Below are 66,635 nucleotides of genomic sequence, written 5' to 3'. Positions count from 1 at the left end.
CCCAACTTTGTTACTGTCTGGCCTGGCTCATCTTGGCCCATCTCCTCCCTTGTTCTCTCTCCCTCCCTCCAGGCTCACATCTCCTCCTGCCTTCAGGAAGTCTCCACCTGGATGTCTGCCCACTCCCTAAAACTCAACATGTCCAAGACTGAGTTCCTTATCTTCCCTCCCAAACCTTGTCTTCTCCCTGACTTCCCTGTCACTATGGATGGCACGACCATCCTTCCCGCCTCACAGGCCCACGACCTTGGTGTCATCCTTGACTCTACTCTCTTATTCACCCCACACATCCAATCCATCACCAAAACCTGCCAGTCTCACCTTCACAACATCCCCAAGATCCACCCTTTCCTCTCCATCCAAACCGCTACCTTGCTGGTACAGTATCTCATCATATCCCGACTGGATTACTGCATCAGCCTCCTTTCTGATCTCTCATCCTCCTGTCTCTTCCTGCTTCAGTCCATACTTCAGTCTGCTACCTGGATTATCTTTCTACAGGAATGCTCTAGGCATGCCATCCCCCTCTCAAAAGTCTTCAGTGGTTGCCTATCAACTTTCGCATGAAGCAAAAACTCCTCACTCTTGGCTTCAAAGCTCTCCATCACCTTGCCTCCCCAACTTCACCTCCCTTCTCTCTTTTTACAGCCCAGCCCGCTGCTAACCTCCTCACTGTGCCTTGTTCTCATCTGTCCCGCCGTCGACCCCTGACCCACATCCTACCACTATCCTGGAATGCCCTTCCTCCTCACATCCACCAAACTAACTCTCTTCCCCCTCTTCAAAGCCCTACTGAGAGCTCACCTCCTCCAGGAGGCCTTCCCAGACTGAACACCCCTTTTTCTCTGCTCCTCCTCCCCCCATTGCCCCTATCCCTCCTTCTGCTCTACCCTCTTCCCCGTCCCACAGTGCTTGTGTATATTTATACATATTTATTATTCTATCTATTTTATTTAAAAAATATATAAATGTATATATCTATAATTTTATTTATCGATTTTGATACTATCGATGCCTATCTACTTGTTTCATTTTGTTGTCTGTCTCCACCTTCTAGACTGTGAGCCTGTTGTTGGGTAGGGATTGTCCCTGTTGCCGAATTGAGCTTTCCAAGTGCTTAGTACAGTGCTCTGCACACAGTAGGTGCTCAATAAATACAAGTGAATGAATTAATGAATGAATGAATGGCTCACAGGCTAAGTCAGATGGAAAACTGGCTGACTGGAAATAACCGTGTCAGGGGCTAAGGGTTGCAAGGACCCCAAGGAAGACACTGTTCATAATGGAGTTGAGAGTTCATGTTTTCCTGGGGAGCAGGGCCTCCTGGATTGGTAAAGTTCTTTGAGCAACACTCACATATTCAGATTGCATTTCACTGTTGGTAGAATCTTCATATCAGAAGTCTAGTGGATAAAGGACAGGCCTGGGAGTCAGAAGGACCTGGGTTCTAATTCAGCCTCTACCACTTGATAATGATGAAGATGGTATTTATTAAGCGCTTATTATGCACCATGCAGTGTTCTAAGTGCTGGGGTAGATACAAGGTGATCAGGTTGGAAACAGTCCCTGTCCCACATGGGGCTCACAGTCTTAATCCCCATTTTACAGATGAAGAAACTGAAGCACAAAAAAGTTAAATGACTTGCCCAAGGTCACACAGCAGAAAAGTGGCTGAGGTGGGATTAGAACCTAGGGCCTTTGAATCCAAGGCCTCTGCTCTATCCATTAGGCCACACTTCTTCTCTTGTCAGTAAATCAATTGCACTTATTGAGTGTTACCTCTGTGCAGAGCACTGTACTAAGCACTTGGGAGAATACAATACAACAACATAACAGACACATTCCTTGACCACAACAAGCTTACAGTATAGAAGGGGAGATGGATATTAATGTGAATAAATTACGGATATGTACACAAGTGCTGTGTGACTTGGGCAAGTCACTTAACTTCTCTGTGCCTCAGTTACCTCATCTGTAAAATGGGGATTAAGACTCTGAGCCCCATTTGGGACATGGACTTGTATCTACCTCAGTGCTTAGTGCGGTGTCTGACACATAGTAAGCACTTAACAAAATCATTTTTTAAAACCCCCAAAAAACAACACTATGTATATATTAAACAAAAAAAAAATCCTCTTATGTTTCATAGTGAACTCAAACTAGTTTTTAACTTCTGAGATCATTTCTCTATTTTGCAAATTCAGCAAGACAGAAAACTCCAAATATTTTTCCAAACACATTTGTCTTATGACTAACCCAGGCAATTTTCTAACCCAGGCAATTTTAGTTTCCTGATTTATTTCATCACACTTGGCTTTTATATCCAGTAAGCTTTTTAAGCCCCCTTCAAATAAAGCTCTCTTCACTCCCATGGATAATCATGATGAACAAGTTAAATGCAAGGTGCGAGTCATTTCCAAGTCTGAAGCTTAAAACTATTGACAGAAAAAAAAAGTGGGTTTTTCCAAGAACCTTCTTTTTTCCAGTAGTGGATGAAAACAAGTCTTATCAGTATGAAAACAAAAGCAAAAGTAAATGAAAGTGTTAAGAAATGGAAACATATAAACTTAAATATCTTCCTTTGTTCTGGGAAAAGGAAACTGAACTTTCAAACTCTGGCAAGGTTCAAGGTTCAGAGAATCAAAAAAAACCAAAAAACAGGACTGGAAAAGCAACTGGAGAGAAAATGAATGTGGTTACAAATAAAACATAAGAGGAAGCCCTAGGTATTAAGTACAATCTAAGGTGCCATCCTTAGATCTTAGATCCTTAGATCGCCCTGGGCATGTCACTCCCCTCCTCAAAAACCTCCAGTGGTTGTCTATCAACCACTGCTCACTCTTGGCTTCAAAGTTCTCCGTCCCCTTGCCCGCTCTTACCTCACCTCCCTTCTCTCCTTCTACTGCCCAACCCGTACACTCCACTCCTCTCCCCTCACCTCCTCACCATCCCCCGTTCACGCCTATCCCGCTGTCAACTCTTGGCCCATGTCCTACCGCTGACCTAGAACACCCTCCCTCCTCACATCCACCAAACTAACTCTCTTCCCCTCTTCAAAGCCCTACTGAGAGCTCACTTCCTCCAGGAGGTCTTCCCAGACTGAGCCCTCCCTTTCCCTCTGCCCCTTCTCCCCTCCCCAGTGCCTCTACTCCCTCCCTCTGCTCTACCCCTTTTCCCTCCCCACAGCACTTGTGTATATTTGTATTATTACTATATTATAAAGCAATATTATATATTCATATATAGTAATATTGTTCTTGACATATTAATATTAGTATATATTATTTATTACTCTATCTTATTAATGATGTGTATATATATCTATGATTGTATTCATCTATTTTGATGATGCCTACTTGTTTTGTTTTGCAGTCTGTCTCCCCCTTTTAGATCTTGAGCCCATTGTTGAGCAGGGATTGTCTCTACCTGTTGCCAGATTGTACATTCCAAGCATTGAGTCCAGTGCTGTGCACACAGTAAGCGCTCAATAAATATGATTGAATGAATGAATGAATGAATCCTTACTAATATTTTCATTGTTCACACCAGAAAATGCTGGAATAAATACCATCACACCTTTTTGGCTCTGGTATATTCATTGAACAGTATTTATTGAGCACTTACTATGTGCAGAGCACTGTACAAAGTGCTTGGAATGTACAATTCGGCAACATATAGAGACAATCCCTGCCCAATGATGGGCTCACAGTATATCCACTGGCCTGGAAAACACTCATTCCAGACAGGATTTAATTTGTCCTAGAAGAGACTCAGGGCTCTGAACACCAGCACCTCTTAAGCATGATTATCCCCAGACAAAATGGCACCTGAGTGAGGATAACAACTCCTCACCTCTCCCGGTGAGGTGCGGCCTCCTCCTGCTTGAGAAACTTCTTTGGGGTCTTCCAAGAACCATTTGGATTTGATTAGACTGATTTGAGAAGGAGCATGACCTGGTGGAAAGAGCACAGGCCTGGGAGTCAGAAGGTCATAGGTTCTAATTCCCACTCCACCTCTTGTCTGCTATGTCACCTTACGCAAGTCACTTTGCTTCTCTTGTTCCTCCGTTCCCTCATCGGGAAAATGGGGATGCAATATCCATTCTCCCTCCTACTTAGATTGTGAGCCCCGTTTGGTCCCTGATTATCTTCAATCTATCCCATGCTTAGTACTTAGTACAGAATACAGTGCTTGGTATATTGAACGTGTTTAACAAAAACCACAATTACTATTATTATTATTATTGTTATCAGTAATATTATTATACTGGGAGCCACAGGAAGCTGGATTGGTTCTTGTTCCCCTTTTATTTTATTGGCAAACTCTATAACATTCTAAAATCGCTTGTGGAGCCGTGTTACCTAAGGGAAAGAGCATGGGCCTGGGAGTCAAAGGACCTGAGTCCTAATCTGGGCTTTGCTAGTTGCCTGCTGTGTGACTTTGAGCAAGTTACTTCACTTCTCTGTGCCTCAGTTTCCTCCTCTTTAAAATGGGGATTCAATACCCGGTCTCTCTCTTACTTAGACCGTGAGCTCCATGTGGGACAGGGACTGTGTTCAGCCTGATTATCTTGTGTTTATCCCAGCACTTAGAACAGTGCTTGACACAGAGTAAGTACTTAACAAATGCCACAACAACCATAACAATCAAACCACTGCCCCTCTTATTCATCTTGTTCTCTGCATTTATCTACCTGCTCCATAATTCTCCAAGAATTAAAATGAAAAAGGAATTTGATAATGTTCAATGGGAAAGACTCTGAATCCCTTCTCTGACATCTTAAATAAATTAAACACACGATTGGCTTGCTTGAATTTCAAGAATCCATTACTGAATCACAAAACACGGGTAGCCACTCAAAAAGATCGGAACTTTGAAGGAAATTATCAGACTGATCTTTAATGATAAGCTCTCATATGCTGGTGACAATTAGTTTCTGAACTGAGTTTTTAATTCTAATTCCAGCAGAGCAAAGTTTCAGTACATGAAATAAATAAATAAATAAGAGGCCAGAAAAATAGTTCTGTCCCCTTGTACTGTTTTATCAACAAACGTTAAGATGACAGACATTAGGAAAATATATTTGAGACAGGAGTTGATTCTACCGCAGCTTAATTCAGTCAAAATTTGGGGGGAAATTCACTCATTAAAACAGGTGAAAAAGCATTATGGGAAAAGCCATCAGTGAATTTCATCTTCCACACAGATCCTGGTTAGAATAATTCAAAAGCCTTAAATGAATCAAACCGAATTCACTTCTCTAGGGTATAAGGTGCTGATTTAATAGGTACTCTTGCTTCTAGTGATGTAATAATTGGGAAATTTTATATCAATGAGTGTAGTTTTTGAATTCTTTTTTCCCTTCCAAAGAAAATGCTATTGTCTTCAAAGTAAATCCAGTATTAAGTACAAGTAAAAATTGATTCATCCACATGAGGGCTCAATAGCATGTGTGCGCGTGTGTATGTTTGTGTGTGTGTGTGTGTGTGTGTGTGTGTGTGTGTGTATTTCCTACTGCCTGAGCTCCAGGGTAAAGTGGCATATTAGAATTTTACCAAACTTTATTATTTCTGGAAAAAAATAAAGATTGTATGCATTTTCCATTTCCATTTATAGCTAAACTTACATTTCTAATAATAATAATGATAATAATAGTATCCGTTAAACTCTAAATATGTGCCAAGCACTGTTCTAACCACTGGGGTAGATACAAGGTAATCAGGTTGTCCCGTGTGGGGCTCACAGTCTTAATTTCCATTTTACAGATGAAGTAACTGAGGCACAGAAAAGTAAAGTGGCTTGCCCAAGGTCACACAGCAGATAAGTGGTAGAGCTGGGATTAGAACCCATGTCCTCTGACTCTCAAGCCTGTGCTCTTTTCACTAAGTCAAGCTGCTTCTAGTCAGATCAGAATCTGAATAAGAGCAAATACAAAGGATAGAAGAAACTCATTGTCAAAAATTACCCTTTCCCCATATCTGAGCTGATACTGAATTGAATAATATTTAGTGTTTTCCATTTTTTCCATTAAGGATGCAGTGCAAATTTTTTTCCATAAGGAAGAAAATTTCCACCTCGCCTTTCCCCTTAACATAGGGCTTCTATATGAACTGATGATATGCTAAATGTCATCAGGGAACAGTGGAGAGCTTTAAGGCTATCCCTTGAGTTGCAGGTCAATCAGTCAATCGGTGATATTTATTGAGCACTTATTGTGCACAGAGGAATCAATCATATTTCAATCAGTTGTACTTATTGAGAGCTTACTGTGTGCAGAGCACTTTACTAAGCACTTGGGTGAGTACAATCTAACAGAGTTGGTAGACACAAACCCTGCCCACAACCTGCTCTACCCCAGTGCTTATCATAGTGCTTGGCACATAATACGTGGTGAACAAATATCACTATTAGGATGATGATGATGATGATGAACTGTCTAGTGGATAGATCATGGGCCTGGGAGTCAGAAGGACCTGGGTTCTAATCCTGGCTCCTCCACTTGTCTGCTGTGTGACCTTGGGTGGGTCACTTCACTTCTCTGTCCCTCGGTTACCTTATTTGTAAAATAGGGATTGAGACGAGCCCCAGGTGGGACTGGGACTGTGTCCAAATTGATTTCCTTGTATCCACCCAAGTGTTTAGTACAATGCCTGGCACATAGTAATAGCTAAACAAATACCACAATTATTATTATTATTACTATTGTTATTATTATTACCTTTTCTTTCTCCTTATCCAAAAATTACCACCTCTTATACCCTTTTCACTTATAATTTGTCTTCCAGACGAGTAATATATTTTGTGTTGAACAAATATATTGATTATTATTATTATTATTCATTATGAGCCAGAGTCTACCCCAGTGAATCACCACATAACGAATCAAAACCTCTGAGAGTGGATACTAAAAAGTCTAAAACCTATTCTAAAACCTATTTGGGGTCTTTAGAAGAATGCTTTCTGTGGTCTAGAGCTTTTTCAATATAATCCTTTCATAAATATTGCCTGTAGAAAACTACAGGCAAAGTCTCAGGCCTTGGGTCACAAAGTCAAAAACCTTCAGGCTTTAAAAAAAATGGAGTTTATTTTCCTTTCTAATCTATGCTATGTTAGACCTTGAATTGTCCCTGGATAGGATCTACAGGCTTCAGCCTGCTCTTGCATTAGGCCTTTTTTTATTCCACAGCCTAAACATTGAAATCTGTGGGCCAAAATCCAGATAAAATACCCATCCACACCCATCTGAAACTGGGAGGAGTGGGGAAAATCCAGAACTAACTGTCAATCTCTTGATCCTGTCTTTCCCATCTTTAAACACAATTTAGAAATTCATGTAGTAACTCTTCTCATATATTCTACTCAAAACCAAAGAAAAGTGATACTGCAAAAAAACAAGATGACCTAGATTTATTCACCGTCGTTAATGTTCCCTGAGGTATCTCAGACTATAAATGAAAATAAACCATTTTCATGGCAGCTTGCACAATCATCTGTTAATAAGCAGCACGGACAAGGGAGTCAGAGGTGCTGGGTTCTAGTCCCTGTCTTCCAATTGCTTGCTATGTGATCTTGGGAAAGTCACCTGGTATTTGGCATTTATGGTATTTATTGAGCGCTTACTTTGTGCTGAGCACTCTACTAAGCACTTCGGAAAGTACAGTAAAACAAAGTTGGTAGACTTGTTCCCTGCTCTCAACAAGTTCACAGTCTAGAGGGAGAGACAGACATTAATATGAATAAATAAATTATGAATATGGTCAGAAGTGCTGTGGGGCTGAGGGAGGGGTGAATAAAGGGAGCAAAATCAAGCGCAAGGGTGATGAAGAAGGGAGTTGGAGTAGAGAACTTGGGAGAATATGATCCAACAGAGTCAAAAGATATGTTCCCTGCCCACAAAGAGCTTGCAGTCTGGAGTAAGAGACAGACATTAATATAAATAATTGATAATATATAGTTCATAGGTTCTTAACTTCTCTGTACCTCAGCTTTCCTGGGCTTCATCCTATTTAGCCTGTGAGCCTCATGAGGGACAGGGACTGTGTCCATAATTAACTTGAATCTACCCTAGCGCTTAGAACAGTGTTCTACATAGAGTAAGAGCTTAAAAAATAACATTTAAAATAAATGAATAAAATAGCAAGACACATTTCTGTTGCAGAAAACTTTATTTAGTAGAAAGCTCCAACCTATAAAGATTGGACTGTGCTATTACTACCTAGAACAAAGACAGAGTCTAACTCCTCCATTCTCAGCTCATCAAGCACGGGCCTGGGAGTCAAAAGGACCAGGGTTCTTATCCTGGCTCTGCCTCTTATCTGCTGTGTGACCTTGATGCAGTTACTTCACTTCTCTGTGTCTCTGTTACCTCATCTGTAAAATGGGGTTTATTATTATTAATAATAATAATAGGAATAATAATAGGAATTATTATTATTATGGCATTTGTTAAGTGCTTACTATGTGCCCGGCACTGTACTATGCACTGAGGTGGATACAAGGAACTTGGGTTGGACACAGTCCCTGTCCTGCATGGGGCTCACAGTCTCAATCTCCATTCCACAGCTGAGGTAACCGAAGGACAGAGGAAGTGAAATGACTTGCCCAAGGTCACACAGCAGACAAGTGGAGGAACCGGGGAGAGAATCCACGGCCTTCTGACTTCCAGGCGCCTGCTCTATTCACTACACCATGCTGCTTCTCTAATATTAAGACTGTGAGTCCCTGTAGGACAGGGACTGTGCCCAACCTTATTAGTTTGTATCTATCCCAGTGCTTAGAACAGTGCTTGACACATAGTAAGCACTTAACAAATACCTTCATTATTACTATTATTACTATGAGGAAGAATTAGAGAAGCAGTGTGGCCTAGTGGAAAGAGTACAGGTCAGGGAGTCAGAAGGTCCTGGGTTCTGATCCCACCTCTGCCACTTGTCCTGCTGTGTGACCTTGGGCAAGTCGCTTCACTTCTCTGTGCCTCCATTACCTCATCTGTAGAATGGGGATTAAGGCCGTGAGCCCCATGTGGAACATGAACTGTGTCTAACCCGATTAGCTTGTATCTATCCCAGCATTCAGTAAAGTGTCTGGCACATAAGAAACGCTGAACAAACACCATAAAAAAATTAGAAGAGAGAGAAAAGGGAGGGAGGGAGAGGAGAAGAGGGAGAGAAGAGGGATAGTGGGAAACGAAAGGTGGATAGCTGTGGAAGAGCTTCACGGGGCAGGGTGAGGGAACGGGGTGGGTGGGGCAGGCGTATTGGGGAGTGGAAAGCAGGGCCACGACTTGATGAGGAGAAGAAGCCGGAGTCATTCCACTTCTTCTCTAACTCCCAACCCATAGGACCTCCTGGCTTTCTATCTGGGGTTGCATCCTTTGGGAAAAACACCCAGGGAGCACGTTGAAGGTTAAGCATGGCCTTTCACCTGGCTAGGAGCTGAAAATGGCATGGACCAAGGGGAGTCTGTCAGTCAGTCCATCCTATTTATTGAGCACTGACTTTATAGTTAGCGCTTGGGAGAGTACAATATAATAATAAGCAAGCATATTCCCTGCCTACAATGAGCTTACAGTCTAGGTGAGGGCAATGCACATTGCATGATGCTTTGCCACCCTTTTTAAATCAGGTTCTGGACTGCAAAGTAAATGTGACATTTTCCTTTCCCATCACTGCTCCCAGCCCAGCGCCGGAGATAAGGACTATGCATATCAATCAATCAATCAATGGTATTTACTGAACATTTACCGTGTGTGCAGAGCACTATACTAAAGTGTTTGGGAGAGTACAATATAACATATTTGGTAGACACGTTCCCTGTCCACAAGGAACTTACAGTCTAGAGGAAATACACATGCACCCATTTAGTTGGGCAGATCCTGGGCAAGGAGTTACTGGGGACAGAGAGCTAACACTCCTTCCTCATAGTTATCATTCATTCAGTCAGTCATATTTATTGAGTGCAGAGCACTGTTCTAAGCACTTGGGAGAGTGCAATATAACAATTAACAGGCACATTCCCTGCCCACAGTGAGCTTATAGTCCAGGTTGGGGGAGATAGACATTAATATAAATAAATTACAGATATGTACATAAGTGCTGTGGGGCTGGGAGGGGGAATGAACAAAGGAAGCAAGTCAGGATGATGCAGAAGGGAGTGGGAGAAGAGGAAGGGGGGTTTAGTCAGAAAAGGCCTCTTGGAGGAAATTCACCCTCAAGTCTTTAAAGTCGGGGAGAGTAATTTTCTGTCGCATTTGAGAAGGGAGAGCGTTCCAGGCCAGAGGCAGGACGTGGGCAAGGGATTGGGGGTGAGATAGATGAGATGAAGAAACAGTTAGAAGGTTAGCATTAGAGGAGTGAAGTGTGCGGGCTGAGTTGTAGTGAGAGAATAGCAAGGTGAGGTAGGAGAGGGAAGGTGATCGAATGCTTTAAAGCTGATGGTAAGGAGTTTCTAGACTGTGAGCCTGTTGTTGGGTAGGGAATGTCTCTATCTGTTGCTGAATTGTACTTTCCAAGTACTTAGTATAGTGCTCTGCACACAGTAAGTGCTCAATAAATATGATTGAATGAATGAATGAATGAATGAATGAATGAATGAATGAATGAATGTGGAAGTGGATGGGCAACCACTGGAGGTTCTTGAGGAATGGGGAAACATGGACTGAACGTTTTGGTAGAAAAATGATCCAGGCAGCAGAGTGAAATACGGACTGAAGTGGGGAAAGACAGGAGACAGGGAGGTCAGCAAGGATACTGATGCAGTAGTCAAGATGAGATAGGATAAGTGTTTGGATTAACACAGTCCAGATTGAATGGAGAGGAAAGTGCAGACTTTAGCAGTGTTGTGAAGTTTGAGCCAACTGATAAGATTTGATGACAGAGATAAGATTTGATGACAGACTGAATATGTGGGTTGAAGGAGAGAGATGAATTGAGGATAATGTCAAGGTTAGGGGCTTGGGACACATGGGAAAGAGAGGTGTTTTCTATAGTGATGGGAAGGAATGGGAGGACAGGGTTTTGGTGGGAAGATAAGGAGTTCAGTTTTGGGCATGTTTAGTTTGAGGTGATGAGAAGCAGAGTGGCCTAATGGAAAGAGCAGGGCCTTGGAGCCAGAGGCCCTGGGTTCTAATTCTGGCTCTGCCATGTGTCTGCTGTGTGACCATGGGCAAGTCACTTAACTTCTCGGTGCCTCAGTTACCTCATCTGTAAAATGGGGATTCAATACTTGTTCTCCCTCCTTCTTACTGTGAACCCCATGTGGGACCTGATTATCTTGTATCTAACCCAGGGCTTAGTACTATGCTTGGTGAAGAGTAAATGCTTAACAAACTCTATCATTATTATTATTACTATTTCTATTTCTGATATCTATAGTGATGGGAAAGTCAAGTGGGGACAAGTTTGCAGTGGGAGCATGAGAAATTCTGTTTTGTACGTGTTAAATTTGAGGTGTCAGCGGTTCATCCAAGTAGAGATGTCCTGAAGGCAAGAAGAAATGCAAGACTGCACAGAAGGAGAAAGATCAGGATTTGAGATGTAGATTTGGGAATCATCTGCATAGAACTGGCAGTTGAAGCCATGGGAGTGAATGAGTTCTCCGTGGGAGTGGGTGTAGATGGAGAATAGAAGGGGATCCAGAACTGAATCTTGAGGGACTTCCACATTTAGGGGGTGGGAGGCAGAGGAGGAGCCCCTGCAAGAGACTGAGAACGAGTGGCCAGAGAGGTAAGAGGAGAACCAGGAGAGGACAGTGTCAGTGAAGCCGAGTGTCCAGAAGAAGTGGATGTCCGACAGTGTGGAAGGCAGCTGAAATGTCAAGACAGATTAGAATGCAGTAGAGGCTGATGGATTTGGCAAGAAGGAGATAAACTATGATCAAATATTACAATTATTTTTATTACTTTAAAGTCCTACCCATGCATGTAAGTATGGCCAAAAAGACTAATGTAGGAATGATAGCCCTTCCTTTTTTATGGTATTTCTAAGCACTTACTATGTGCCAGACACTGTTCTAAGCACTGGGGTAGACACAAGCAAATCAAGTTAGACACAGTCCATGTCCCACACAGGGCTCTGAGTCTTGACCCTCATTTTACAGATGAGGTAACTGAGGCACAGAGAAGTGAAGTGACTTGCCCAAGGTCACAGAACAGACAAGTTGGAGAGCCGGAATTAGAATCCAGGTCCTTCCAACTCCCAGGCCTGTGCTCTTTGCACATCTATCTATCAGTGTATCTATTAAGAGCTTACTGTGTTTAGAGCACAATACTAACTACTTGGAAGATAAGGATAGATTCTTTCCGAGCTAATGATTTGTCACTGACCTGGCTTGCGTGTGTTCATGAGCCTGTCTTTTAGTATTCTGATCTTCATAAAGACTTAGCTCAAGTAGGGCAGTGTTATTCTCCAGATGTTTGCCTGTCAGTCTGCCTCTCTGCTTGAGTGGTCTCCAAACCTTCTATATAGGGGTGAGACTTGGGCCTACAACTCCTCAATGTTGCCTACAAATCACACTTGGCATCAAATAGCTAGCTAATAGCTAATGAGAAACAGCATTGCTTAGTGGAAAGAGCACGGGCTTGGGAGTCCGAGGTCGTGGGTTCTAATTCCGGCTCTGCTGTGACTTTGGGCAAGTCACTTAATAATAATAATAATGTTGGTATTTGTTTAGCACTTACTATGTGCCAAGCACTGTTCTAAGCACTGGGGTAGATACGAGGTTATCAGGTTGTCCCACATGGGGCTCACAGTCTTCATCCCCATTTGACAGATGAGGTAACTGAGGCACAGAGAAGTTAAGTGACCCGGCCCAAGGTCACACAGCTGAAAAGTGGCAAAGTAGGGAGTAGAACCCACGACCTCTGACTCCCAAGCCCGGGCTCTTTCCACTAAGCTATGCTCCTTCTCTGTGTATTGACCTTGACTATTCATTTTCATATTAACTTTTAACCATCCTTCCAGAAGAAATAGATTGAATTTTAAGTAGATTGAAACCTTTCACCTCTCTCCTCTGAGTTGGAGCAATTTTGTGTATAAGCCAGTGGGGTTGAAGCTTAATTTATCTGTGCCTCAATGACTTCATCTGTAAAATGGTGATTAAGACTCTGAGCCCCTAATCCAGTGCTTAGGACAGTGCTTGGCACATAGTAAGCGCTTAACAAATACCATTATTGGTATTATTATTACTACTATTAATAGCCAGACAGGGGGAGGTATCAAGCAACAAGGTTTCAGGACACAGTCAGCTCACAGCAGTGTTTATAGCAACGTTAATCCATTGGGTAGGACAGCTGACAAGGATAGCCAAGCAACTGCTTTATGGGAAATTGACAGCGGACACATACAAACTCAGAGGGCAGAAAAAACGATTTAAAGACATAGTGAGCTTCCCCTTTTCCCTCTGCTCCCTCTCCTGCCCCTCTACCCACCCCTTCACCTCCCCTCAGCTAAGCCCCCTTTTCCCCCCCTTCCCTGTGCTCCTCCCCCCTCCCTTCCCCTCAGCACTGTGCTCGTCCGCTCATTTGTATATATATTTTTAATACCCTATTTATTTTGTTAATGAGATGTACATCACCTGATTCTATTTATTGCTATTGTTTTAATGAGATGTACATCCCCTTGATTCTATTTATTGCTATTGTTTTTATCTGTCTGTCTCCCCCGAATAGACTGTAAGCCCATCAATGGGCAGGGACTGTCTCTATCTGTTGCCGATTTGTACATTCTAAGTGTTTAGTACAGTGCTCTGCACATAGTAAGCACTCAATAAATACTATTGAATGAATGGTGAAGTACAGTCTCAAACAACATGACTTAACAGTGGTTCAAATTAAAGACTGATGCTTTTAATGGTCAGCGTGTCCAATCTACCTCTCTTTGGAAACATTAAGGGTAATTCAGTTTATCCTACTCTGTGATTAATTTCTTCAGTTCTGTTACCTTGACTATTCATTTTCATATTAACTTTTAACCTTCTAGAAGAAATAGCTTGAATTTTCAGTGGATTGCAACCTTTCACCTCTGTCCTCTCAGTTGGAGCATTTTTGTGTATAAGCGAGTAGAGTTGAAACTTGAATTACAGGTAAAGGATGGAAAGTTTTGTCTTATGAGACAGTTTCTCTAGTCCCTGGAAAATGATAAATCTCTGTGTACCCAAATGTGTACATTGAATACAGAATAATATCAAGTCCCTGAATACTTGAAAAACTTGCATTCAGCAGTCTTTTACTTATTTCTTTTTACATGCAAAGACCTGCAGAATCCTAAAATACACCCGTAGGGCACAGCTTCAAATAAAGCAGAGGTGGTAACTCATAATGTTTACCCCCTTCCCTACTGAGATTCAGTAACTGCAACTCCATTGCAGCATTGTATTGCTTTTTTTTTTTTGAGTTGGGATCAATAGAAAAGATAAACTGACCAGATGAAAGATAATATATTTTTAAAATGTGTTCCTTTTTATTCTGAAGAGTTGCAATTTTGTCTTTTTGAGAACAGCTCTGTCAATCTACAGAGTACCTGTTCAAACAAATTCCCCACATGACTACCTTTAAAGAAATCAAGTATAATGTGACTGAGATATTAGGAGCAGTCTGAGATCATGAATATTTCATGAATAGGTGCAGTATTTCGATAACTTTACCTTGTACCCTAGCAGTGTAAATATTTAACCAAGTTAAAAAGGCACTACCTCTAATTTGCCTAAAAATAATAGAAACAAAATGAAAAATGCTAAACAGGTACTTTATAGGAAGCCATGTAAACTTTCCCTTTAGGTTCATTTTTTTTTAAAGAGTGAAAAAAAAACAGATATCCACAATAGAAATCCCTCCAGGAGGCCTTCACAGACAGAGCCCCCACCTTTCCCTCTGCTCCTCCTCTCCCCTCACCCCTCCCACCCTCTGTTCTTCCCCCTTCCCCTCCACTCAGCACTGTGCTCATTTGTATATATTATTTATTACCCTATTTATTCTGTTAATGAGGTGTATATCTGCCAGATTCAATTTATCTTGATGATGTTGTCTTGTTTTGTTTTGTTCCGTTTTGCTTTGCCATCTGTCACCCCCGTTTCAACTGTGAGCCCGTTATTGGGCAGGGATTGTCTCTATTTGTGGCCGAATTGTACATTCCAAGCGCTTAGTACAGTGCTCTGCACTTAGAGCTCAATAAATACTACTGAATGAATGAATGAAATCAGAAATGGAAAGAAAACCAAGATCATTAAGTTATATGCACACCTCCTTAATATAATATACAAAAATCCCCTCCAGATTGCCATCTGTACCTGAAAAAGCAGAGAAACAGGAAATCCAGTCTATTTTCAGATAAAATTTAATGGTTCTGAGAATTGAAAGTAAAATGCTTGCAATACTAGGATATTAATCCACAATTCCAATGGACATGCAGTTTCAAATTGAAAATGTAATTTTCTACGCTGTAAAGTGAGCAAACAATATAATACTGTGCTGGATTGTGACCAACCTGCCACATCAGTGAAGAATCCTGAAGTCTGGCTTCCTAATTAGTAACTTTCTGTAGTCCTTATTGTTTTTATCACTGTCCCCTTAATTTCTTTTTTTATAATTTCTATCTTTCCTTGTGTGCCTATCATTCCTCCTTTCTTCTGCTGTATTCTTAGATCGTGATGCACCTATAGTCCAGGGATCAGGTTTGAATTTGTATCCTTGTGTCTGTCTCTAGTGCTTAGCACAGTAGAGTGGTGCTCAATAAATGTTACAGGATTAGTGCATGATCGAGTGTTCAAGGTGCTTCAACCTGATCAATACCAAGAATTTACAAATCGACTCCAGAATCTGATCAACATTTGACTCCAGTATATAATAATGTTGGTATTTGTTAAGCGCTTACTATGGGCAGAGCACTGTTCTAAGTGGTGGGGTAGATACATGGTAATCAGGTTGTTCATTCATTCATTCAATAGTATTTATTGAGCGCTTACTATGTGCAGAGCACTGTACTAAGCACTTGGAATGAACAAATCGGCAACAGATAGAGACAGTCCCTGCCATTTGACGGGCTTACAGTCCCACATGAGGCTCACAGTTAATCCCCATTTTACAGATGAGGTAATTGAGGCACAGAGAAGTGAAGTGACTTGCCCACAGTCACACAGCTGACAAGTGGCAGAGCTAGGATTCGAACCCATGACCTCTGACTCCCAAGCCCGGGCTCTTTCCACTGAGCCATGCTGTTTCTCATATAATCCAAAACAGAATGCCTCGTCTTCATTCATTCATTCAATTATATTTATTGAGCACTTACTGCATGAAGAGCACTGTACTAAGCGCTTGGAAAGTACAATTTGGCAACAAATAGAGACAATCCCTACCCAACAACGGGCTCATGGTCTGGATCACAGGTCTCCCACCCAAACCTGTCCTCCCTCAACTTCCCCATGTCTGTAGACAACGCCATTTCCCTGCCTTACGACCCATAACCTAGGCATTATTCTCAATTAATCACTGTCATTCAATCCTTATATTCAGTCTATCCATTCTTCTTTCACAATACCTCTAGAATCCACCCCTTCCTCTCCATCGCTCTAGACTGCAAACCTGTTGTGGGCAGGGAACTTGTCTTCCAACTCTGTTCTATTGTACTCTCCCAGGTGCTTAGTGTAGTGCTCTGCAGACAGTAAGTGCTCAATAAAGACAACTGATTGATTGATTGATTGAATGACTGATCCACACTACTACTATGCTGGTCCAAACACTTATCATATCTTGCCTCAAATATTCCAACAGACTCTGTGCTGCTCTCTTTACTCCATTCTCTCCCCACTCCAGTCCACAGTTTACCCTAATGCCCAGATCATTTTTCAAAAAAAAAATCAAACAAAACAAAAAAACCAAAACATTCTGTACATGGGTAGGAGATGACTTGACAGCATAAGATAAGGCAAGACATGTTTCTTCACTCCTTCAAAACCGCCAATGGTTGCCCATCCACCTCTGTATCAAAGGGAAACTCCTTATCATCGGCTTCAAAGCAATCAGCTTTCTTCCTCCTACCTCATTTCACTAATCTTCTACTATATCCCAGCACACCCACTTCCTTCTTCTAACACCAACCTACTCACTGTACCTCGATCTGACCTGTCTTGTTATTCACCCCTTGTTCACATCCTCCCTCTTTATTGGAACTTCCTCCCCTTACACATCCACCAGACCACCAGTCCCCTTATCTTCAAAGCCCTATTCAAATTTTCTGTTCTCCAAGAGGCTTCCCCTACTAACCCCTCATTTCTCCACTCCATTTGGTCTTCTCTCTGTGTTGCCTATGTACTTAAGTCTGATTCCTTAAACACTTTGATACCCACCTCAGTCCCATAGCACTTAAGTACATATTGTTACATTCTGCCATTTCCTCTATCTGTACTTTATTTTAATATCTGACTCCCCCATTAGATTGTAAGTTTCTTGAGAGCAGAGATCATGTGTACCAACTCTGTTATATTGCGCTCTCCCTAGTGCTTAGTAATAATAATAATAATAATGTCGGTATTTGTTAAGCGCTTACTATGTGCAGAGCACGGTTCTAAGCACTGGGGCAGATACAGGGTAATCAGGTTGTCCCACGTGAGGCTCACAGTCTTAATCCCCATTTTACAGATGAGGTAACTGAGGCACAGAGAAGTTAAGTGACTTGCCCACAGTCACACAGCTCAGGGACCTCATCTGGAAAATGGGGGCGAAGACTGAGAACCCCACGGAGGACCACCTCAGCAGCATGGTGTAGTGGGTTAGAGTATTCTGCCCACAGGAAGCACTCAATAAATACCATTACCTTCCCCAGCATCAGAGTTTCCAGTTCTCTACCAGTCATGACTACAGGAGGGAGAGTCAAGCAGAGGCATACCCATTCCATTCCTAGCTTACCCAGTGGCAGGCCACCTGCTACAAAAATCAAAACTCACCTGGGCCAGGAAGCAGCGGTACGGAGAGAGTCGAGGGCGGAGACTCAAGTTTACTGTGTGGAAGAAGGCAATGGGAAACCACTTCCAGATTTTTGCCAAGAAAACTCTACAGATACATTAGCAGAACGATTGTGTATGGAGAGTGGGACATTCTGGGAGAGAGGTGTCCATGGAGTCGCTATGGGTCGGAGATGAGTTGACAGCATAAGACAAGTGATAAGGAAGTCAGGGAGAGGACAGGTTTGGGAGGGAAGATAAGGAGTTCAGTTTTAGACGCGTTGAGTTTTAGGTGGCGGGCAGACATCCAGGTGGAGACGTCCTGGAGGCAGGAGGAGATACGAGCCTGGAGGGAGGGGGAGAGAACAGGGGAGGAGATGTAGATTTGGGTGTCATCTGCATAGAGATGATAGTTGAAACTGTGAGAGCGAATGAGTTCACCAAGGGAGTGAGTCTAGATGGAGAACAGAAGAGGGCCAAGAACTGACCCTTGAGAAACCCCTACAGTTAGTGGATGGGAGGGGGAGGAGGAGCCCGTGAAGGAGACGGAGATTGAACGGCCGGAAAGATGGGAGGAGAACCAGGAGAGGACGGAGTCCATGAAGCCAAGGTGAGATAAGGTATGGAGGAGAAGGGGATGGTCGACAGTGTCAAAGACAGCTGAGAGGTCGAGGAGGATTAGGATAGATTGGAGCCATTGGATATGGCAAGAAGGAGGTCATGGGTGACCTTTGAGAGACCAGTCTCGGTAGAGTCGAGGGGACAGAAGCCAGATTGGAGGGGGTCCAGGAGAGCGTTGGATTTGAGGAATTCAAGGCAGCAAGTATAGATCACTTGTTCTAGGAGTTTGGAAAGAAGGGTAGGAGGGAAATAGTACGGTCACCCATGAATTTATTCAAACCCTTTGGAACCTACGGATTTTCCAGCTTGCACAACTTTCTGAAGTAATGAACTCCAACAGTCAACCAACCAGTGGTATTTAATGAGCATTTACTGCGTGCAGAGCACGGTTCTAAGTGCTTGGGAAAGCACCATCCAACAGAGTAAGTAGACATAATCCCTGCCCTCAAGGAGTTTACAGACTCCAAGCAGACATCTGAGTTTTCACAGCCACACCGTGACTAAAGATGTAGCTATTCCTGCTTTGAAACATTTCATTTGCTTTTTATCTCCCAGTACTCTGAACGTAAATTAATGGTAATTCAGTTTCTGAAAAGCGGGTACCAGTCCTCGTCAAGGAGGTTCGCTAGGAACAGCAGCACCTTCTGTTATTGAGTGTGAAGGAGAGATACTTACTTTAAGGCTTTACGGTACCCAAATTATCCTTAACAAAATATAAACAAAGCTCGGAAGAGCAAAGTTGCTTAAAAAGATCTACTATCTCATGTTTTCATTGTTTTATTTCATCGTTCAACAGCTTCTATTAAGGAGGAGATCCTATTTCAATCATTGGTATTTATTGAGTGCTTACTGGGTGCAAAGCCCCATATTAACCACTTGGAAAAATACAATATAATAGAGTTGATAGAGGTATTTCCTCACCACAAGGAGCTTACAGTCTATATTGGGAGGCAGATGTTAAAGTAGATTGGGGTAGAGGATACAGTAGATTATGAGCACAGTTACAAAAGTATTGTGGGCTTGAGATGAGCACCAAAGTTAACAGTTGATGTAGAGGGGTGGGTGGGTAGGGGAAAGAAAGGGCTCAGCCTGGAAAGGTCTCTTGGAGAGATGGGATTTTAGGGGGCGCTTGGAAGGTGGAGAGAGTGGTGGTCTGTTAGATATGAGAGAACCAGTGTGGTTTACTAGAGAAGCAGCATGGCTTAGTGGCAAAAGCCCAGGCTCGGGAGTCAGAGATCAAGGGTTCTAAACCAGGCTCCGCCACTTATCAGCTGTGTGTCTTTGGGCAAATCACTTAACTCCTCTTTGCCTCAGTTACCTCATCTGTAAAATGAGGATTAAGACCATGAGCCTCATGTGGGACAACCTGATTACCTTGTATCTACCACAGTGCTTAGAACAGGACTTGGCACATAGTAAGTGTTTAACAAATTCCATCATTATTATTATATGAAGGGGAAGGGAGATCTAGGCTCCAGGAAGAACATGGGCAAATAGTTGGTGGTGAGATAGATGAAATTGAGGTACAGTGAGTAGGTTGGAATTAGAGGTGCGGAGTGTGTGGGTTGGGATAGTAGGGGATCAGTGAGATTAAGGTGGAGGAAGATAGCTGATTAAAGTCAATGGTAAGGAGTTTCTGTTTGATGTGAGGGTGTGTGGACAACCACTGGAGGTTTTGGAGGAATGGGGAGATAGGGACAGAAAGGTTTTTCAGAAAACTGATCTGGACAGGACAGTGAAGTACGGACTGCAGAGGGAAGAGCTAGAATTCAGGAGTTCAGCAAGGAGGCTGTTGCAGTAGCCAAGGTGGGAAATGATGTGGGTTGAGAGATAGCAGTTTGTATGGAGAGGAAAGGATGGATTTTAGAAATGTGGTGAAGGTAGAACCAACAGGATTTGGTTCCTGAGAAGCAGTGTCACCTCGTGAAAGAGCCCAGGCCTGGGAATCAGAGGACCTGGGTTCTAATCCCAACTCCACCACTTGTCTGCTGTGTAACCTTGGGGGAGGCAGTTAACTTCTCCATGCTTCAGCTTCCTCAATTCAAAAAAATGGGGACTCTGGACCTGTTCTCCCTCCTATTTAGACTGTGAGCCCCATGTGGCACCTGATTATCTTGTATAATAATTATGGTATTCATTAAATGCTTACTATGTGCTAAGCATTGTTCTAAGTGCTGGGGTAAATACAGGGTAATCAAGTTGTGCCACATGGAGCTCACACTTTTAATCCCCATTTTGAGATAACTGAGGCACAGACAAGTTAAGTGACTTGCCCAAGGTCACAGAGCAGACAAGAAGTGGAGGCAGGATTAGAACCCACATCCTCTGACTCCCAAGGCTGTGCTCTTTCCACTAAGGCACGCTGCTTCTCTTATCTACCGCAATGCTTAGTATAATCCTTAGTACAATTCTCGGCACACAGTAAGCAATTCATAAACTGCAAAGTTATTATTATTATTAGGATTTTATGGCAGATTGAATGTGTGGGTTGAGTGAAAGAGATGAGTTGAGGATAATGTCAAGGCTTGTGAGATAGGGAGGGTGGTGGAGCTGTCAACAGTGAAAGGAAAGTTAGGGGAAGGACAGGGTTAAAACCTCTGTTTGTTCTTTGCTTCCCTGAACTGAAATTGGATTTTACACTGCCTATCTGATTACAGACTCAAACACTTTAAAAACATGTAGACACAAAAATTTAACTTAGGAGTAACTTTAATAACACTTGTTGCAACTTGCTGTCATATTTGACCTGAGATGAACATTTACTATTACCATCTGACTACTATTACAGATTGCTATAGCTTGTCATTTGTAAATTGCTTAACACTCAATCTGTGCATAAATAAGAAGGTTCACATTGAGTTCAATGTCAGGATGTCCATACCCTACAGAACCTGGCCTTGACCCCCTCAAATCCTGTATCTAATCATCATATCTGCTTCTGACAAGGAAGAGGGAACCAAGCAGGTACCAGCTTGGGTATAAATGCTTCTTTTGCACGCACCCACAGGATGAGGCCTCCACAGAACCTCGGGGGAAAATGGTGGCTGCTGGGGTACCTTGAACTCTGAGAACCAGGGAGCCTGAAATTCTGCTCCGCTAGCCCCAGCACCTACTGATTTGTTTCCTTTCGTGTGTGTATCAGTCGATGTTGTGTTTTAATATTTGATCATTTCTCATCTGCTTCTGATCTGTCTCCGGCCCCTTCTCCCTACTTGAATTTTTGATTGTGAGCCCCCGGAAGGGCGGGGACCTTGTCTAATTTCCACCTATGTATTCTCTCCTGGTATTTACTACAGTGCTCTGCAAAAAGTAAGCACTGAATAAATATGATTACTACTATCACTAGTACCAAGTCAATTTCAAGTCAATGTGGGAAGCAGCATGGCATAGTGGATAGAGCATGGGCCTGGAAGTCAGAAAGCCATGGGTTCTAATCGCAGCTTCATCACTTGTCTGCTGTGTGACCTTGGAAAAGTCACCTCACTTCTCTGTGCCTCAGTTACCTCATCTGTAAAATGGGGATTGAGACTATGAGCTCCATGTGGGACAGGATACTCCTCTTATCTTTCTGGCCATTCATTCTCAGTCTCCTTCGCAGACTCATCCTCCCCCTCCCATCCCATAACTTTACAAGCTCACTTCCTCCAGGAGGCCTTCCTAGACTGAGCCCTTCCTTTCCCTCTGCCCCTCCTCCCCTCCCCATTCCCCCTACTCCTTCCCTCTGCTCTACACCCTTCCCCTCCCCATAGCACTTTTGTATATTTGTATATATACATTTTATTAATGATGTGCATATGTCCGTGATTCTATTTATCTATTTTGATGGTATTGATGCTTTGTTTTGCTGTCTCCCTCTTTTAGACTATGAACCCATTGTTGGGCAGGTATTAGTTATGCGACTCCCCGAGCTGCTTCGGACCCCCTTCCCGCTGACCTTATAAAAACTATCACCCCTTCCCTCCTCCCCTCCTTAACTTCTATCTTTAACCACTCAGTCTCCAATGGCTTCTTCCCCTCTGCCTTCAAACATGCCCATGTCTCCCCATCCTAAAAAAACACTCTCTCGACCCCATTTCCCCTTCCAGTTAACGCCCTTTCTCCTCCTACCCTTCCTTTCCAAACTCCTAGAACGAGTCGTCTACACTCACTACCTTGAATTCCTCAACTCCAACTCTCTCCTGGACCCCCTCCAACCTGGCTTCCGTCCCCTCCACTCTACCGAGACTGGTCTCTCAAAGGTCACCCATGACCTCCTTCTTGTCATATCCAATGGCTCCATCTATCCTAATCCTCCTCGACCTCTCAGCTGTCTTTGACACTGTCGACCGTCCCCTTCTCCTCCACACCTTATCTCACCTTGGCTTCATGGACTCCGTCCTCTCCTGGTTCTCCATCTTTCTGGCCATTCATTCTCGGTCTTATTCGCGGACTCCTCCTCCCCCTCCCATCCACTAACTGTAGGGGTTCCTCAAGGGTCAGTTCTTGGCCCTCTTCTGTTCTCCATCTAGACTCACTCCCTTGGTGAACTCATTCGCTCTCACGGTTTCAGCTATCATCTCTATGCAGATGACACCCAAATCTACATCTCCTCCCCTGTTCTCTCCTCCTCCTTTCAGGTTCGTATCTCCTCCTGCCTCCAGGATGTCTCCACCTGGATGTCTGCCCGCCACCTAATAATAATAATGTTGGTATTTGTTAAGCGCTTACTATGTGCCGAGCACTGTTCTAAGCGCTGGGGTAGACACAGGGGAATCAGGATGTCCCACGTGGGGCTCACAGTCTTAATCCCCATTTTACAGATGAGGTAACTGAGGCACAGAGAAGTTAAGTGACTTGCCAGCTGATAAGTGGCAGATCTGGGATTCGAACTCATGACCTCTGACTCCAAAGCCCATGCTCTTTCCACTGAGCCACGCTGCCACCTAAAACTCAACATGTCCAAAACTGAGCTCCTTATCTTCCCTCCCAAACCCTGTCCTCTCACTGACTTCCCTGTCACTGTGGATGGCACTGCCATCCTTCCTGTCTCACAGGTCCGCAACCTTGGTGTCATCCTTGACTCAGCTCTCTAATTCACTCCACACATCCAATCCGTCACCAACACCTGCCAGTCTCACCTTTACAATATTGCCAAGATCAGCCCTTTCCTCTCCATCCAAACGGCTATCGTGCTGGTACAAACTCTCATAATATCCCGACTGGATCTCCGGTCCTCCAGTCTCTCTCCACTCCAGTCTATTCTTCATTCAGCTGCCCGGATCATCTTCCTGCAGAAACACTCTGGGACTGTCACTCCCCTCCTTAAAAACCTCCAGCGGTTGCCTATCAACCTCCACACGAAACAAAAACTTCTCACTCTGGGCTTCAAGGCTCTCCATCACCTTGCCCCCTCCTACCTCACCTCCCTGCATGCTCCGCTCCTCTGCCACTCACCTCTTCACTGTCTCCCGTTCACACCTATCTTGCCGTTGACCCATGGACCACATCCTACCGCTGTCCTGGAATGCCCTCCCTCCTCACCTCTGCCAAACTAACTCTCTTCCCCTCTTCAAAGCCCTACTGAGAGCTCACCTCCTCCAAGAGGCCTTCCCAGACTGAGCTCCCCCCTTTTCCCTCAGCTCCCTCTTCACCCTCTGCTCCTCCCCCTTCCCCCTTCACCTCCCCTCCGCTGAGCCCCCTTTCCCTCTGCTCCCCCTCCCCTCCCCACCCCACCCTTTATCCTCCCCTTCCCCCTTGCCCTCCTCTCAGCACTGTGCTCATTTGTATATATTATTTAGTACCCTATTTATTTTAATGAGGTGTACATCCCCTAATTCTATTCATCGTTATAATGTTGTTTTGTTTATGTTTCGTTCTGTTTTGCTCTGCCATCTATCTCCCCCAATTAGACTGTGAGCCCGTTATTGGGAAGGGATTGTCTCTATCTGTTGCCGAACTGTACGTTCCAAGCACTTAGTACAGTGCTTTGCACATAGTAAGTGCTCAATAAATACGATTGAATGAATGAACAGGGACTGCATCCAACCCAATTTGCTTGTATCCACCCAGCACTCAGTACAGTGCCTGGACATGGTAAGCACTTAACAAATATCGGAATTATCATCATGGTTATTATTATTATTGTTAATTCCAGTTCAGAGTAGGCCAGGGCCTTCCCAAGACTATCTGGATGAGTCAAATCCACTTTAGGGCAGACCAAAAACCCAATTTAGTCTCATTTGAAGTTAACTCACTGTCCCTTATGCAGCATGACCTAGTAGAAAGAGCATAGCCTGGGTGACAGAGAGCCTGGGTGTTAAATCCAGCTCTTCCACTTGACTACTGTGTGGTCTTGGGCAAGTCACTTAACTTCCCTATTCTTCAGGTTCATCCTCTGTAAAATGGGGATTCAATACCTGTTCTCCTGCATACTTAGATTGTGAGCCTGATGATACCTTAAGTGCTTAGTAATAGTGATTAACAAATGCCATTATTGTTATTCACAACAAAATTCCATATGATAAACTTACAGGTATTTGAAGATATTTTCTTTCAGCCACTACTTCAGAATAAATAATCCCAATTTCTATAATAAAAATAATAATGGTACTTGTTAAGCACTTACTATGTGCCAAGAACTGTTCTAAGCACCGAGGTAGATACAAGTTAATCAAGTTGGACACAGTCCCTGTCCCACATGGGGCTTACACTCTTAATCTCCATTTTACAGATAACTGTAGGTACAGTTACAGATACAGGTAACTGTGGCCCAGAGAAGTCAGTTGCCCAAGGTCACACAGCAGGGAAGTGGTGGAGTCGGGATTAGAACTCTGGTCCTTCTGACTCCCAGACCTGTGCTCTATCCACTAAGCCACACCGTTTAACTTTTTATCATAGTTCGCTCATAATTTTAAGCTTCTTATTTCAATCTCTTTCCTACATTTCTTCTGTTGGTTATAATTAATGCCCTTTTCATTTATGCTAGTCTGTTTTCAGAGTCCTTCAGGCATGGCATAGCACCAGCACTATGCTGCAGTCACTTCGGTAGCAAAAGGGTCCTGCGAATAAAAAAAGCTAAATGACTTCGTGGTACTTCAGAATGTACTGCACTCCTGTCTGCCGCTCCTCTAGACTGTAAGCTCGTTGTGGGCAGGGAATGTGTCTGCTTATTGTTTAGTGCAGAGTAAGTGCTCAATAAATACAACTGACTGACTTTCTGAATGACTTGTTGTCCATGGTGCCCAAAAGGAAACCTAGCTAACAAGGAAGAAAGCTTTAGGGGCACTGCATAAGACACCGAAGTTAATTCCTTTGCATGGGTTCTCAAGACTGATGATCAAACATTGTTCCAGATGGGAGGCTTTCATCACTGCAACCCAATAACTTCATTTGCTCTAGCCGGAAGAGATGGGAGCTCTGGGAGCTAGATTGGTACAGTTGTTTGAGTCTCAGGAATAAAAGCATTGAAGGAAGGAGTCCCCATATGCAGCTGAAGTAGTACTAAAGGATCTCACATGATTGGCAAGTGCTGAATACAGTGCTCTGCACACAGTGAGTGCTCATTTATTGCCATTGTTCTCTTGACTCTATTGCCATTGTTCCTTTCTGTCCATCTCCCCCGATTAGACTGTAAGCCCATCAAACGGCAGGGACTGTCACTATCTGTTGCTGACTTCTTCATTCCAAGCGCTTAGTACAGTGCTCTGCACATAGTAAGTGCTCAATAAATAAATACTATTGAATATCATTAAATATGATTGCTTGATTGAGTCTTTGTGTCTCACTCTTGGGGACCACAGGATGAGTAAGGATCATGAAACAATAGCATCTAGCAAGGTCTTTGTATGCAGACCCCTTAGAACAATCCACTGACTATAACAAATTCATGTATACGCAGAAAAATGGTGAGATTTGTATGAACCATTCCCAGTCCTCCTCTATGCTCCTCTGCTGCTAACCTCCTCACTGTGCCTCGTTCTCGCCTGTCCCACCGTCAACCCGTGGCCCACCTCCTACCTCTGGCCTGGAATGCCCTCCCTCCTCACATCTGCCAAACTAGCACACTTCCCCTCCCTTCAAAGCCCTATTGAGAGCTCACCTCCTCCAGGAGGCCTTCCCAGACTGAGACCCCCTTTTCCTCTGATTCTCCTCCCCTCTCCATTGCCCCTACTTCCCTCCCTCTCATCTACCCCTCCCCCTGCCCCACAGCACTTGTGTATATATGTACATATTTATGTTCTTCTATTTTATTAATCATGTGTATATATCTGTAATTCTATTTATTTATATTTATGCTATTGATGCCTGTCATTTTGTTTTGGTTGTCTGTCTCCCCCCTTCTAGACTGTGAGCCCATTGTTCGGTAGGGATTGTCTCTATCCATTGCTGAATTGTACTTTCCAAGTGCTTAGTACATTGCTCTGCACACAATAAGTGCTCAATAAATATGATTGAATGAATGAATAGGGCATATCCATGCTCCCAGACCAGCTTCTGCCAGTGGGGATGTGGAAACTGCCAATGGATAGAGCTTGGGTCTGAGAGTCTGAAAGATCTGAGTTCTAATTCTGACCCCTCCACTTGTCTGCTGCGTGACCTTGGGTAAATCACTCCACTCCTCTGTGCCTCATTTACCTCATCTGAAAGATGGGGATTAAGACAGCGAGCCCATGTGGGACAAGGACTGTGTCCCACCCGATTAGCTTGTATCTACACCAGAATTTAGAACAGTGCCTGGCACATAGTAAGTGCTTAACAAATACCATTAAAAAAATATGACAATCTCCATTGGGCCTGTGCCAGTGATGATGAAGTTTTCTTACTGAAGAACCACCTAAGGCATTTCACATGGTGGATAGGTTCAGCAGAAATTTTGATTACTTCTAACCCAGGTGGTGAAAACCACAGCGGCTGAGTCAGCTAAACCGGTAATTGCCTGCAGGTTTATTATTATTATTACTGTTATCCCCTCTCTCATTCAACACCATATCAATCCATCACTAAATCCTGTGGGTCCCACGTTCACAACATCGCTAAAACACCCCTTTTCTGTCCATCGAAACTGCTACCACGTTAATACAATCACTCATCCTCTCCCACCTGGATTCCTGCAACAGCTTCCTTGCTGACATGCCAGCCTCCTGTCTCTCCCCATTCCAGGCCATACTTCACTCTGCTGCTTGGATCATTTTTCTACAGAAAAGTTCAAGATAGGTCACCCCGCTTCTCAAAAACCTCCAGTGGTTGCCCATCCATCTCCACTTCAAACAAAAACTCCTCACCATTTGCTTTAAATTACTCCACCACCTTACCCCCTCCTAACTCACCTCACCATTTTCCTTCTAAAATCCAGCCCGCACACTTCACTCCTCTAGTGTCAATCTTCTCGCTGTGCCTGGATCTCGCCTATCTTGTCACCGACCTCTTGCCCCTCTTGTCCTGCCTCTGGCCTGGAACACCCTCCCACCTCAAATCTGACAAATACTCTCCCCCCAGCATACATTTCAAAGCCTTATTGAAGGCACATCTCCTCCAAGAGGCCTTCCCAGACTAAACCCCCTTTCCTCTTCTCCCACTTCCTTCTGCATCACCCTGCCTTGCTCCCTTTGCTCTTCCCCCCTCCCAGCCCCACAGCATTTATGTACATATCTGTGATTTTTTTGTATTGATGTCTGTCTCCCCCTCTCGAGATTGTAAGGTTATAATCTGCAGGGAATGTGTCTGTTTATTGTTGTACCGTACTCACCCAGGTGCTTAATTCAGGGCTGTGCACACAGTAAGCGATCAATAAATTCTATATGAATGAATATTATTATTATTATGTGTTAAGTGCTTACTCTGTACCAAGCACTGTACTAAAGTACTGGAGTACATACAGTATATGCAGATTGGACACAGTCCCTGGTCCGAATAGAGCTGACAGTCTAATTACGGGAAGAACAGGCATGGAATCCCCATTTTACAGATGAGGAAACAGAGGCACACAGAAGTTAAGTGACTTGCCCAAGGTCACACAGCAGGCAACTGGGATTAAATCCCAGGTCCTCTGACTGCCAGGCCCATGCTCTTTCCATAAGGCCATACTGCTCCTGTCCCAATGGCATGGCACCAATATGATCTATCAGAGGTCTTTTTTGAGCACTTACTATGTGCAGAACACTCTACTAAGCACTTGGGAAAGTATAATAAAACAGGGTTGGTAGACACGTTCCCTGCCCACGAGGAGCTTACAATATTATGGTGCAATCACTTTGATTATAAGTGGATTTTGTAGATAAAATTCCTGCATACTTTTCACAGTGTGCTCCACTCCTACCCACTCCCTTGCTCACTGCCTACCACTGCCCCAATGAGAATTTAACTGGCAGAGACAAGAGAGTAGAAGTGGTAAACACAAACCACTAGCACTAATAATAATAATAATAACTATGGTATTTGTAAAGCGCTTATTAAGTGCCACGCACTGTCCTAAAGCCCTGAGGTAGATGCAAGATAATCAGGTTGGACACAATCCCTGTCCTGCATATGGCTCACAGTCTAAATAATAATGATGGTGTTTGTTAAGCACTTACTATGTGCAAGGCACTGAATGAAGCGCTGGGGTGGATACAAGAAAATTGGGTTGGACACAATCCCCTGTCCCACGTGGGGCTCACAGTCTCAATCCTCGTTTTACAGATGAGGGAACTGAGGTCCAGAGAAGTGAAGTGACTCACCCGAAGTCACACAGCAGATAAGTGGCGGGGCTGGGATTAGACCCCATGACCTTCTGACTCCCAGGCCCGTGGTCTCTCCACCATGCCATGCTGCAAGAAGGTGAACAGGAAAACTGAGGCACAGAGAAGTGAAGTGACTTGCCCAGGGTCACACAGAAGACAAGTGTCTGAGTCAAGATTAAAACCCAAGTCCTTCTGACTTCCAGGCCCTTGTTCTATTCATTAGGCAAACTGCTTCTCTACAATCTGTAAGGCTTGGCAGAGAATCTGTTTATGAATTCTGTTATTTTGAACTCTCCCAAGTTCAGTAGAGTGCTCTACACCCAGCAAGAGCTCAATAAATACAACTGATTGCTTGCTTTCTTGATTGATTGATAATCAATTCCTTTGCACAGGTTCATGCATGCCTAAACAAAATGGACTTCCCTTTTGTTTTATTGAGAAAAACACATGAAGACCAGGTCTCCACTGCTTGTAGACAAAAGTTTTGTTCAAACATTTTGCTTCAATCAGCTATAAAATTTAAACACAGTATGAATTATGTAGGTGATTGCATAATCATCTAGGTTGTGTTGAAATTATTTAAAAAAGTGTTTTGAACCAGGCTGTTCTCCACCATGCAGGTATTTCATTTTTACTTTCCCTTTTGCTAAAATGAAAATGTTCATCTTGGGAAATAAAAAAACCGGAAGAACAAATTGTTTAGTAGGAAGGAAAGAGATATAAATATGCACTTCACGGTGTTTGGCTCAAGATTTCCATTTCCCAGAAACAACTCACAAATTTATTTCAACAGGAATTGAGAAATAAAGATATTTAGGACCATCCCACAATCCTGATTTTCAGTTTTAGCTACTATTTAGGTTTGAAAATTAGAGAGACACCAATCATTTCCTCTGGAATATTTTAACTTAAATCCAAGCAGCCAATCTGGTTCATTTTAATGGGAAAGAGAAACTACAAAAGATAATGGAGGCTCGTTTGTTTATCAGTATGACATTCAGCTAACAAGAGTATCACAGATATTACACTGAATGTAAAAAAAAAAATGTTGGTATTTGTTAAGCGCTTACTATGTGCAGAGCACTGTTCTAAGCGCTGGGGTAAACACAGGGGAATCAGGTTGTCCCACGTGGGGCTCACAGTCTTAATCCCCATTTTACAGATGAGGGAACTGAGGCACAGAGAAGTTAAGTGACTTGCCCACAGTCACACAGCTGACAAGTGGCAGAGCTGGGATTCGAACTCATGAGCCCTGACTCCAAAGCCCATGCTCTTTCCACTGTGCCACGCTGCTTCAATGTACAAATTGTGGAATCATGAAGCATGTATATTATTCATTTGCAATTCCTTGAAATTGTTCCAAGGTAAATCTGAGCTCCATTCTGACCTTTTGGAGCCTTTCACAATCCCAGAGTCAGTTGTTGCACTCTCACTGGAGAAGCAACATTTTGACTTCATTGGGTCAGGCAGAAGTGCAGGACTCCACTTGTTTCGTTGTCAAAAGTAACCTTCAACCTCATGCTTAAATGTGTAGCCTGATTCATTATTCATCACATGGCACTGGAGGAGCATGCAATTCTGATACTGCATTTGGACCAGTGTTCTGCACAGACAGAAATCACCCTGGAATTTCCTAGGGATTCTGACGCGTGTGGGGGTATTTTCATCATATCGATATTTTGAAGGACTCAACCCCTCTGCATATGCAGATAGAAAAACAGATATGAGGTGGGGGCAAGGGCGAAAAAGAAAGGGGAAATCTGGAAGGATGGAAGAAGAGAGATAGAAGGAAAGGGGTGAAAAAGGCTGAATATTTGGAAGCACTTTGAAGTCTCTGAAATACATTGTCATTGACATTTTAAGGCATTTTTAGCATATTTAGCTCAAAGGTTTTGAGGTTAACCACATAATAAGAATCGTGGTATTTGTTAAGCTCTTCTTTTGTACTGAACACCATACTAGTACTGGGGTAGGTAGAAGATAACCAGGTCCCACATGGGACTCAGAGACTAAGGAGGATGGAGCATGGATAATTAGTCTCCACTATGCCCATAAAGAAACCGAGAAACTGAGGTCCAGAGAAGTTAAGTGATTTGACTAAGGTCACACAGCAGACAAGAGGCAGAGCGGGGGATTAGAACCCAGGACCTCTGACTCCCAGGCCCATACTCCTTCCACTAAGCCACACTGCTTCTCATTACTTAACAGTAACTATACATTATTCAGCTAACATTTTATCTTTAAACAGACAGCTTTCAGAGATTTCCGTTTCTTCAGAAAGCCTTACCTTATCTCTCATCTCCCTACCTATTTTCCCTCCCTACTGTCACCTACATTCTTGAGCCCATACCCCCGAAACACTTAGTCACTCACCTCACCACCCATTCTCACAGCACATAGGTACCCGTCTTAAACTCAATAGCTTCTCTTACACCTATACTTTATTATCACGTCTGTCTCCCACACAAGAATGTAAGCTCTATTGTATTCCCCCAAGTACACAGTACAGTGTTCTGCGCTAAGTGCTCAGAGAAGCAGCATGGCTTAGTGGCAAGAACGTAGGCTTGGAAGTCAGAGGTTGTGGGTTCTAATCTCACCTCTGCCACTTGTCAGTTGTATGACCTTGGGCAAGTCATTTAACTTCTCTGTGCCTCAGTTACCTTATCTGGAAAATGGGGTTGAAGATTGTGAGACCTACATGGGACAACCTGAGTACCTTGTATTTACCCCAGTGCTTGGAATAGTGCTTGGCACATAGTAAACACTTAACAAATACCACCATCATTATTATTATTATTAAGTGAACATATTCTAGAATCTGATAATCTCCTCCAGTTCAGTTGTTACAATAGCTCTATAAAATTGGAATAATTTTGGCGCACTAAATCAAGCAAACAGAATGGAAAGTAAATGATTACCTGTGCAACCTTCTTGTAATGATTTTAAGTTCAGATACTTCTAAACCTGATAAATAAACAGGGCTGATTTTGCAAAATGTTTTAAGCCTGTTATTAAATACAAGCATATTCACGATCCTTGTTGATAAAAAATGGGAAGCAGCAAAGCCTTATGGATGAAGCGTGGGTCTGGGAGCCAGAGTACCTGGGTTTGAATCCCAGCTCCACCCCTTGCCTGCTGGGTGATCTTGGGCAAGTTACTTAACTTCTCTGTGCCTCAGTTTCCCCAACTGCAAAATGGGGATTCAGTACTTCTTCTCTCTTCTACCTGGATTGTGCCACATAGTGCAGCAGGGATTGAATTCAGCCTGACTGACGTGCATCCACCCCAGAGCTTAGAACAGTGCTGGACCCACAGTGAGTGCTTAACACATACCATAACAAAAGTCTATCGAATAATAAATTAAACCTAGCAAAGCTCTCAATTCCTCCTGTGGCTTCCATAAATCTGGCCCACGTAAATCCGTCGCAGTCTGTGAAAAGCCCAGGCAAACAGAGCAGGATGTTGGTTTCCTTCCAAGTTAGGGGAGACAAAGAGTAGGGCGAATCAGGAAGGGCTCTCTTACTTCCTGAATTTTTGTTCAGGCAAACAAACGCAGACGCACACACAGGGTCAGTTGCAACTGCTGGATGTTTTTTTTCCTGTGCACTGCGAGGTTGTCATGTCTCTGCAAAACATGATGTCTTCAGGAGGCCCCAGCAGTAGCCAAACCTGTGGGCTGGTGCTCATCTCCACCTTGCTGTTGCAGTCCGTTTGCGTTGCTGTTACTTACATCTACTTCACGAATGAGCTGAAGCAGGTCAGTATAAACCAGACTCTGAAATAGGGGTCCTAGAGAGGTTTTCAGCAAATGTTTTCTCTCCTTCATCTCTATATGTTTCTGTTAGTGTCTTTCCAACCAAAGAAAAGGGCACTTTTTAAGGCTGGCTGCTTTTTGCAACACAGTGGAAATGCTAGATGTAATGCTGTTCAATGTTTCCAACTAAGCCTGGGACAGAAGATAAGTAAAATGCCAGCAGGCTGTTATGGAGGATATGCAACGCAAGAGAAACAATTAGAGGAAGAATGACCTAATAACTAATACACTTTTACAAACTATAAAGTGCGCCTAAATCTTGAACATTATTATCATGTCCATAATTTATTTTCGTATGAAGATGTTTGAATCGTCATAACGTGGGATCTTGTTTGCACTGCAGACATTTGAAGGGCTCAAGGGAATTTTATTATTGCCTCTTATTACTGCATCCAAATGTCATTAACTCTTTTTGAAAAGATTAGGTTTTTTAAAAATTTGAAACTAAGGGAAGCTCTTTCACTGCTTTTTGGTTAAAATGTATAGAATAAAGATTATGGCCAATAAAAAGGAACAAGTTTGAAAATTCTATTTTTCCTGTCATTTTTCTAAGGAGAGATGGGCTATTCTAAATGCATACTGTTATTTTGCTAAACTGATTTCAGGAACAATATTTTAAGCATAAATATCCAGCATTTATTTTTTGTCAAAACCCTGATAAAAACTAATTTCCCACCATAACAGTGTATAACTGACACAGTGCTATACTGTGGAATATGGAATTTTTTTTTTACTGTTCCCAATAAACTGATTCAGGACCTAACTGCTAGTGTAGGCAGGGAATGTCAATGTTTATTGTTCTATCATACTTTCCCAAGTGCTTAGTACAGTGCTCTGCACATAGCAAGTGCTCAAAAAGTATGACAATGAATAAATGAATAATGATAATAATGGTACTTGTTAAGTGCTTATTATGTGCTAAGCACTGTTCTAAGCATTGGGGTAGATAGGAGTTAATCAGATTAGACACAGTCCCTGTCCCTCAGGGGACTCGCAGTCTTCATCCCCAGTTTACAGTTAAGGTAACTGAGGCACAGAGAAGTTTAGTGACTTGCCCAAGGTCACACAGCAGACAAGTGGTGAAGCTGGGATTAGAACAGAGATCCTTCTGTCTCCCAGAACCGTATAGTATCCACTGAGCCATGTATCCACTATCTGTCCAGAACTAATGGAAGTTGAAACAATAATCTTTTAGATTATTTATTAACCATGTTAAATCTCTGTCACTGTTTATGGTGAGTTTAAATACTAGCAAAATGATTCAGTTTAGTGCAGATTTTTATAACTTACACTTACAAATGTTCACACATTGACAGCACTTTGTCAAGAAGTATGTTACAAAGAGAGAAATGTAAAAATATACAGCATCTGCCAAATTAATTAAAAATTCTACCATCATGAAGCATCCTCTTGGTCAGCTTGCCAAATACAAAGATCAGATTTTCACAGAAATACAAGCATGTAAGATTGCCATAGAACTATTGATTAGACCAAATCTAAGCATTAGAAAGGATAGTCAAGTCTGCCTTAATGGTTGTTTTCACTGTTTTTTTGAATAAAACACAATGAGAAACAAGTGTTATAATAACGATGCATGTGTGTCTACATAAAATGCAATTCAGCATTGAAAGAAAACCATGCTAAACAAAAGACAATTAGCGGAAACACCCATCATGTCATACATGTTAGGCTTCAGTCAGTGGTATTTATTGAGCACTTAAAAATAATAATAATAATAATGTTGGTATTTGTTAAGCGCTTACTATGTGCAGAGCACTGTTCTAAGCGCTGGAGTAGATACAGGGTAATCAGGTTGTCCCACGTGAGGCTCACAGTTAATCCCCATTTTACAGATGAGGTAACTGAGGCACAGAGAAGTGAAGTGACTTGCCCACAGTCACACAGCTGACAAGTGGCAGAGCCGGGAATCGAACCCATAACCTCTGACTCCAAAGCCCAGGCTCTTTCCACTGAGCCACAGGGGAATCAGGTTGTCCCATGTTGGGCTCACAGTCTTAATCCCCATTTTACAGATGAGGTCACTGAGGCACAGAGAAGTGAAGTGACTTGCCCACAGTCACATAGCTGACAAGTGGCAGAGCCAGGATTCGAACCCATGCCTCTGACTCCAAAGCCCGTGCTCTTTCCACTGAGCCACACTGTGCAGAGCACTATACTAGCTGCTTGTCTACCAAATCTAGACACAATCCCTGCTTGCAAGCAGTTTACAAACAGAGGCAATGAAGTTATAGATAGGGGAAATAGAGTATAAGGGTATGTACATAAGTAGTGTGGGGTTGAGGTGGGCATCAAAGTGCCAAAGGGGTACACGGCCAAGTATATAGGCAACACAGAAGGGGAAGGAAGTTAGGGGAAATAAGGTCTTAGTACCAGGCTCTTCATACAATAAATGCTCAATAAATACAACTGCTTGGTTGATTGACTTCAGTTGGAAATAGATTTCTTAAATTATTGCAAGTGAATATGAATATGCATGTAAAACATTAGACTATTTAGAATAGTGGAGACTGAAAATGAGGTTTAATTAGGGCACCTCAGAGAAAATTGTTTCCCTAGAGGGAAAAAATCCAGGTTAAACAAGTAGGGAATGAATAACTGCTGTCTGCAGGCCAAATCCATCTGAAAAGCAAAACATTCTGTCAGCGTCAAAGATGTTACAGCCAAGGAATTCCTTGTTTTGCTTTCTTTTTGTCTCACGCTCTAGTGATCATTGTGCTTGTGGCCTACCATTTCAGAAATACAATTTTAAATCTACAGACCCCCTACTGGGTGCTTTAATAGGTGTAAGTTTCCATGACCATGTTTAGCTACTCAACTTTATGTGTCCAGCAGAAAAATGAATTGAGAAGTAAATTTTATGGAAAACACTGACTCAGCTAGATTGTATAATTTGTCTAAACTAGTCATGGGTTGAGAACAATGTTCTCCTTTATGCTAAAAAGCCAACTGAGCACTTTCTCAGGAAAACATGTGAAGCATCAAATACTTGTGGTTTGTTCATTTAATCCCAATATTCTGTCTCTTCACAGAATTGAAAGGGTTCAAGCCTCCTGCCTCCAGGCAGTGAAATGGCTAGGGTAAAGAGTTGGTTGAAACAGAAAAGGTCTTTCATCAGGATCTCTAGGGATACAAAGTCTCCTGGGGTTTACCTGTTTCAGACAAGTTCTTCCTTAGAGCCACACAATATTTCATGCATTGTAATCAAGCTTCCGTCATAGAGCTGCCTTCTGTGGCAGGTACCAGTTAGTCAATCATATTTACTGAATGCTTACTGTGTGCAGAGCATGTACTGAGCACTTGGCAGAGGGTATAATATTATAAATATTATGAGTGCTGCCTCTTCTATGCAGAGAAGCAGCATGGCATGGTGGATAGAGACGGGGCTGGGAGTCAGGTCATGGGTTCTAATGCCGCTCCACCACTTGTCTGCTGTGTGACCTTGGGCAGATCACTTCATTTCTCTGTGCCTCAGTTCCCTCATCTGGAAAATAGGGATTGAGACTGTGAGTTCCCATGTGGAAGAGGGACTGTGTCCAACCCGAGTTGCTTGTTTCCACCCCAGTGCTCAGTACAGTGCCTGGAACATAGTAAGTGCTTAACAAATACTTAATTATTATTTTTATTGAGATCTGCCAGGCATATAACACAAGCTGAGGCCGGCCCGAGGCCAGCCACACTGAGTGCATCCGGGCAGCGGCTTGGTCAGCGTGGCTGCACTAGCCCCGAGAATGCCCCCTGCAGGCCCAGAGGCAGTTTCCTTGCCCTGCCATGGAGGCCACCTCCAGAGGATATCAACCAATCAATCCACGGTATTTTTTGGGCACCTGCTGGATGCAGAGCACTATACTAAGCATTTGGGAGAGCCCAGTCACTATATACAGGCTCAGTGGCAAGAGCCTGGGTTTGGGAGTCAGAGCTCATGGGTTCGAATTCCGGCTCTGCCACTTGTCAGCTGTGTGACTTCGGGCAAGTCACTTCACTTCTCTGTGCCTCAGTTCCCTCATCTGTAGAATGGGGATGAAGACTGTGAACCCCACGTGGGACAAGCTGATCATCCTGTATCGACCCCAGCGCTTAGAACAGTGCTCTGCACATAGTAAGCACTTAATAAATACCAACATTATTATTATTACTATTAAAAGTAAGTAGACATGTTTCCTGCCCACTCCACAGTTATAGTCTAGAGGGCTGTAAAGCTTCACCTCCATCTTTCCCAATGCTGCCTTCCGGTCAGAAGGCTGGGCGACTTTATAATTTGAACCCCGCAGACAGCGGTGCAGGAGAAGCTAGAAACCGCTCCTTAATGGAATCATCTGCAAGGATTTCACCTGATTAATGATTTATAGCACATGGTAGATCATGGGTCATGGGCCAGTCCCTGCTCCCTCAAGGGCTTACAACCTAAGCATAAGTGGAGAGACACGTAGGGAAAGGTGGAACAGTAGAGAAACAGAAAAATGAACCAGCATGGCCTAGAGCACAAGCCTGGAATCAGAGGCTAGAACTGCCATTTACCTGCTGTGTGACCATGGCAAAATCACTTCACTTCTCTGTGCCTCATTTACCTCATCTGCAAAATGAGGATTAAGACTGGGAGAACATGAACTATGTCCAACCTGATTAGCTTGTATCTACCCCAGTGCTTAATACACTTCATATTAATACTTAATACAGTACATCAGCATCATCACTGGTATCTATTGAGCACTTACTCTGTGCAGAGCACTGTAGTAAGCACTTAGGAGAGTACAATACAGCAGAGTTAGTAACCATGTTCCTTGTCCACTATGAGCTTACAGTCTAGAGGGTATATAGTAAATGCTTAACAAATACTGTTAAAAACAGACAGATAGAAATAACCGAAAAGGGTGAGGACATGAATGAACATTGGAGCTGAAGACCCATATGGTTCAAGGAGCAGTTTCACGCTCCTCCCCTTCCACGCATGGTTGGCCCAAGACTAACAGCCCCAAAAGTCACTGCCACAACCACCCAGCTCTGACATCCTATGAGTTTGGGGGCCTGCTGCTTGTCCTCCCTCACCCCACGCTGTGGTGGAGAGAACAGAATGGGGTCTGATATCACAGGAAATGGCAGCTGCCTGGTGTCTAGAAATTTGCTTTTCATATAAAGGGGGAAAGAGGAGAATTATCTCACATTTCAATTCCTCCTCCAAGTGGGAGATTTCTCAAAGGTTAAAGAATATTTGGAAAAGTATCTTTTCAATATATTTATGTCAAATGAACTACAACTTATGAAAGCTCCCCGTACGTTGAAATTTGTTCAAATGCAAACTATTAAAAAGGTATTCAAACATCCTTCTTGCTTCCTGCTTTCTTTTTACATAATACGTGGAAGGTGGTTTAGGCAACTCAGCAGTAGCATGCAGGCATTGTTTTTCAAGCAGCCAATATTTGTGACAGCTGTTTTGACTATTTTTTTTTCACTGAGCAATAGCACCCACTTGAGTTCTGTAATCACTTTATTGCAGCAGCAGATTGGAGCAAAACCCTATTGCTCTCATCTTTGACTATTATTATTTCTCCAAATCAGGGGGTGGCAATATTAATAGAAATGCCATTTATTAAGTGCTTATAATAATGATAATAATAGCAATAAGTCAATCATATTTATTGAGCACTTACTGTGTGCCAAGCACAGTACTAAGCACTTGGGAGAGTACATTATATCAATATAATAGAGTTGGTAGACATGTTCCCTGTTCATAATGAGTTTACAGTCTAGCAGGGGAAACAGACCATAATATGAAATAAATAAATTACAGAAATGTACATAAGTGTTGTGGGACTAAGGGAGGGTGGATGATGATAATGATAAATGAGGAATTCGCTAAGTGCTTACTTTGTCAAACACTGTATTAAGCACTGAAGTAGATTCAAGGTATTTAGTTCAGATGCAGTTCCTGTCCCACTGGGGACTCACAGTGTAAGAGAGTTGGTATTTGTTAAGCGCTTACTATGTGCAGAGCACTGTTCTAAGCACTGGGATAGATACAGGGTAATCAGGTTGTCCCACGTGAGGCTCACAGTTAATGCCCATTTTACAGATGAGGTAACTGAGGCACAGAGAAGTTAAGTGACTTGCCTACAGTCACACAGCTGACAAGTGGCAGAGCAGGGATTCGAACCCATGACCTCTGACTCCCAAGCCCGGGCGCTTTCCACTGAGCCACGCTGCTTGCTCCAGGAGGAGCAGGAGGGAGAACAAATATTAAGTCTCCATTTTGCAGATGTGGAAACTGAAGCACAGAGAAGTTAAATGATTTACTTAAGGTCACACAGCAGGCAAGTGGCGGAACCAGGATTAAAACCAAGGTCCTCTAATTCTCTGCATTTACTCTTTCCACTGAGCCATGCTGCCTCTCCATAATGCACAGAACTGGAATAAGCACTGGGAGAAACTACACAGGTGGGAATTAATAATCTTGGTATTTGTTAAGCGCTTACTATGTGCCGAACACTGTTCTAAGCGCTGGGGTAGACATAGGGGAATCAGGTTGTCCCACGTGGGGCTCACAGTCTTCATCCCCATTTGACAGATGAGGTAACTGAGGCACCGAGAAGTTAAGTGACTTGCCTAAAGTCACACAGCTGACAAGTGGCCGAGCCGGGATTTGAACCCATGACCTCTGACTCCAAAGCCCGTGCTCTTTCCACTGAGCCACGCTGCTTCTAGAAATTAGAAAAAGTCCTAGACCTTGGGGGGGCTCACAAATCCAAGTAAACACATTTGGGGAATCATGAGTTAACCATGAGTTATTCTGTCTCCCAAAATATGTAAAGTTTAATGAAGACTGCAAAAACAGCTTGGAAAGCAAAAAAGAAGGTCATTAACCCTCATAGTACTTGATTGCCATCGAAGACCTAAGAAATCATGAGTCCATTACCTAGGTTAGGTTTTTGTTTTGTTTTGTGTTTAATGGTAAATGTTAAGCACTTACTACTACTACTAATAATAATGAGAAGCAGCATGGTGTAGTGGATAGAGCACGGGCCTGGGTGTTAGAAGGTCATGGATTCTAATCCTGGCTCCATTACGTCTCTGCTGTGTGACCTTGGACAAGTCATTTCACTTTTCTATACCTCAGTTCCCTCATCTGTAAAATAAGGATTGAGACTATGAGCCCCATGTGGTTCAGGTACTGTTGTCCAAAATGATTTGCTTGTATCCACCCCAGCCCTTAGTACAGTGCCTGGCACATAGTGTTGAAACACTTAGTTCAGGATCTGCACACTGTAAGCGCTCAATAAATACAATTGAATGAATAATAATAATGGTATTTGTTAAGCACTTACTATGTGCCAGGCACTGTTCTAAGCGCTGAGGTGGATACAGACAAATCAGGTTGGGCACAGTCCCTGTCCCATGTGGGGCTCACAGTCTCAATCCCCATTTTACAGATGAGGTAACCGAGGCACAGAGAAGTGAAGTGACTTGCCTAAGGTTACGTAGCAGACAAGTGGCAGAGCCGAGATTAGAACCATGACCTTCCGGCTCCCTGGCCCGTGCTCTATCCTCTATGCCATCCTGCTTCTGTATGTCAGACACTGTGCTAAGTACTGAGGTAGTCCGTGACCCACATGGGGTTCATAGTCTTAGTCCTCATTTTACAGTTAACAGACACAAAGAAGTTAAGTGACCTGCCCAAAGTCACATAGCAGATATGTGGTTGAGCCAGGATTAGAACCCTGGTCCTTCTGACTCCCAGGCCCATGCTCTGTCCACTAGGCCATGCCGTTAAGTTTCCATAATTAAGAACAGGGGTTATTTTTCTAAAGGACTGCCATTGCCAGACTTGTAGTCAGTCATTTAAGCAGGTCCAGGAATATAAGAGAGCTGACTAATATTCTGTTATGTAATTGACATAGCTGCGAGACACATATGCTAAGAGTGCCATTGCTTGTCTCACAAATGAAGACTTTGGAGCCTTCATTTGGAACTGGGATCCCAATGATAACGAAGAAAGAAACAGCAGTCCTTGTTGGCAAATAAAATGGCAGCTGCTCCAATTAATTAGAAAGGTAAGTGGAAACTTTCATATTGATAGAAGAATCTATTAACAGTCTCTATAGAGAAACAATTAATTCCCAACACGAAAATGATCTAGTCCAGAGATGACTCGCTGTAGGACACAGAACTAGGATCACTATTATTTTCATTTTAGAAGCCCTGCATTGCACATAAATGGCCAAACTGAAATCATGTTCTAACCTGTGCAACCAATTGGTGCCTACATATTATTTGAAGGCATTTTTAAATGCTATGGAACCTTAAGTTTTCTGTTTAAAGAAATTTTGGGGAAACTTTAAATATAAAATTTTGCAAGTTATTATTTGTTATGTGTTAGCAATTAGAGTGTGGGTTTGGGAAACAGTTTTCAGCACAAACTCCAAGCATAATCACTGAATCCACAATATCTCCAAGCACAGTCCACTGAACTGTGCCTCATTAGATTTTAGTATGAGGGTACTGGCACAGGACAGTAAAATGGCGATGCAGTTATAGGTGAATAGTCTCTTTAAAGTGGCCTGCTTAGGGGTAGAATTGCTCACCACCTCATATTGTATTGTGTTTATTCAGATCCTCACTTAATCCTCATGTATTTCAGCCAGAACTATGTTCCATAAAAAGGAGGAATAATAGTAATAATACTAGTAGTAACAGTAATATTAATAGTAGCTTTCTTATGAAACACCACCTTAATGAGGCAGGAGAGTTTGCGTATGCTGATGAAGCTTTGAGCTGTGCCACATAGGACTACCCATAATGGAAAGGTCTAAGCCGAAGCATCAGACAAAGTTGATCCACCTATCCTGGGCAGCAGCGACATGGGAAAGAGTCAAAGGCGGATGATCAACTGATCAAAACCTTGATTGGAGACAACAGAGGGGACTCAAGTTTTTACTGTGTGGAAAAAGGCAGTGGTAAATCATTTCCGTATCTTTCCCAAGAAAATGCTATATCTGTATCAGAAGGGCAGAAAATGGGATATTCTGAAGAGAATGTGTCCATGGAGTCACTGTGGGTCGGAAATGACCCAAAGGCATTTGACGAAAAGTAATAACAGCAGTAACACTGGCAGAAGTAGAAATAGCGTTAGCAGCATTTATTGACTGTCTACTGAATGTAGACCAGTGTATTAAGCATTAGTGGAAGCGGTAGGAAGAATAAGGAACAGTTAGGAGTAAACATTCCAGAATGAAGTATCAGAATAAATCAGTGCATCTGAATATAAAGGGATATACAGATTCGAGTATGCATATGTAATATACTCTATGTGCACACTCATATCTGTATAACCCTATATATTCATATATATTGTATATATTCATAGAGGTATAAGAACTCAGCCCAAGTGTTCTGCACAGAGTAAGCTCTCAATAAATACAATTGCATGAAGGGATGAATGAATATGTGCTAGGGGTGGTTCTTCTGCTGATAGGACTCAGATAATTAGTCATTAACCAGGATGACTTGCTGGAGGAGGTGGGATTTAGCAGTTTTAGGGCGGAGGGAGTTTTTGACTGGGGAAAGAGTAAGGTGTTGGAGGCAGTTGACACGGGTGGGGACACACTAAAGAGAACTCAGGGCGAAAAACGTGAGCTGGGGACTTCTGAGAGAAGATAGCCAATGCAAATCCGCTAGTCACACTTCTCCCTTTCAAAGCCCTACTAAAGGTTCACCTCATTCAAGAGGCCTTCCCAGACTAAGCCCCCCTTTTTCTTCAGCTCTCCCTCCCCTCCCCATTGCCCCAACTCGCTCTCTTTGCTCTCCCTCCCTCCCTCCCCACCCCACAGCACTTGTCTGTATATATGTACATATCTATAATTCTATTTATTTATAATTAATGCCTGTTTACTTGTTTTGATGTGTATATATCTGTAATTCTATGTATTTGTATTGATGCTGTTGATGCCTGTTTACTTGTTTTGAAGTCTTTCTCCCCCCTTCTAGACTGTGAGCCCCTTGTGGGCAGGGATGGTCTCTTTTTGTTGCTAAACTGTACTTTTCAAGCGCTTAGTACAGTGCTCTGCACACAGTAAATTCTAAATAAATATGCTTGAATGAATGAGTGAGTGAGTGAGTGAGTGAATGAATGAATGAATGAATGAATGAATGAATGAATGAATGAGAAAGCAGGTAGACAGCTTTGAAGCCAATGGTTATGAGTTTTGATCTGGAAGCAGGCATTGAAGGTATTGAAGGAGAGAGTGATGTGTGCTAATTGACATTTCAGGAACATGGAACCAGGGAGGAGTCATGGAGGATATAGACTTAAGGGGAAAGAGACGGGGGCAAGGAAAATAAATTATTAGGCTCTATCACGTGGAATCAATCAAGAGTACTTACTGAGCACGTGCAATGAGCTCAGTACTTTTAGTATAATAAAATTAGCAGACTTGATCCCTGCCTTCAAAGAACTTAATATCTACTGATGGAGACACACAGAATAATTACAGATAGGAGGAAAAAGAAATTGGAAAAACAGATTATGTGGCTGTCAGTGATTAAGTAGTAGAATATGCATGTCTGTATGGATAGATGTGCTACCGGTTGGTGTGAGTTCTCACACCCTCCTACCTTACCTCACCAGTCTCCTACTACAACACCACTGCTCTAGTGAGGATGATGATGGTATTTGTTAAGCGCTTACTATGTGCCAAGCACTGTTGTAAGCCCTGGAGTAGATACAAGTAATCAGGTTTTCCCACGTGGGGCTCACAGTCTTAATCCCCATTTTACAGATGAGGTCACTGGGGCGCAGAGAAGTTAAGTGACTTGCCCAAAGTCACACAGCTGATATGTGGAGAAACTGGGATTAGAACCTATGACCTGTGACTCCCAAGCCCGTGCTCTTTCCACTAAACCGTGCTGCTCCCACCTATCCTGCTCTAATGCCAGCCTGCTCTCCGTACTTCAGTCTTATCCAGATTCTAAGTTCCTTGCGGGAGGGGAGCACGTCTAGCAACACTATTACATGGTACACCTCAACTGCGGTAGTACAACGCTCAATAAATAGGATTGATTGATCGAACCTGCTATCCTCACTCGGGTCTTGAATTCTCTCCGCTTCATACCCAACAGTCGACCCCTCTCCCCACCTTCAAAACCCTCCTACAATCATATCACCTCCGAGAGGCCTTCCCTGACTCAAGTCCTAATTTCGTCTATTCACCATCCCCCAGCATGCATACACTTGCCAGCCCCACAGCACTTATGTAAATATCTTTGTACTCTACTATTTCCCCTACCCATAATTTATTTTAGTGTCTGTCTCCCCCTCTAGACTGTAAGATCATTGTAGGCAAAGAATGTGTCTACCTAATCTGTTATATTGTGCTCTCCAACTACTTCGTGCTCTGCACAAAGTAAATGCTCAATAAATATGATTGATGGCTCTCCCAACCACTTTGTACAGTGCTCTCTCCCCACCTTCAAAACCCTTTTAAAATCACATCACCTTCTAGAGGCCTTCGCAGACCAAGTCCTCATTTTCTCTATCCACCCTTTCCTCTGCATCTACTATGCAGTTGCACGTGTACCCCTTAAAACACTTTGATACTCAACCTAGCCCCACAACCCTTAGGGAAATATCCTTTATATTCTACCATTCCCCATCCGTAATTTATTTTAATGTCTGTCTCCCCCTCTAGACTGTAAGCACCTTGTGGGCAGGGATTCCATCTACCAACTCTACTGTGTTAGACTTTTTCATGTGCTTCCTACAGTATTCTGCAAACAATAAATCCTCAGTGAATATCATTCATTGGTGAAAGGTGGTGAGATGGAGGTTTGGAGGGTAGGGACTTGTAGAGAGGAATAATTGAGGAAGGACAAATACCGCAGATTATTATTATTATTATTATTGCATGATGTTAAAAAATGAGTAAATGTAATCACTGAAAATGCTACTTTCCACTCTAGAAAATGAGTCCTCGAGCATCTCAATATCTCCTTTAAATAGTATGAAATAAATGAGTTAAATTTAATAATAAATTAGGAGGAGATGAGTTTTCAGAAGGCCATAAAAAATGAAGAGAGCAATATTCTAGCAGATTTGAAAGGAAAGGCATTCCAGACAGGGGGGCAATGAGCAAAGACAGATTGGAGAGTATAGAACAAGGCCCACAGAGAAAGTGAATGAGAGGAATGGAGAGTGTAAGCTGGGGTTCAGTGAGACTAGAGAGTGGATAGGTGAGTGGGAGAAATCTAACAGTGCTATAAAGCCAATGGTCAGGAGTTTCTGCTTGATCCAGAGAGGAGTGGGTAACTAACTATTTTAGGTTTTTGAGGAGTGGAGAGATAGAGATGTGCGGAATAGAAAATAATCAAGACAACTGATTGAAGAATAGCTTGAAGCAGGGGAGCATTTAGTACATCATTTATTAGAACCCATTTACATATCTCTCTTGGGGCTATCTGGATTTTTGTATCATCAAAGGTATCATCATCCTTTGCTTTTATTGAGGGTTTACTACATGCACTAAGCACTTGGGAGGGTATAATACAACCCAGTTGGTGGACACATTTCCCATCTACAATGAGTTTACAGTCTAGGGGGTAGACATTCATATAAATAAATAATATATATGGATCATGATTGATCCCAACTGAACCAAATGTACACATTACACTATGTGTTCAGCCCAAGATCAAGGTCAGTCAACTTTGGCCTGTAAAATGGCTTGTCTGATGTCTATCCTTTCACACTAGCACTACAAATGATTAATAATAATGATGGTTTAATAATTTGTTAAGCCCTTCCTATGTTCCAAGCACTGTTCTAAATGCTGGGGTAGATACAAGGTGATCAGGTTGTCCCACTTGGGGTTCACAGTCTTACCCATTTTACAGATGAGGTAACTGAGGTACAGAGAAGTGACTTGCCCAAAGTCACACAGCTGAGAAGTAGCAGAGCTGGGATTAGATGCCAGTATTTAATATTGCAGTGCTGGCTACTGAACTGTAGACTGAAAATATGTCCTCTAGACTGTAAATTCATTGTGGCAGAGAATGTGTCTTTTTATTGTTATATTGTATTCTTTGACTGTGAGAGATCAATTCTTTACCTAGAAATTATATTCACTGTTTGACAAGAGGAAGCATAGATGAAAAGAAAGTAGGGTTTCACTAAAGAACCAAAATGTCCTTCAGTTTAAAACAATAATGTGTGAATGTGACCGTCTCATCTCCAATTCTTTTTAGAATTTGAGAGAGTAGTTCTGGCCCCCTTCCCTGAAATCATATTGAATTAAACTGTTCAGATAGAAGTATATCATTCTGAAGATGTTTAACCAGTATGGACTCATACCAACAATATACTTAAATCTTGCTCAGGCTATGAGAAGCTCATCTCTTTTTGCTGCTCTAACTCACCGCAGGTCAAACATCTCTGGACCAACCTGAATCCAGGGAGGAAAGCTCTTCATTTGCATGGTGGGGAAATTTGTGCATCTGCTGTCCCCCCACAGTAGAGTCTGTCCTTCAGTTCTAACGCATTCCTAAGTTATTTCTGAAAAATACAAGAGGGCCCAGGTACTCATGATGGGGATGATGTGAACCAGAGAGAAACCAGATTCCTTCAATCAAGTAGAGTGTATTTAAAACTATTCATTCATAGGAAATGGAAAGACACTGAAAAACACCATATAAGACAGATGTCTTGTAGCAGTTTTTTTAAATAACTAATTTATTTTATAATATTTGCAGGAGATTTTGAGACACTTTGAGGACTCATCTTCTAGACTGGAAGGTAGTAGCTTTTTCAGTGATTATATTTACTTATTTTTTAATGTCATGCCATTATAATAATAATAATAACTGTGTACTTGTGTACTAAGTGCCGGGGTAGATGCAGGATAATCAGGTCCCACAAATTTTCTGATATGGTGGCCGTACCAGAACCTGACTTCCTCCATACTTGCATCTGTTATGAGTTATAATAATAGCAAGATCAATAATTTTTATGGTATTTGTCAAGCGCTGACGGTGTGTAATAAATGCTGGGGTAGATGGAAGGTGGTCAGATTAGACACAGTCCCTGTCCGATAAGGGGTTCACAGTCTTAATCCTCATTTTAGGCTGTAAACCCGTCAATGGGCAGGGATTGTCTCTCTCTGTAGCCGAATTGTACATTCCAAGCGCTTAGTACAGGGCTCTGCACATAGTAAGCACTCAATAAGTACTATTGAATGAATGAATTTTAGAGATGAGGTAACAGGCACAGAGAAGTGAAGTGATTTTCCCAAGGTCACACAGCAGACAAATGGCAGACCCAGAATTAGAGCCCAAGTCCTTCTGACTTCCAGGCCCGTGCTCTATCCGTTAGGCCATGCTGATTCCTGCTCAGTGCTTACTATGTGCCAGGCACTGTATTAAGGCTGGAGTAGATGCAATATAAGCAGATTGATCACAGTCCCTGTCTCATATGGGGCTCACATTCTGTGAGAAGGAAAACAGTTGTCATCCCCATTTTTACAGATAAGGAAACTGAGGCCATACATCAGGCAAGAGGCAAATCCAGGATTAGAACACCAAGTCCTATGCTCTTTCCACTAAGCCCCCCTGCTCCTGTATCCCAACCCTTTCACTTTTCCTCCTAAACACCACCTTACCTTCTGTTCTGCGCAAATCAGTTTCTCAGTCATATTTCTTTCAAATGAATCCCTACTCAAAGGCATACCCCCTTCACCACAAAACTCTCTATCTCTCACTCACGGGTGCCTTACTTCATCAATAGCATCACCTTCAAACATAGGAGAAATTCTACTTGTCCACCCCTCTGTATCCTTTACACACTAGCTTCATGTCTGGTGCAGTGCCAGGAAATGGAAGCTTCTCTCCCCTTTGGCTATTTGCCTGAGTAGTATCTGCTCATGCCCTATGCTCTCTGTGGATAGTTGGGAAAGACCCAATGGGCTCCACACATTTTCCAGGGTTAGATCCTGTCCAGCCAAAGGGAAAACTCACCAGTGTGCTTGTACCAGATGGAGTAAGCACTTAGTACAGTGCTCTGCACACAGCGCTCAAAAAATACAATTGAATGTAGATTAGTTGTCCCATCACGAGCAGCAAAAATCAAAATTCCATAAAAAAATACAAAAAGCACTTAAATACCATAAAAATAAAAAAGATCTAGATTGACTTACTAGCCACAGCAGTGTGGCTCAGTGGGAAGAGCCTGGGCTTCGGAGTCAGAGGTCATGAGTTCGACTCCTGGCTCTGCCACTTGTCAGCTGTGTGACTGTGGGCAAGTCACTTAACTTCTCTGTGTCTCAGTTACCTCATCTGTAAAATGGGGATTAACTATGAGCCTCATGCGGGTCAACCTGATGACCCTATATCTACCCCAGCGCTTAGAACAGTGCTTGGAATGTAGTAAGCGCTTAACAAATACCAACATTATTATTATTATTGAAAAACATGATTACATAAACTGACTTGAAGTTACAGCTTATATTTTTATTTTTTATGGTGCTAGTTAAGCACTTAGTATGTGCCAGGCATTGTACTTAGTGCTGGGGTGGATACCAGATAATCAGGTTGGACACAGTCTTTGTCCCACATGGGCTCACAGTCTTAATCCTCATTTTACAGATGAGGGAACTAAGGCACAGAGAAGTTAAGTGACTTACCCAAGGTTACACAGCAGACAAGTGGTGGACCCAGAATTAGAACCCAGGCCCTTCTGACTCCCAGGTAATTATTCATAAATCATAAATCAATCAGTAGTATTGATTGACTGTTTATGGGAGCAGTGCACTCTATTAAGCACTTGGGAGAGCGCAAGAAATGTTTCAGGTGACAACCAGACATATTTAAAGCTCACTAATTTTTGACGAGCAACTACGTGAATATGATTTTGAAGACGTTTTTAAAAACTCACATTACCTCTTTAAAAAGCAATTGCTTTTACCTAGTCTAGAACTTTGAAAACTACAGTCTGTTCTTTAGAAGTAATCATTTCGGTCACAGAAACCAAACTACGAGGTTGCTAACAAACAGAGGCTCTTCAGTTGACATATGTCAAGCAGAGAAACAGCATGGCCTAGGTGAAAGAACCAGTTCTGGGAGTTAGGAGGCCTGGGTTCCAAACCCAGCCCCACCGGTTGCCTGTTATGTGACCTTGGGTAAGTCATTTAAACATCTCTGTACCTCGGTTTCCTTATCTGTAAAATGGGAACACAATCCCTGTTTACCCTCCGTTTTAGATTGTGAACCTCATGCGGGCAGGGAGCGTGTCCTATCTGATTACCCTGTATCTACCCCAGTTCTTCATTACCATTATTTATGGTGCCTGCTGAACTCCAGAGCCAGTACAATGATGCTTCTTTTTATTCGCCATCCAGATCAAAGACAAAATATCCTTCCCCCGGCCAAAGAAAGAGGTTTGAATATCCTGCAGAGAATAGCAGCTCACGTAACTGGAAACTACCGTAAAAGGAATCATCTTCCGAGAGAAAGTAAGAAACTTCAATTTCACTTCAAGGAAAAATAGGAGAGAGCTCCAAGAGGTTCTCTGTACCTCCTTTACTTTGTGTTTTTTTTTAAATTAAGTAAGATCAGGTTGGGTTAGAGGTTCACACTCTGTGTCCACCCCCTGAATGAAAACCTGGTTTTACTCAAAGGGAAAACACCCATCTGTATAACAAGTCCTTGAGGGAAGTTCTGTGATGGAAGGCTGTCTCTCAGTCTTGGAGATTTCACCCGTTTCATGCTCTTCTTTATAAATTATAGAATATTTATTTGTATTGATCAATGTCTATCTCCCCCTCTAGACTGCAAGCTTATTATGGGCAGAAAACAGGTCCACTAATTCTGTTGGATTGAACTCTCCTGTTGTATTGTACTCTCCCAAGTGCTTAGTGCTCTGCATAGAGTAAGTTTTCAATAAATATCATTGACAGATTGATTGATTGAGCTCCTGAAAGAGAAGTCGGGACAGACCCTGCCCATCTGAAAAATTGTACTGGAGATCAGGGGGAGTTCTTCCTTGGGGAAAAAATGGATACATCTATAGTTATATACCTATATATGTATATATTTCACTGCTTTTTTTATGGACCCACTTGACTCTGCTTTTCATTCATAGGCTTTCAGTATAAGTCCACAGTCAGTCACTTGTATATATTGAATGCTTACTGTGTGCAGAACACTTTCCTAAGCACTTGGGGGAGTACCATATAACAGAGTTAGTAACAACTTAGCACAATCCATTCAAAACAATTTATTGTAATTTAAACACTTAGCGGCATCCTCAAAATTAAATTCAGGTATCTGAAAATATGCAGATCTTGGTATACAGGGACTTCAGTTTCATTACCTCTCACAGTGGGAAAACTGGGTGGACCATTGCCCATATTTACATTGGGGCATAAAAAGATAGGAAAAACTTCTGGGAAACTCATGACTTAGGCTCCATGAATAGAAGAGACATTTACTGTTTACTACCTGCAGCAACTAGTATTTTCAGTGCATCAAATCAGTCAGACTTTCCCGAGGACTTATTCAGAAAGCACATGGCCTAAAGAATCAAGCATACTTATGATAATAATATTAATAATGTTGGTATTTGTTAAGCACTTGCTATGTGCAGAGCACTGTTCTAAGCACTGGGGTAGATACAGGGTAATCAGGTTGTCCCACGTGAGGCTCACAGTCTTAATCCCCATTTTACAGATGAGGTAACTGAGGCATAAAGAAGTTAAGGGACTTGCCCACAGTCACACAGCTGACAAGTGGCAGAGCAGGGATTCGAACCCATGATCTCTGACTCCCAAGCCCGGGCTCTTTCCACTGAGCCATGCTGCTTCTCTATTACTTATTGAGCGCTTCTTATGTGCAGAGATCTGTACTAAGTGCTTGGGAGAATACAATGTGCAGGGGTGGTAGACATGTTCCCTGCCCAAAGTGAGCTCGCAGTTTAGGGGGAACAACCTTCAAGGAGGTAAATAACTCATGCTCATTAATAACAGAATTGTATCAACTGCTAGGCTTATTTCTTGCTCAGACTTCACTGGCATAATTATATTTTTAACTCTTTTTCATCTTCATCTAGGTTCTTGGCTTGGTGGAGCTGTGGGTCAGAAAATAAACTCTTGGGAATCGGCATGGAAAGGACATTCGTTTAAGCAAAATGTGGAATTAAGAAATGGAGAGCTAATTATTCCTCGAAGTGGGTTTTACTATATCTATTCCCAAACATACTTTCGATTTTTGGAACCTGAAGAAAACTCAGAATCATCTTTGGTCAATGGCAGGACTAAAAAAAGTGAACAAATGGTACAATACATCTATAAAATAACAAGCTACCCAGAACCAATACTCCTTTTGAAAAGTGCCAGAACTAGCTGTTGGTCTAAAAATTCAAAATATGGACTCCATTCTATATATCAAGGTGGGGTGTTTGAGTTTAAACAGAATGACAGAATTTTTGTCTCTGTCAGTAACGAGAGTATGATAGACATGGATAAGGAAGCTAGTTTTTTTGGAACGTTCTTGATTGGCTAAATGACTAAAAATCACAAAGCTAAGAATAACCATAATTAAAAGTCAGTGTTAATTTTCATATATTGCAAGTTATAATGAAATGATGAAAGCACGCCTAACAAAAAAATGATCTTTGTGCAGACTGACCCATCAATATAAAATGTGGTTTCACATAAAGTTGGAAACCTCTGAAAAAATGATCTGTCTTCACAGAAGAAGCAATGGCACAAGACCATGTTGGGGCCTGGGAAAAAAATCCCAAAGATACAATTACTTATTTTTCATCCAGAATTTAGCAGATACTGAGATTTGTAAATGCCAAGCAACTACTCTGTCTCATCTTTGTGTTGCAGTGATGCTCAAGGAAAGGGTGTGATCTTTCCTGAGACTTCAGATGAATTTGGCTATCTCTGATATGCTTTAGTTATTTCCAAAAGAAAGAAAATTTTTGCTTAATTTGGAATTACTCAAAAATTTGAACCCTGATCTGTTGAAATAGGGGCAGTCAAAAATGCACTCGGGAACGATAGCTCTGTAGTTTTGTGCTATCAGAGAGGAGGGTTTAGATTGAGAGTAGAAAATTCCACAATTTGAGTAGCAAGTGCCTTAAGTAAGCAAAAGAGTTACCAGCTATTTTTAGGGATGAAATGATCAATTCCCAATGTTTCACTTCAACCATAAGAGGTTTTAGCAAATGTAAAGTAGAAACAACATCTGTTTGTCATTTTTTTCAGGGCAGTACTATGTGCTGGTAAAAATGATAAGATCAGATGCAGTCTGTGTCCCACAGTGGGGCTCACAATCTATCATATCCCCATTTTACATATGAGAAACCTAAAGCCCCCAAAAGGTTAAATGACTTGTCCAAGGTCACCTAGTAGGCCAGTGGTGGAGCTGGAACTGGAACCCAGGTCTCCTGATTCAGTTCTGTGCTCCTTCCAAAAGGCCATGCTGCTGGTCATCCATGGTGTAGTAGCTAGAGCACAGGCCTGGGAGTAAGCGCTCAATGAATAACAATAATAATAATAATGATGATGGTATTTGTTAAGCACTTACTATATGCAAATATGATTGAATGAATGAACAAAAGTTGGACAGCATTTCTAGGAAATTGTTAGTCAAGACCTCTCGGATATTCTTGGTTAAAGTTAGCAAAAGGTTATTTTGCTTCTAACCAGAAAGGAAACATGAATTTATCTCATCCATTATACCAGAAGGCACTTCTATTCATTTTATTCATTATTTGACTCAGCTAGAGAAATAAAGCAGGAACAAAGGGCTAGCTGTAAAATGAATTTAATCAGTCGAAATAATAGCCTTTTCAATGGGAGTTGAGTGAATGGCTTCATTATTTAGATTAATCTGGTTTATGTGTCTATCAGATGGACCTAAAAGAAATCTTGCACTGTGAAAACTTTTATAGAAAACTATTCCTTTCTTTGATGGCTTCCTTATCTTTATGCTGTGTACATAGTAGGGACTCAGTAAACTGATCGAAAGCATGAACCTTTTACATCAATTTAGAATGAAGTCTAGATAATTATCCTAACCAAAGAGAAAAACACATATTTTTGTACATTTTCCCACTAATGAAAACATGGACATTTCACCTTTTTTTAAATAAAAATATTTTACATAAAGTATTCTTTTTAAAATGTCCCAATGACTGCATTTGTCCTAATTTCTAGGAAATCTTATGCTTGAATCCAGTGGTCTGTCTTCTTTGGTGTCATTTGTTTACTACAGTGGGCATGTCTGCAGGTTGCTCGAGATAATAATAATGATGGTATTTGTTAGCACTCACTCTGTGCCAAGCACTGTTCTAAGCGCTGGGGTAGATACAAGTTAATCAGGTTGTCCCAAATGGGCTCTCAGTCTTCATCCCCATTTTACAGATGAGGTAACTGAAGCACAGAGAAATGACTGAGGCACAGAGAAATTAAGTGACTTGCCCAAAGTCACACAGTTGACAAGTAGCGGAGGTGGGATTAGAACTCATGACCTCTGACACACAAGCCCATACTCTTTCCACTAAACTGCATTGCTTCTTACTAGAAAGGAATTTCCTAGTAAAAATGCTTATTTTTGATCTAAAGTTAGAAGTGATTCTTTGTTTAGATGAGATTCATGGTTGTGCTCATCGAAGTATCTCAAATCTTTCATATCCAATAGTTCACCTCTCTTCCCACCTTTGAAACCCTCCTAAAATCACATCTTCAAGAGGTCTTCCCAGACTAAGTCCTCAATTCCACCCCCACCCAGTGTCAGTTATGCACTTAGCTTTGTGCCCCTTAAACTTTGATACACCCCCAGCCCCAGAGCACTGAAGTACTTACCTTTATATTCTACTATTTCCCCCCACTGCTATTCAGACTATAATGATAATAATAATGTTGGCATTTGTTAAGCTCTATGTGCCAAGCACTGTTCTAAGCGCTGGGGTAGTAATCAGGTTGTCCCACGTGAGGCTCACAGTCTTCATCCCCATTTTACAGATGAGGTAACTGAGGTACTGAGAAGTGAAGTGACTTGCCCAAATTCACACATCTGACAGGTGGCAGAGCTGGGAGTAGAACCCATGACCTCTGACTCCTAAGCCCGTGCTCTTTCCACTGAGCCATGCTGCTTCTCTAAGCTCCTTGTGGATAAATACTGAGTCGCCCAAATGCTTAATACAGTGCTCTGCACAGTAAAGTACCCTGCACAGTATTTGTTGCTGATTTATACTACCCAAGCACTTAGTACAATGCTCTGCACACAGTAAGTGCTCAATAAATACAATCAAATGAATGAACAACTCTATAAATATCATTCATTGATCAATAGGCAACCTGGAAGCAATACATCCACCCAAACATTAGATAAAATTTCAGGCTTTTCCAACCCCAACCCATTCCTACAGGGCTGCCAGCTACTGAGAATGGATTTGATAAGCAAGATGGAAAAAACTGACTTCCAACCTTTCTACTGCCATAAAATAATAATTGGGCATCAGTTTTGGCATCTATCTGGTCTTTAGCTTGGTAATGCCAAGTGCCCAGAAAGTGGTTAGAGCTTTGCAAAGCAGTGGAGGGAGTGAGAGGGGAATTGGAGCAATGGGCACCACATTTCCTCCCTCCCTCTCTGCCTCTTCCTACCATAAAGCTCCTTCCTCTTTCCCTGCCTTTCTCTTCCTACCACAACATTCTCCAACTACAAGGCCGTGGTCTCTCTTCCCCCAGCCCAACTTGCCTAAGACAGGAGAAAAATGTACTATGGATGGGTATGGGGAAGTGAGGAGAAAGATGAGGAGGTAAGAAGGCGACGGCAGGAAGAGAAAATAGGCGAGGAAGAGGGAAAGGTGGAATCAGTGCAGTTTAAGGGAAGTTAAGGACAGCAGGTTATACCTTGAGAGGTGGTTGAATTGTGTCCGCAACAGTGAAGAAGCCAGTGTTAGGAGAAAACAGGGACTGGGTTGGTCTGAAGGCAGGCAGTGGTTGATATGTAAAAATGTAAAAATATGGATCTTTGTCATCTGGGGGTTGCAGCCACATCCTGATCTGTGTTCTCCACTCTGGAATCAGGCCTGACTCCAGGGAAAGGAGGAAGATGAAGAAATGGCCATTACAAATCTGTTGCCCACATCCTGCCTCTGGTCTGAAACACCCTCCCTCCTTATTTCCAGCAGGCAATTACTTTCCCCTCCCTTCACAGCCTTACTGAAGGCACGTCTCCTCCAAGAGGATCTTTCCTAAGTCCTCTTTTCATTTTCTTCCACTCCTTTCTGCCCCGACTTGCTCCCTTGATTCATCCACCGCCACCACAGCCCCATAGCACTTATGTACATATCTGTAATTTATTAATTTATATTATTGTCTGTCTCCCCCTCTAGACTGTAAGCTTTTTGTGGGTAGGGAATGTGTCTGTTCTACTGTTATACTGTATTCCCCCAAGTGCTTGGTGCAGTGCTTTGCACACAGTAAGCGCTCCAAAAACTCAATTGATTGACTGACCAACTGACTACCCCTCTCCCCACCTTCAGGACCTTACTAAGATCACATCTCCTCCAAGAGGCCATGTCCAACTAGCCCTCATTTCCCCTAATCCCTCTCTCTTCTATGTCACTTATGCATTGCTTAGTACAGTGCTCTGCACACAGTAAGTAAAAGTGAATCTTTTTCCTCTAAGCATTTGGTATTCACCCTATCAGCCCCGCAGCACTTATGAGCTTATCTGTTATTTATTTTAACGTCTGTTTTCCTCTCTAGACCATAAATTCCTGGTGGACAGGGAAATGACACATTTCTGTTGTATTACATACTCTCAAACTCTCTGCACACAGTAAGTAAGTAAGTGGGCAAGTCACTTAACTTCTCTGTGCCTCAGCTACCTCATCTGTAAAATGGGGATAAAGACTGTGAGCCTCACGTGGGACAACCTGATTACCCTGTAAATCTATCCCAGCGCTTAGAACAGTGCTCTGCACATAGTAAGCACTTAACAAATACCAACATTATTATTATCACAGTTATAATAATAATTATGACATTATTATTTGATTCTTACTAGGTGCTAAGCATCAGGGCATTAACAGGGTTATGAGATAAGACAGTCCCTGTCCCATATAGGGATCAAAGTCTATCTCAACCCCACTGTACAGATGAGGAAACTGAAGTACAGAGAGGTTAAGTGACTTGCCCAAGGTAACATAGGCCAGTAAAGAACTGGGACTCGAACTACATTTCCTGGCTTCCACTTCTCATGCTCTTTCCAGCTGGCCACATTTTGACTCAGTTACTTATTAATGGTTTAGTCATCCATTTTGCCCAAACTCATTTCTGTCTTACTCTATTAAGGACAAGGTTTTAGGATTCCGGGCTGGATCCTGAAGAATAGTTTTTCTGCATCCTACCACAATCACATTGTGGCATCAGACTCCCGGCTCTGCCACTTGTCAGCTGTGTGACTGGGGGAAAGTCACTTAACCTCTCTGTGCCTCACTTACCTCATCTGTAAATGGGGATTAACTGTGAGCCTCACGTGGGATGACCTGATTACCCTGTAGCCCCTCCAGCGCTTATAACAGTGCTCTGCACATAGTAAGCGCTTAACAAATACCAACATTATTATTATCAGACAATAGTCTAGCACAAGGGTCTGGGAAGCAGCATGGTCTTCTCAACATGGGAGTCAGAAGGACCTGGGTTCTAATCCTGATTCTGCCACTTGCCTGCTGTGTCCTTGGGCAAGTCACTTCATTTCCCTGGGCCTCAGTTCCCTCATCTATAAAATGCAGATTAAGACTGTGAACCCCATGGGTGGATCTGAACTGTGTCCAACCTGATGATCTTGTATCCACCCTAGCTCTTAGTACAGAGAAGCAGAGTGGCTTAATAAGAGAAGCAGCATGGCTTACTGGAAAGAGCATGGGCTTGGGAGTCAGAGGTCGTGGGTTCTAATCCCGGCTCCGCCACTTGTCTGCTGTGTGACCTTGGGCAAGTCACTTAACTTCTCTGTGCCTCAGTTACCCGATCTGTAAAAAAAGGGGATTAAAAAATGTGAGCCCCATATGGGAAAATCTGATTACCCTGTATCTACCCCAGTGCTTCGAACAGTGCTCTGCACATAGTAAGTGCTTAACAAACACCATAATTATTATTATTATATTTATGCCAGCGCTTAGAACAGTGCTTGGCACACAGTAAGTGCTTAACAAAAACCACCATCATCGTTATTATTATTACAGTGCCTGGCACATAGTAAGCAATGAACGAGCACCTTAGAAAAGCATCTTGATCTTTGCGGTAGGGTTGATACAGGATACAGAACACTCTACTAAGCACTTGGAAGAGTATAGGATAAACCACTGCAAAGAATTAGCGGAGACCTGCCTCTGGTCTCTCTGTGTGAGCTTTGAACTATTCCTCATCCCTTGCATGAAGTTACACAAACAAGGATCCCCCTCTTCATCACCTCTTGAACAACAGGAGCGCCAAATGGAACTAACCACCAGATGGTGATGTTTCCTCATTTACTCACTGCCTAGGGAGCCGAGAACCGGGCTGAACACCCATTTCGGGAAGATGAAATCAACCCTGTGTTGAATGGCCCCGGGCCACTTAATAATAATAATCACAATTTTAAAAAATAATGCTATTTAGGCGCTTACTATAATAATAACAATGTTGGCATTTGTTAAGCGCTTACTATGTGCCAAGCACTTTTCTAAGCACTAGGGTAATAATTATAATAAGGATGGCATTTGTTAAGCGCTTACTATGTGCAAAGCACTGTTCTAAGCGCTGCGGAGGATACAAGGTGGTGCTCACAGTCTTAATCCCCATTTTACAGTTAAGGTAACTGAGGCACAGAGAAGTTAAGTGACTTGACCAAAGCCACACAGCTGACAAACGGCAGAGCTGGGATTTGAACCCATGACCTCTGATCATCAGGTTGCCCCCCCTTGGGGCTCCCAGTCTTAATCCCCATTTTACAGATGAGGTCACTGAGGCACAGAGAAGTGAAGTGGCTTGCCCCAGGTCACATAGCAGACAAGTGGCGGAGGCGGGATTAGAGCCCGCATCCTCTGACTCCCAAGCCGATGCTCTAGCCAGTGATCTACGCTGCTTCCCATAGTATAAGGCTTCTGTTGGGGGGTTGGAACTGGACTCTGGTGTGCTTCCCGGGCAAGGTCCCTGTTGCTGAGTCCCCTGGCAGTCAGAGAGTCAGTCAGCCAATCGATCGTATTTAATGAGCGCTTACTATATGCGGAGCACTGTATTGAGCACTGGAGAGTGCAATATAACATTCCCTGCCCACAACCAGCTTGCAGTGTAGAGAGGGAGACAGACATTAATAGAAATAAATAAATTACAGGTATGTAAGTGTTGTGGGGCTGGGATGGGGGAATGAATAAAGGGAGGATGGGTGACGCAGAAGGGAGTGGGAGAAGAGGTAGGAGGGCTCAGTCTGAGAAGGCTTCTTGGAGGAGATGTGCCCTCAAAAAGGCTTTGAAGGAGGGGAGAGTAATTGTCTGTCAGATATGAAGAGGAAGGGCGTTCCAGGACAGAGACATTCTCCAGTGGTGGTCTGGACTGAAGTCAATGATGTGGCACCATCTCCCTCCTCTTTAAACTGAGAGCCTCATATGAGACCTGATTATCTAGTATAGACACCAACACCTAGCACAGGGCTTGGCACATAGTAAGCCCTTAACAAATGCCACAATTATTCTCAATTATTATTACTATAATTACAGTGATTTTTTTTTTGGCAAGTTGTAGCTACGATGCCATGTATGGTAGTTAATTGTGGAGTGTTTGTCAGGGTACCCCAGGGCACTGGTCAAGAGCCACAGTCGTATCCAAGAGGGCAAAGGGGAAACAAGATAGAGTTGTTTAATACTAGATTTGCTGGTTGTTCCTAAGGAAAGCAGCCAGTAGACCCTACATCTTTCAGGGATTACTGACGCAGTTGTTATTCTGATACTCATTTTGATGCTAACACCCACCCCACAGCACTAATGTATTTATCCTTATACTCTATTTCTCATATAGGGAATTTATTTTAATTAATTAAATCAATCATATATATTGAGCACTTACTGTTCACAGAGTACCTACTAAGCACTTGGGAGAGTATGACACAACAATATAACTGATACATTCCCTGCCCACAACGAACTTACAGTCTAAAAGGGGAGACAGACATTTATATAAATAAAAAAATTACGTATATGTACATAAGTTCTGGGAGGCTGGTGGGGGTTGGAGGTGATAAAGGGAGAAAGTCAGGGAGACATAGAAGGGAGTGGAAGAAAAAGAAAAGAGGACTTAGTCAGGGAAGGCCTCTTGGAGGAGATGTGTCTTCAATAATACTTTGAAGGTGGGGAGAGTCATCATCTATTGCGTATGAAATGGGACGGCGCTCCTTGCTAAAGATAAAACCCCAGCGCTTAGAACAGTGCTCTGCACATAGTAAGCGCTTAACAAATACCAACACTATTATTATTATTATAAAACATGGGCAAGGGGTCGATGGCGAGATAGATGAGGTCGAAGTACGGTGAGTAGGTTGGCATTAGAGGAGTGAAGTGTGTCGGCTGGATTGTAGTAGGAGAGCAGCGAGGTGAGGTAGTGATAGAGCGCTTTAAAGCAGTTAGGGAGTTTCTGTAAGATACAGAGGGGAAACCACTGGAAGGTTCTTGAGGAGTGGGGAAATGTGGACTAAATGTTTTTGTAGAAAACTGATCCGGGCAGCTGAGTGAAGTACAGACTGGAGTGGCGAAAGGCAAGAGGCAAAGAAGACAGCAAAGAGGCTGCTACAGTAATCAAGGTGAGATACAATAAATGTTCCAATTAATGCGATAGCAGTTTGGATAGAGAGAAAAGGGAAGAGCTTAGTAACGTTGTGAAGGCCGAACTGACGGGATTTAGTGATGGATTGAATAGGTGGGTTGAATGTGAAAGAGGAGTCAAGGATGACGCCAAGGTTACGGGCTTGTGAGACAGAAAGAACGGTGGTGCCGTCTATGGTAATGGGAAAGACAAGGGAAGCACAGGATTTGGGTAGAAAGATAAGGAGTTCTGTTTTAGACATATCAAGTTTGAGGTGATGACAAAACATCTGTCACAAGCCCCCAGCTCATACCATCAGGACCTTTCTGGACTGGGGGAGTCTTGGGGACATGTAGTAACAATAAAACCAAACCTCTGATCACCAGAATTACTGTGAAAAGTTTTTACTTAGTTTTACCAACATGCAAGGGAGTGACAAATCCACACTCTCACTCCACTCCACCAAGGGTCCAATACCAGTCTGTGGTCAAAGGAGCCTGTTCTGCCAATGCTTCTTTCTGCTTCCAAGTGCTGCTCTCTTGCTGCTTCTGCTGCTCTCAGCAGTGCTTTCCTTCTTGCTTCTCTTCATGCTTCTGGCCCCTCTCTTGCTTTCTGTGTGTGCCACCAGGTACCCTTTGCCTGCATGCCCCCTCACGATTCAAAACAAACACCTTTTACCTGCCTTAGGCATCGCAGCTGTGGCTCTATGTGGCAATCATTGATTGGTCCAGGCCCGGTACTGGGTAGAACAGGGAGAGAAAGCCACACCGCCCTCCATGCTCCACCCCCACATGCCAACAATCACCTATTAGTAGTAATAATTACGGTATTTGTTAAGTGCTTACTATGTGCTAAGCACTATTCTAAGTGCTGGGATAATAATAATGTTGGTATTTGTTAAGCACTTACTATGTGCAGAGCACTGTTCTAAGCGCTGGGGTAGATACAGGGTAATCAGGTTGTCCCATGTGAGGCTCACAGTTAAATACAGGGTAATCAGGTTGTCCCACATGGGGGTCACACTTTTAATCCCTATTTTACAGATGAGGTAACTAAGGCACAGAGAAGTTAAGTCACTTGCCCAAGGTCACCCAGCAGACAAGTGGTGGAAGCAGGATTAAAACCCATGTCCTCTGACTCCCAAGTCCATGCTCTTGGTGTCTTGGCCAGGCTCTTTCTTCATGTTGTCATTTGCGGGTTCACAAACAGTCACTAATGAGTCAGTTTATTGTGGGCTCACCACAACATCCAAGTAGAAATGTCTAGAAAGCAGGAGGAAATGTGATCCGGGCTGGAGATGTAGATTTGGGAACCATCCGCATAGAGGTGGTAAGTGAAGCCATGGATGAGAATGAGTTCTCCAAGGGAGTGGGTGTAGATGGAGAATATTTAATCAATTTAATATCAAGACTGGAAGTCCCTTATGGGTGGGAATGACATCTACCAACTCTATTACACTGTACTTTCCCAAGCACTTAGTACAGTGCTGTGTACACAGTATGTGCTCATTAAATATCTTTGAATGATTAATTGACTGATCCAAGAAGAGCCAGTGTAACTTGAGAGCTTAGGTGCACATCCCGGTTCTCTTCACACATTTTACAGTTTGTTCAAAAGGCTAGAAATATCCTTCCGAGCATATGGTCTCATAATTCTTCATTTTGAATTTTATCTATACCTACATGTACTTTAATCTATCATGTACATATATGGCTTTGTGGCAAGTGTCACTTGTAATAGTAATAATAATAATTGTGGTGTTTATTATTACTATTAACAAGAATAATAATAATTGCGTCATTTGTTAAGCACTTATTATGTGCCAGGCACTGTACTAAGCACTGGGGTGGATACAAGCAAATCAGTTTGGACATGGTTCTTATCCCACGTGGGGCTCACAGTCTCAATCCCCATTTTACAGATGAGGTAACTGAGGCACAGATAAATTAGGTGACTTGTCCTAGGTCACACAGTGGACAAGTGACAGAGCCTGGATTAGAAGCCATCACCTTCTGACTCCCAGGCTCGTGCTCTCTCCACTACTCCATACTTGTGACACTTTTACATTTACACCACTTGAACTTCACAGTACATCAGCTTCAGCTCTCTTCATTCAATTCGTTCAGTAGTATTTATTGAGCAGTTTCTGTGGGCAAGTCACTGTACTAAGCACTTGCAGTGTACAACTAAGCACTTGGAGTCTTCAGCTCTCTCCTCTCTAGACTGTAGGCTCATTGTGGCCAGGAAACGCATCTGTGATATTGCTGTGTCATACTGTCCCAAGTGCTTAGTACAGTGACTTGCCCACAGAAACTGCTCAATAAATACAATTGTTTGATTGACTAAACCAAGCCCTCACCCTCTCTCCACCCCGTCCCTGCCTAAACTGCAAGCCGGTTGTGGGCAGGGATTGTCTCTCCTTATTGCTGAAATGTACTTTCCAAGTGCATGAAGCGGAAAGAGGGCGAAGGGAAAACAAGATAGAGTTGTTTAATACTAGCTTCGCTGGTTGCTCCTAAGGAAACAGTCCTTACAGTCCTCTGCACACAGTAAGTGCTCAATAAATACGATTGAAAGAGTGAATGAGTGAATGAATGAATGAATTTCCCCACCTCCCTGTGCCCGAAGCTTGCACCCTGCCTACTCCACCTCCAGCTTCCCCTCTGTTCTATTTCTGGCTTTGACAATTTATTTTACAGCTTCTACCACTGCTCCTAGTGCCACCAACCCAGCAATTCTCAGTTGAGGAAGGCCCCTTCTCCCACTCCCTCCATCACACAGAAGAAGAGGAGGATTCAGCGAGCTCCTTGTCCCCCAGTGTCACTTCCACTCTAGGTCACCCCCTTCCTCTCTCTACCGCTCTTCATCTGAACAAATACCAACATTATTATTATTATCTGAATCACATCATCCATTTCCACCACCCTCTGAAGCTACTGGTCACAGTCAACTACTGTCCTGCCTCCTGGGCATTGCTGAATGACACTGATGGTTTTCACTCTTTCCTACACTCCTTCCCTTAGTAATAATAATAATAATTGGGGTATTTGTTAAGCACTTACAATGTGCCAAGCACTGTTCTAAATTCTGGGGTAGATACAAGGTAATCAGATTGTCCCACGTGGGGCTCACAGTCCCCATTTTACAGAGGAGGTAACTGAGGCACAGAGAAGTGAAGTGACTTGCCCAAGGTTACACAGTAGACAAGTGGCGGAGCTGGTATTAGAACCCATGTCCTCTAACTTCCAAGCCCGTGCTCTTTCCACTAAGCCATGCTGATTTTTATAATGGTATTTGTTAAACGCTTACTATGTGCCAAGCACTGTTCTAAGTGCTGGGGTAGTTACAAGGTAATGAGGTTGTCCCATGTGGGGCTCCTGCCCTGATCTTTCAGCACTTCAACCTCCATGATGAAGAGCCCCTTAAGTCCCAGGAAACTCGCTTCTGCAGCCTACTCAACTCCACCCCACTTCTGCCAAGCATAGATTTTATGTGTTCTCTGTCTCTAACTTCACCTAGCATACTATCCAACCACAACCTTCTAATTAGTACCATGAAGCTAATCTGATTTATGGACTGTGATCTTCATGCTTGGCAAATTCCCCAAGATGGATCATTTTAGGGGCAACTTTACAAAGTGATTACTTCTTTCTTTCTATCATTTCATTTATGGCACTTGTCAAGCACTTAATAATAATGATGGCATTTGTTAAGCGCTTACTACCTGCCAACCACTGTTCTAAGTGCTGGTAGATACAAGGTAATCAGATTGTCCCACGTGGAGCTCACAGTCTTAATCCCCATTTTACAGATAAGGTAACTGAGGTACAGAGAAATGAAGTGACTTGCCCAAGGACACACAGCAGGCAAGCAGCGGAGCCAGGATTAGAATCCATGACCTTCTGACTCCTGAACCTGTGCCTTTCCACTAGGCCACGCACCTATGTGTCTAACGCTGTTATAAACATTGGCACAGGTACATGTTAATTAGGTTGGACACATTTCCTGTCCCACATGGGGCTCACAGTCTAAATAGAAGGGAGAACATTTGTTTAATCCCCATTTTACAGTTGAGGAAACTGAGACACAGAGAAGTTAAGTGATTTACCCAAAGTCACACAGCAAGCAGTTGGCAGATTCAGGATTAAAACCCAGGTCCCCTGATTAGCAGGCCCCGGCTCTCTCCGCTTGGCCATGCTACTTGCACCTTTCCCCATCCCTTACTACTGCTTCAACCTCTTTCTCTTGGATTTCTCCTTCTCTTCTCCTCTGGACCCCACAGACCACTCCAACTACTCCAGCTCATCTGCCTCTTCCCTTTCCCATCTGAATTGAAGGCCATCTATACATGCAGCCTTCACTTCCTCTCCCCCAACTATCTTCTTGACCCCTTAGTCAGATTCACTCCACCAAGACTAGACTCTCCAAAGTCACCAGTGACCTCTTCTTAGACAAGTCCCAAGGACTCTGTTTCTCCTAATTTTCCTGAAACTTTTTGGCTGTCTTCAACACTACTGACAACCCCTTTTCCTTAAGATGCTTTCTGATCTTGCTTTTGCTGACACGATATTTTTCTTTTAATGGTATTTGTTCAGTACTTACAACGTACCAGGTACTGTACTAAGCCCTGGGGTAAGTACAAGATAATCAACTTGGACACAGTCTATGTCTCACATGGGGCTCAGAGTCTCAATTCCCGTTTTACAGATGAGATAACTGAGTAACAGAGAAGTTAAGTGACTTGCTGAAAGTCACACAGTAGGCATTTGTCAGAGCCAAGATTAGAACCCAGTATCTCTGAGTCCATGGCCTGGGCTCTTTCCATTAGGCCATACTACTTCTCAACCAGCTATTCTCCTGGTTCTTCTGCTACCTCTCTAACCACTTTTTGGTTCTGCTTCCTTTTCCCCTCTCCTGCAAGGCTCTGTGCTGGGTCCCTTGCTCTTTTTCCTCATCACTTATTCCTCAGGAAACTCAACTCTTCACATATGTGGATGATTCAATCAGTGGCATTTATTGAGTACTTACTATGTACAGAGCACTGTGCTAAGCACCTGGGAAAGCAAAATATAATAGAGTTGGTAGGTATGATCCCTGACTGCAAGGAAAAACAGTGTGGTCTATATGAAAGAATACGGGCCTGGGAGTCAGAGGAGCTGAGGAGAAGGAAGAAGAAGAAAAGAAGAAAGAGGAAGAAAGAAGAAGAAAGAGGAAGAAGAAAAGGAAGACAACAAAGGAGGGGAAGAAGAAGAAGAAGAAGAAGAGGAAGACAAAGAAAGAGAGGAAGAAGAGGAAGACAAAAGAGGAGAGGAAGAAGATGAGGGGGGAGGAGGAGAAAGCGGAAGAAGAAGAAGAAAGGAGGAAGAGGAGAAAGAGGAAGATAAAAAGGAAGAAGGAGGAAAAGGAGAAAGAGGAAGATAAAAAGGAAGAAGGAGGAAAAGGAGAAAGAGGAAAGAGAAAGAGGAAGATGAAAAGGTAGAAGAAAAAAGAAGAATGTATAATTGATCAAGTACATAATTCTGGGCAGTTTGGATTAAAAAATGATTTTTTTAGCACTGGTTTACATTAAACTGCTGGTTTTTAGGAACCAATTGTTTCATTTGCCTGTAGAGCACTGAGGTTCATCATCTTTAAAGTGGAGTAAAGAGGGACAGAAAAGAGAGTGACATGGGCAAATAGCAGGAGGAGGGAGAGACATCAAAGTTATCAGCAACGGAAACATGGCATAGGATAAAGCTCCAGTGGTTTGCCAAGAATCAAGCTGAAACAATAAATTAGACTGAAAAAGGGTAACGGTGGGGTGCTACTATCATCCTCGGTCACCCTGGCCTTGTGGTTCTCATGACAACCGATTTGTCAACAATTCAGTGGTACTTTTTTCAGCAATCTAAATGCCATTGTTCTCTCTTGTACAATGTGTTCCGTTTCCATCAGTTGATATTACTACATGACCCTGCCATAGATCAAAATAGCTCAAATGTACTCCTCCACCACAACAGTTCCCTACTTATTTGAAGTTCAGGTTCAGTTTTAGATTAGAGGCAGGAAAGAAGGGAGACCTGCCTCTACAGATTGTCATGTGGGAAGATTTAAGACCGTTGATTCTTCTCATAATTTGTCAGTCAATGAATGGTATTTATTAAGTGTTTACTCTGTACAGAGCAGTAGGCTAATGTTTCAAAAGATAAAGTTCAAATGGATGTTACCTTGCGTAGGCAAGTTGAATTCAACTTCCATTAGTGAGACGATAGACCATTTCTCCTCATTGGAACTCTAATTATTTCTCTCAGAGATTTTCTTCAATGTAAAAAGAATGTGGAACAATGAAATACGCCCAGTGTGTTCTTTTTTAAAGTGCCCTTATATAATCTAGTAATAAAAGTCCATTATGCTGTTTGTTTTTAAAAACCCATGGATAATATTTCTGTGCTCCACAAGAGTCTCTCTAGTAAAATGCAGAATAAAAACATCCTTTACACTTCAATATTAGAAATACTGGATGAACTTTGCTTTTCCCCGAACTACTAAAAGGATGTGGGTTTTGAAATTGCTTCTTTCCTCTCCGGAGCCAGTTTTCCTTTGTTCATCATAAGTATGCAATATAGCATCATGATTCTCCTGTATATGGAGCTTTAAAAAACATTTCCTTGACAACAAATTTGGAGTAATATGGAGTATTCGACAAATAGAAAACCAACAGCAAAGTGACCTTTTAGCATATATTGT

At 42.6% G+C, this 66,635-nt stretch overlaps 1 protein-coding gene and 1 non-coding gene across 2 annotated transcripts; both read left to right on the top strand.

The window, feature by feature from the left end:
• Window positions 1-32,794: 32,794 nt before the first annotated feature.
• TNFSF10 (TNF superfamily member 10) lies at window positions 32,795-52,347 on the top strand. Its single transcript, XM_001506364.5, has 5 exons — window positions 32,795-33,006; window positions 40,974-41,126; window positions 46,816-46,858; window positions 49,455-49,568; window positions 51,164-52,347. Exons 1-5 carry the CDS (start codon window positions 32,869-32,871, stop codon window positions 51,613-51,615), a joined length of 900 nt encoding a protein of 299 aa, XP_001506414.3. The 5' UTR covers window positions 32,795-32,868; the 3' UTR covers window positions 51,616-52,347.
• Window positions 42,316-42,434, top strand: MIR1390 (microRNA mir-1390). Its single transcript, NR_034850.1, has one exon. It is a non-coding gene; the product is annotated as a microRNA mir-1390 (primary transcript).
• Window positions 52,348-66,635: the final 14,288 nt, after the last annotated feature.

The sequence above is a fragment of the Ornithorhynchus anatinus genome, chromosome 1 (genome assembly GCF_004115215.2).
Source record: "Ornithorhynchus anatinus isolate Pmale09 chromosome 1, mOrnAna1.pri.v4, whole genome shotgun sequence".
In the NCBI taxonomy this organism is placed as follows: Eukaryota; Metazoa; Chordata; class Mammalia; order Monotremata; family Ornithorhynchidae; genus Ornithorhynchus; species Ornithorhynchus anatinus.
Note: the sequence above shows the minus strand (reverse complement) of the source record. Positions and strands in the feature narration are given on the sequence as shown.

Coding starts and splice junctions, on each gene's coding strand:
- TNFSF10 (XM_001506364.5), top strand. CDS start 32,869: ATGTCTCTGCAAAACATGATGTCTTCAGGAGGCCCCAGCAGTAGCCAA. Junction 33,007..40,973: donor TCACGAATGAGCTGAAGCAG/GTCAGTATAAAC, acceptor TAATTGACATAG/CTGCGAGACACATATGCTAA. Junction 41,127..46,815: donor TGCTCCAATTAATTAGAAAG/GTAAGTGGAAAC, acceptor TAATATTTGCAG/GAGATTTTGAGACACTTTGA.